At 34.9% G+C, this 64,144-nt stretch overlaps 1 protein-coding gene across 1 annotated transcript; it reads right to left on the reverse strand.

Moving 5' to 3' along the window:
* Positions 1 to 37,414: 37,414 nt before the first annotated feature.
* LOC124372401 (protein GPR107-like) lies at positions 37,415 to 57,899 on the reverse strand. Its single transcript, XM_046830799.1, has 4 exons — positions 57,697 to 57,899; positions 40,438 to 40,579; positions 39,915 to 40,081; positions 37,415 to 38,857 (listed from the first exon to the last, which is right to left on the reverse strand). Exons 1-4 carry the CDS (start codon positions 57,897 to 57,899, stop codon positions 38,737 to 38,739), a joined length of 633 nt encoding a protein of 210 aa, XP_046686755.1. The 3' UTR covers positions 37,415 to 38,736.
* Between the last annotated feature and the right edge of the window lie 6,245 nt (positions 57,900 to 64,144).

A 64,144-nucleotide genomic window follows, 5' to 3' on the forward strand; every position in this document is an offset into this window, starting at 1 on the left:
CCTGTGCGGTACTGCTCAGAAATTTGCTTCTGCACAGGTTTCTTTACGAGCGGTTGACCTATAGTTCAGTATATGTGCTCTGTAAAACAGCTGATAAGAGAAATGTACTACTATCATAGTGTCTGGTTTAAACGTTCTCCCCCCCCTACCTTCTCTAGCACATAATCAAAGAAAAACAATAAAACTCTTAATTAGTCCAGTCAATGTGCTTTGTAAAACAGTTTATAGTAGAAAAATGATTATAAAGATAATTTTTCTCCTGTTGACTTTAAGACAACATTACCATGTAGTGTTTAGTTAAAGCCCCCCTTGTGCTTCGCACTCCATCATCCTCCCTTATACCTGTAGTTGCAAGCTTTTGGTTTACAGTCCAGAGAGCCAAATATGTAATAATCAGTTTGTAAATAATTATTGTACAATTAAGATCTTTAGTTTTATTTTCTTAATTAAGTCCTTTACAATATGTAGATCATAAATAAGATATATGCTGTTCAAACTCAACTCTCAATCAATTTCTTTATTTGTCTTTTCATAGAGAAGTACAAAGGGGTCAAAACAGTTTACAGAATGTAAACTCTAGGTGAAACTATATACATTTTTGTATATATGGAGAGCTTATGAGCTGTGCCACAACCACAGTATTTTTACATGTTTTACAAAATAAAAAATGTATATTTAAGAACATAAAAATGGTTCTCGAAAACACATTTCAACGTTTTTGGCAATTTTACATGAAACTAACAAGTTACAAAAAATAAGTAACATATTAGTGAAGAGTTTATTGAATAAAAGAATACTTGATTGTACCTATCAACCATTATTGATAAATATATGCTGTAAATCAAAAGCCTAAAAACAAGATCCTTAGGCGTGGATGGAATGGGCAGGAAGAGGGATAGGTGCGGGGACTTAGTCAGACACTACATGGTAGTCGGTAAATGGAGAGAAATATCAGTGTTCTAATAAATTTTGTACTATAGAATATTTTACAAAGCATATTGAATGGACTAATTATAGAGTTTTGATTGTTCTTTGTTATTATAGACCACATTTGTTTCAGTATGCCAAATTTTTTTCTCTAGGTACTTATCACATCAAGAAATAATTCACCATGTTATCTGTGAAATAGACAGAAGATCGACAGCGTACGGGTGATGATGCAGAATTGTTTAGAGTCCATTGGAACCACGTGGTTACTACAGTGTGTAGTGAGGATCAATGATATGATTATGATTTCCACCTGATGCCAATTAATTTAAGGTTGCCTTCTCTAGTATATTAGAGTTTATCTTGGTTATTTCTATCCCTATGTAGTGTTATGTCCCCTATATAAAGATCTGTCTGACAATAAAATCCGGCTGACCAATTGTTTCACTCGACTTAACTAATTGATATCAGTGCTAGAGTCTAGTCTCCTACACTTGCTAAGATGGTACTCGAATGAAGTGGGAATTGCACAATCTTCAACTGAGTATGCTGTTACACAGTGACAGCTGAAATCTGTGTCTGAGGCATTTAAAAACGTCAAAACAGCTTCACTAGGTGGAGTATCTACTCCTTTGCTCTTAGCACAAGTATATCAGTGGGTTCACTTTGTCAGCACGTGGCGACGCAGTTCTGGCACCTGTAGCTTATGCTACCTGGGGAAGGAAGAACCTTCCTTGTCTGGTCGTACTCGAGTGGTCCTCTTGCTCAGTAGAAAGGAGGACCTACTCTATTTTTCAAAACAAGTTTGAAGAAAAGAGTAGATACTCTACACAGTGAAGCTATTTCAACGTTTTGTCTCTCCAGACACAGATACACAGCAGATTTCAGCTGTAACTGTGTTACAGTGTACTCAGTTAAAGATTTTGTCTTCGCACTTTCTTTGATTACCATCTCAGCCAGTGAAGGATTCTACACTCTACTATTAAAACTTTCCTGGTTAAGACGATCTGATAGACTTACAACTAGTTTATCTCTTAATCCTCAAACTGTCAATCAACAATGTTGACCTAAATCGTTTCACAATTGGCAATCAACATTATAGTGTCGATCTGATGACATGCACGTGTTTTGGTAGTTCATACAGAACATAAATCAATACTACCTACCGCCAACTATTTACCATTTCAAACAGAAAGAATTGCCGATTTCAATGGTGAAATTTGTTTTGCTGCTTTGGCAACAGTTACATCATAAATCTTGAAAGACATCTTCATCTAGCCACTTTGAAAATTAGTGATATGTCATAAGTATGGTTTATACCTTGTTATAGCTTTGTTTTAGGCTATATACTATGCTAAATTTTGGAAATGTTTAGTGTAAAAATTATATTTGTTTGTTTTTTTATAATCGAGTCCATAGTAACAAATTTAGCTACATCCCACCACTTCAAAAATTAAAAAAATTTAGAAATTGGTTATTGATTTATTGTTTTGTAGTGCATATAATTCTCTAAGTTATGGCATATTTTGGAAATATTTAGCGGAAGTATTATATTTTGTAAACATTTGAAAATAATCGTAGTCAGAGTCATAAATTTAGCCTTTTGTGAACTATTTGTGGTTTTTACAATATATATAATAATTCTTGGAACCTAGAACTTGAATACCATTATATATTTTCTGAAACTAGTTATAAGAAAAAATTAGCTATCTCAGATTATAATATAACACTTTAAAGATCAAGGACTTCACCGGCCTTCAGTATGTGGTGATAGGCAGGAGGAGTGGCAGAATAGCATTATGCGCTGTGTTCCAAAAACATTTCCTATGACTCATCGGCTACAACCTTCTTTCTCGAAATTGTGTTGGTGCAAATAACTCGTCATACTCACTAAAATCAGTTTGTTTTGTGATAGTGCTGAGTGTGGTGGTTGCATGTACTTCATTTGTACTGATAATGTCTGATGAATTAAAGTCATAGGTAGTATAATTCATAATCAGACCCGTGAAATTGTGAGTAATGTTAATAAATATGAAGGAAGAGGCAGACTATCAAACTGTTAATATTTAGATGTAGAACGTAGAACAGTTACTCATTTAGATGACTTTGATAAATGTAGTGAAACTAGTGTTCAATTTTCACATTGAGGAACCTAGAATACGGACTGCAAAACTATTGAGGGAAGCACTAAGGGAAGTAATAAACTTCCAGGACTGTGAGAAAGGTTTGACGTGGATATTAAAAGACATGAGGTTTACTTGGCAAAGGACAGCAAACAATAGGAAATTAATAATAGAAAAACCAGAAATCCGAGAAAAAAGTATAACATATTTAAGGGCATTGAAAAATGACAGGGAGCAAGGAGGATGCCCAATAGTTTATTTAGATGAATCTTACATATTATCGTCTCACATATCAGAATCATTTTATTGTCGTCCAACAATTACAAAATTGTATTGACAAAGTCAAATATGATATTAAAAATATCACTAAGTAGGCCTACAGAGCCTAAAATAAATACAATCTATATCTATGTTAAAAGTTTAAAATTGTAAGTCACTAAAATTAGCATTAAAAATCTCATCTACAGAATAAAATGTTTTTCTCTTGAGCCACTCTGCAACAACATTCTTAAAACTACCAACAGAAATTGATCTAGCACTTAATGGTAACTTATTGAATAGCCTAGCTCCGGTTATTGCATAGTTCTGTTGAGTTTTACTTAACCTAGCATATTGCACATCAATTGTATTTTTAATTCTAGTGTTGTGTTCATGGTTAAAGCTTCTAAGATTGAAAGAGTCGAGATTTTCCTTAACAAAAACTAAACTGTGTAATATATATATATATATATTACACAGTTTAGTATTATACATGGAAGCGTGAGTATACCCAGTTCTTCAAAAAATGGCCTACAGGACTCATTGTCACTAATTCCTACTATGCAGCGTATGGCTTTCTTTTGCCACTTAAACACAGTCTTGGCTCCACTAGAGTTGCCCCACAGTAAAACCCCATACAGAAGGTGTACATTAAAGAAAGCGTAATATGCACTAATGACAAGATTAAGACTTGTATACAATTTTAGTTTTTTTAGTAGAAATATTACTCTTGCCAATCTAATACATAAATGGTTTGTATGGATTCCCCAGCTAAGCTTTGAGTCTAAATTGATACCAAGTAGTTTTACAGACTTATTTACAGAATTACGTAAACTAAAGACAATTTCCTCGGTCTTGTTATTATTCACAGTTAATTTATTAGCAGTTATAAGAGATAGGACCTTTCCCTCATATAGCCCATAACGACATCATTTAATTTTGAGTCTCTGTCCGATGATAACAGAGTAGTATCATCAGCATACAAGACAACCTTACCAGGGACAAATTTAGGGAGATCATTAATGGACAGTAAACAAGAAGGGGCCCAAGACTGAGCCCTGGGGAACCCCGCTTAACACCCTCTTAAGTCCTGATCTCTGGTCACCTACTTTGACAAGCTGAAGTCTATTGCTCAAATAAGACATAATCAAAGACAAAGCATTGTTCTCCAGACCATAATATTTCAATTTTTGAATGAGTTCATCATGAGGTACAACGTCAAATGCCTTACTTAAATCCAATAACACCGCAGCTGTTTCTTCCTTATTTTCAAAGCTATTCAATACATAAGAGACAATATTTTCTACAGCTTTAACAGTTGACAGATTTTTCCTAAACCCATACTGAGATGAAGAAATCAAATTATTGTACTCAAAGTAATATTCCAATTGATTTTTCACAATAGTCTCTATTAACTTTGATATAACGGGTACTAGGGCAATATGCCGGTAATTGTTTAAATTCATTTTGTCACCCTTCTTATGTATAGGTACTGTTATTGTTATCACTGTGGATATATTCCATCAGTAAGCACCCAGTTTATCAGCTGTGTTAAAGGATAGATTATAGCATCTAATATTTCCTTTAATACAAAGTTGGAAAGTCATAGACATCTTGTGATCTGGAATTACTTAACCTATACATCTCTACTATTTACAACTGTCCACTTAAAACTAGATAGGCCAGGGGGTTTGATACCTGACGATTTCAACATATCAACAGAACTTGCTACATCTAAAATATCACAGTTATTTTTTAACACATTAACAAGCAATTAATAAAAAAGCTATTAAAATCATCAGCTGTTATTGGGATTTTTTCTTTTGCTTTGTTAGGCACACGACCTGTTTCAGCGTTTATAACTTTCCATGCAGCTTTACATTTATTGTGTGACTCAAAAATAAACTTTTCATTTGCTCTTTTTTAGCCAAAATAATTTCCTGCCTATACATTTTCTTAAGCCTACCATGAATTGCCATGCACTGAGGATCAGTCCTTCCTTTTTCATGACTTAAGTCTAGCAATAGCCTTATTTCCCTTAGCAGAGGAGTGTACCAGTTCAACTTTAAGCTTTTTGACTTATATCTAGGCCTACTATGGTTAACAAGACTTTTCTTTTTTAGAGGGCATGATTCATTTAAACAATCAGATAAAACTTGCAGAAAAGTTTGAAAAGCTAACTCAACATTAGTTACTGTTAAAAAAATGCTATCCCAGGTTACAGATCTTAACCTATGCTTAAGTCTATCTAGACAAGGTTTGCTCAAAAGCCTATGTGTATCAAATGTACAGTGAATATTTTGAAAAGGTTCAGAAGGTGAGGTTAGGTGTTGCATATTATAATTTAAAAGTAGTGCACAATGGTCAGAAAGATGAGGTTGGATAATTTCACAGGTGAGCATTGAGGGGTGTAGGTTAGTGATAAAAGTATCAAGACAGGAGGTAAGGATGGCTCAAATAAAGAGTTACACTTGCTGATTTACCTGTTGGAAAGCAAGCAACCACAGTGCAGACTACCACAACGTGAATGGAGACATATTTATGAAGTAGATGAAGGAAAAAGTGTTGCTGAATTTGGAACCAATTCAGTATTGGTAGTCGATAACGCGCACTACCACAACAAATTAAAAAGGCTCCTACTTCAAAAAGTAGGAAGCAAGATATGAAGGAAAGTGGGAGTACCATTCAGCGACGATGTGTTTTTACCTGAACTGTACAAATTTGTGTAGCTATATAAACCAAGACATGTCGGGGTACGCCTTGGACGAAACTGCTCACTGGAGTAGTCATGACATCTTACAACTTCTATTCTACTACCCAGTCCTCAATCCCATTGAATTAATTTGGGCCGAAGTCAAAGGTTAAGTAGCTAAGAGAAATACATCCTCTACTATGTCTCAAGCTCTCTGCGAAGACAAGATATCAAAAATGAGCGCAGAACAGGTATTAGTAAAGTGCAAGCATGTAAAGAAAATCAAAAAAGACTATGCAGCTGCAGAATCTCTGATTGACAATATACAGATAGAATCTTTTATTATATCAGTAGGAGATGGTTCGGATACAGACAGCAGTGACCCAGAAGAGGAGGACTATTTGAATGGGATTGAAGAACTCCAATGAAAAAAAACAATCATTGTAAGTCACTTGTACTATTAGAAAATTATATTTATTCAAGCCTTTTAATTGACTAAATTTTGTTGAAGTCACTGAAAAATAAATAATTAGAGAAATCCAATGGTAGCAATACTAGGACTTATCGTCATTTTTTTTCAATTGTTATAAGTGTTGCTTAACGTGTTTTTTCAAAATCGCTTATTCATTGATACTAATCGGCAAATTGCAATCGTGAGTTTAGACTGTCGTTAAAGAGATTGTTGCGCCTTCATCTAAGCGGCTAGCACGTAAACCCAAACCGCAAAACATATAACATTTATTTGTTGAAGGGTAGTATATGGATTCTCTGTGCACAGCTAAATTTCTCCATCTGTACCAGGGGTAGTCCCACCACTTAATAAAAATATGTGTCGTCTTTTTGTATGTTTTATGCATAATGTTTCTATACCGTAATAATCTCCACATTTTCTTGAAAACAATAATGCATTACACATATAGGTTTATAGTAAAAATGTACTGTTTACAAAATGTTTATCCCTGCAACTGGCTTTAAATGATTATCAACACATTAACTACATTTTCAAATGGCATTAGGCTATTTTCATTGCATTAACAATGTTGTGACACGAATGAATCTCACAGCAAGTATATTTTTATCTTTATGCTTAAATTTAAAGATAATGTTCCAAAGTTTCATATTATACCATAAAACATTCTATAGTTACATTAATTTGTCATTAGAAAATTTAAACTTGGATGTTCATATATCTGATTACTACTTTTTCACATAGTTTCCTTACACGCAAAAATTACTTTATGTGTGTCATAATTCCCTGTCAAGGGTCTACGTTCTACACGTCGTGTGTCCTCATTGAAAAGGGTGTATTCTTGGCTTTCAGAAACATCATTACAATAGCCTGTAAGCAAATAAATGTTCATACAATAGTTGTTTGAAAAGGTTATTTTTGTTTAAATGCCTAATGCGTCAAAAAATAGCTTCTTAAAGGTTATTGTTGTCTGAAAGTTGTGAAAATCATATCAAAATAAAGAAGAACTTCTCTTAGCTGGTCACTGAAGACATAAAACTGGTATTTTACTTTTGTTCTTTTGCGCAATCACAGACTCAGCTAGTAGATAAGATTTACGAATCATTTGGTTGCCTATGAGTTTGAGTGAATTGATTGAATTTTTGTGGAACTGCAGGTTGGCCTATGTTCATATAGACTCAATATTTTTATTGTAGAGTAAATAATTTATCATACATTTCACAGTGAGTGTTAATTTGAACAGTAGTAGTGGCATTAAGAATGTACTGGATAGTGAATCTGAAGACAATGTTAGTTTGTTAGATAAGGATGAAGTTTTATCTGACTTGGATAAACCATTGTTTAGTAAATTAATTGTGCCTGACCTACTGACTTTGATAATCTTCTAAATAAAAATTAATGGCGAAATGTGTTGGTAAGCGCTAATCTCGATAACAGCTGGACCAATTCGATTAATTCTTTTTGTAAAATGTCCATTGAAATCCGAGGAAGGTTTTTTATGAAGAAAAAGTTAAGAAAAGTTACCTGGAATATTTTGGAATTCAGAAAAAATGATAGTTTTTACGTTTCATAATTCAAATTAAACTAGCACTAAACAGCTGTTGACAGCTATAGTTCGACAAACTTTCTGAAACATCTGTTTACATTTAAATTTGATCAATAATAAGTAAACAGTGCTTGATCGGCAGTGTAACGCAGATAGTAAATAAAACATTATTCGATTACCTGATGTGGAAACATAAACGGTTTTGACGTGACAACGTCTTAAATTAGGTTGCGGCTCGGAGTCACTCATGAAAAAGTATAACGCCCGGTAACGTTACGATGCCCGTCCAGTGGGTCCGCCGCACGGGATCCGCACGGGATAAAGCAGATAACTATGTTTATTCGTGAAAATGTGGAGTGCTTAGATTCGTCATTTACAACAACTACAACAATAAAGGTAAATAATTGTACACTGATATTTCATTATCGTAAACTATGATTGATTGATTAATTGTTAGATTGACACAAAAGTTGAGAAACTGAGTTTATAGGTTATGTCATACTATTGACAAATAAATGTTGATAGTGTTAAGTAAATTATTAGTTTAAATCACTCTGCAATCAATCGTAATTCAGTCGATTGAGAAGAAACAGCGCGTATTGCTAGTCAAACATTTAAAATAACAAATTATAACCTCTAACCTGTCATAACAGTGCGACCAAACAAACGAACTAAACCGACCAATCACCACGCGCGAAGTTAGAATTTAACTGTGTTTAGCAAGAATTTCAAATTCCAATTTTAGTAAATGTTTTATTCAACTTTACCATTTACAATAACAAATTTTAATTAATTTCAAATTATGTACAATGTTTTAGTAAACAAAATATATTTCTATAGTTAAAATTTGTACAATTCTTATTTTCATTCAATTCCTTGTTCCTATTGTGCAATTTAATAATATTCATATCAATAAATATTCTACCGAGAAAAAGACGTTGTCACGTAAAATCTTCGCCCGTAAAACCGACTTTACAGGCAACCATAATTTTTTGTACAATGAGGTGGTTTAATAGTATTTTCATTACATTAGATATCTTATTGATCATTGGTGCAATCTAAATTTAAAATTAGGTAATAACTTTGTCTATGCAATCTGCTTCACACTACTGATCAAGCACTTTACAATAATAACATTATAAATTCAAAATGTAAACAAATGTTTCTGCCTCTTTGGTGAACTTCAGCTGAAAGTATTAACAGCTGTTAAGTATCAGTTCACTTTGTATTACGTGTTGTAGCGCAGTTTGTCGGATCGAAGGTGAAACATTCCAAAATCAACAACAATTTATAAATAAAACATTAATTAAATAAACAATTTAAATTGGACAGATTTGTAAATCTAAACCATTCTCGAATCCCTTTCAAATACATACACAAATTTTCATCAAAATCTGTCCAGTTGTTTAGGAGGAATTCAGTGACATACACACGCACACAAGAAATAAATAAATAAATAAATATATATATATATATATATATATATATTATATATATATATATAAATACAGGGTGTATATAATGTCTGGAACACACCAAAATATATCCTTTAATAATTTTATAATATAAATTTGATAAACCTCTTTACAATCGTGATAGAGATTGGGCATCTACTGTTTGGAACAATGTTTTGTTATGTCACACCAACGGGGGTGACGTTCCCTGCCGAGGGTATCGTCGAATATTCTTAATGGAAGCCTATACCTTTGTGGATACATAAATTTTAAAAGTAATACGGTACTCTTGGGATTGATACCGACCACACCAGTATGAAGAACACAAAAATAGAAAATTTAAGAGAAACAAAACATGAGATAGAACGAAAAAACAACTCATCAATTAACAAAATTACAACTTACACAGCATTTCCAGGTAATAGTGGATTCGGTATTGTTGTCGCTGATATCTTATCTTTCGTCGAGAATCCTGATTACGGCGAGGCCGCGCGGCATCACGTGATTTGCACGGTACATAAATTGCCTTTCCAATTTCAATTCAATTTAATATTTTCTGATTTAGCCGCCTCTAGAATTTGAATAATTTTACTGATAGGTACTATCTCGAGGGATTGTTTTTTCCTTTCGTCGACATCAGCGCGGGGCAGCACCCGAATGCTGGCGAATGCCTCCCGCTTGATGGCCGGAGGCACTCGCATATTGGGTGGACGGACTGTGATCAGAGAATAAAAACAAAGTTTTTGAGTGTTTTTTTTTTAATAAAGAGATTAGTTTGGTAAATGTTTGTTTTTTGTTAAATTTTTTTGTGTTTTGGAGAAATGTATAGGTAAAAACAACGAAAGTACAACAAAGCGATGCACCAGCTTGAACGCGGCAGGCGACCTCGCAATCACGTTTTTATGTTAAAACTACCTCGACTTTGACCTCTGTCAGAGGGAATGGGGAGGGGTTTTGCGATAAAGACAATTCCTGTTTTATACTGACGAAAATAGATCCATTCTACGCTAATCTAGTAAATCAGTAGAAGCAAAAATGTTAAATAAAAATAACGATTCATGTCTGGGTTGTGGTCGGTATAATGCCCCAAAGTACCGAAATAGCTTTACTGAAATTGAATGCCACAAAACCGCATCTCAAAGGAATTATTCTATCAGAAAATAAGCATTTTTTAGTAATTGAAAAATTTTACTGATGTTCAACAATGTAATTTTAACATGGTTCTAGCCACACAAATGTGTTACAAAGCTAATTTTTCTTCTGCGCAGAGATTTTTTTTAAATGTTCAAGTTAAATAAAACAAAAATTTCATTTTAACTGGTGTCTAATTTAGCACAAATTTTGCCAGTTTTTGTTTACAGTACAATTATGGAAAATACTTATGTTTATTGAATTTTCTATTACAAATAAAAAATACATTGTAATGCTGTTAGAAAAGTCCTTACAACAAACGTTATACCTTCATTTTTGGTGTCAAAGCAATTGTTCGAACTGTGTTCCTTCTATACGGTTTGACAAATGAGCCAATTCTTGTGTAAAAATGATTCGACAGAGTTGCCCTAAACATTCTTCAGTTATCCAAAGCAATCTCTCCTCTAATAATCCTGTTTCTTAGGTCTTCTTCCAAATTAATGAGGCTTTCTTCATATAAACATTGGATTTTAAATGACCACCATAGGGGAAATAATCGATTGGTTGACAAATCCGGAGATATTGGAGGCCCATCTTCGATTTCTCCCTCTTCGGCCAATCCATTTATGAGGAAACCTTTAAATCCAAATACTCCTCTTACCTGTCCTCCCATAATGGGGTGGAGCACCATCCCTGCTGAAACCATACATTATCAAAGTTATTCTCCTGATGCAATATGAATAGACTGGGATTATTTCATTTTGGAGTCAAAATTGTAGTCAAGTTTCGGGCATTTAAATTTCCATTGAATGAAAAAGGGTCCAACAATTTTGTTACCTAAAATTCCAACACCCATACGTTCAGGTCTTGTTGGTTGCTGTGAATGGGACTCAGTAATCCAAATGTGGGTTTTTCACTAGCCCAGTAACGGCAATTGAGCCAGTAACAATTGCCATTTAGGAAAAAAGTTGCCTCAACAGAAAATAGTAAGTTGGTCAGAAAAATCCTCTATTGTCCATCACATTTGCTCATCACAAGTGTCACAAAACTCAACACTTCTGTCGTAATCATCCTCACTTAAACTGTTGGGACTAAATGAACCTTTAAATGGGATTGTAATTTAGTAATTTTGCAAAAATCTTACTCACAAGACATAGGGTGGCAATATCATGTTGCTGTTCAGCATTTTCTGAGCGATGTAATGTGGGTCTTCAATAAATGTTTGCAAAACATCTCGTGCATGTTCTTCATCTGTTTGTCAAGATTGTATCCTAACCCGACCATTTGGCCGATTACGTACACTCCGCTGTCATTTCCAAAACGCTCAATAGTTTTTTGATATTGTATGAAACACTTTTATGGGAATTCCTTTCTGGGAAAGTGTCATTAAACAAAATTACACACCTTCCCGATAAGATCTTTGAACGATCGCCCAATATCCTCGCATTCATCACCAGAGAAAATTCGTTCTCTTTCAGACAATTCCCATTAAAATGCCAAATAAAAACTGAACAACTTGTAATTAGGATAACTTTTTGACAAGCAATGCTTTCAGAGACACAGATTAACTCGACAGGAAATGATATGACCTTTGTGTCCATTTGTAATTCCCAAGCTTAGACCTGTCCTAGTGTAAGCTCCATGCTCAACAAACTGAAACCAGTAGACCAGATATTAATAACACAATAAATTGTTTCTCATAGGCTAGTGACCATTTGTCCTCTTTAAAACCTTCCCTGCTGACTGGAAAAACACCAAGTACATGAATCATAAGTAATCAAGAAAGTGACTCCATAAGTTTTAAAATCAATTGTATATAGAACTGTGTAAATTTGTACTAATGAAACCAGCATAAAAATTAAAATTGTTTATTTTTATTTTAATTGAACATTTTAAAAAATGCATAAAATAATTAGTGTAACACATTTTGTGGCGAAGAACAACCATGGGTTTAAAAATTACATGTTGAACTTCCAGTCAGTAAATTTTCAATACTAAAAATGCTCTATTTTCTGATAGAATAATTCCTTTGAGATGCGGTATTTGTGGCATTCAATTTCAGTAAGCTATTACCTTTACAAAAAAAAATTTATGTATCAACAAGCATATTGCGCCCCTTCCCATTAAGAATATTCACGATACCCTCGGCAGGAACGTCCCCCGTTGGTGTGACATAAGCAAAACATATTGTTCCAAAAAGTATATGCCCAATCTCCTCTATCACGAATTGTAAGAGGTTTTCAAATTTATATTTTAAATTAATTTAAAACGAAATAATTGGGTGTTTTCCAGACATAATATACACCCTGTATATATTTATATATAAATATATATATAAACTATCATAAATATATATATATATATAAATATATACTAGCTGACCCGGTGAACTTCGTTTCACTTACCTCTTGGCCATGTCGCTACCTTTGTTAACATATTTACATATGTACTTTATCAATTTGACAGAGTTACAAAATTCCACATTGATGTGAGTTTCAAAAGTTTTGGACAATATTGGCGAGTACGGCACAATCCAACGATTATCTACATCAAAATTTTGTCCTTTTATCTTCACAATTACAGATCGCCCACCGTCCTCAACTGATTGCCGACGATACAACGGGTAACCATCATTTCCCGAGATGGTTTCAGCAATCAATGCTCTAGGGTATCGCTTAGAACACTTGTCGACCATAAAGGGGGAGTTGTTGAAAACTCCGCAAGGTCCATGTATCATATGTTTACTTACTACTGCATGCAATTTTGGGTCAAGTGTTTCATCGGGAATCTCGGCTAAAATTATGGAATCAATGTCTTCTGGCCTTAATTTATCAACTAACCAAACTAATATGTGCGCATGTGGCAAACCACGCTTTTGCCACTCAACAGAGTACATCCAACAACGTACTTGGCCATACACACGATGCTTTATAATGAAATTCATTAAAGATTTTAATTTTTGCTTAAACACTCTGGCAGTGATGTCATGCCTATCAATTGGTGTTTGGCCGTGTAGCAATTTTTTCTTAATTTCCATCCATTGTGGGTTACAGGTGAATGTAATAAATAGGTCTGGACGGCCATATTTTCTAACATACGACATCGCATCTTGCGCGTATTCGTGCATTGGGCGCGGGCTTCCAATGTAAGTGGCCGTCAAAATTGTAATTTTTTCCAAATTTTCTGCATTTGCAACGGCATTAATAGCATCACGAATCTGTATGAATAAAAATTCATAGAGCTGACTTTTTTGTTGGTTTCAGCACCTGGAATCAGAAATGATAAACAATGACATTTTTGCATACATTAAATATAACACATTTATTGTCAAATTATCATCATTATCATATCGGACAAAAGGCAATCAATACACGTAATCAATTTAAAGCTTTCTGGTAAACTATATTTTTTGTCTTTTTTGCGGTGCGTAAACATATAAAGATATAATTTACCATGTGTAACAAAAATCTTCGACATAAAATATTGGGTGCTGTCAGGCCCAAACACGACAGTACTTTATTTGCCATCAATACACACATATATTCTATCATGATCAATGTCTAATTGTAAATTTCCGCATTAATTAGTAGTGTAGGATTCGAAGTTTTACATCGCACACGATGTAGCACATCCTCAGACATGTCATCCCTATATTTCATCCACAAATCTTCCGGATTCGAAGGGAAACATGTGGATATTATAATCGCAAACAATGTTCGAATTTGATGTGGTGAAGATATGATGGAGTTCCTTGAGCGTATTATCCCAATGTAAATCATCCTCGAGCTACTGTAATAGTTGACACGCCTCACGGTAAGTAGCACACAGATGTCCATCAACTGTTCTCAATTGTTGAAACGATGTCGGACCACGAACATTCACCAATAACAATCTAAGATAATAACATTCAGCGTTATTTGGATGTACTGTATTTGTCGGCACTATAATCGATTTCTGGATCGTAGGAGAATGCTGCTCGTTCCAGGTTCACAGGAGCATTGCGTTTGCGGAATCGGTCAATTTCCTTTTCCCGGGCTCGCTGCTGTTGTGATCGATGTGCCCGAACTCGTTGCATTCTTTGTCTATCCACTTCATTCTGATTTACTGTAGAACGCAAATGTGCCATACCAATACGACTGTTATCATTATCAATCTCTTGCTGGTCATCAGTGCGATTAGCGCGTGAGGTAGCTCGCCACACATTCGATCTACTTCGACGACCTATGTTATGTCGTTTTCATCTCGGCATTGTAAGCAGTATCTGATATTAATGTTTTCTTGCACTAATAATGTTAACCTATAATGGCGACAGCTGTTTTACCCAAAATTGCATGCAGTAGTAAGTAAACATATGAAGTGTTTCATCGTCATTTGTATTTGTTACAGCTGTTAAATTAAGTTAAGTTAAACATGAACATGGTAGTCCTATTATAAGTGTTTATCCACACGTGTAAAACTGAGTGTTGTGTCCTTTATTTTAATTTAAAATGTAGTTTTTTTACCCAATTAGTGGTTAAAACTATATAAAACAGTTCTTAAAACATTTTTGTTCATAATTTACATAAAAATGTTTAGATTTTTTTCGTAATCTTTTTTTTTCCAGTACTTTTCCTACAACTAACCTTACCCGTTAACTTTAATTGTTTTCAGTGTTTGTTTACTATTAGTAGTTTTTCAAGTGAGAAGGTAATGGACAACTTAAAATTTGCCCCTTCAAACAACTCAAACTGTTTGGATTTTGATACCATAACTAATGATCACAATTATTTTTCTAATAAGCAAACAATGAACATCATTTCAGGAAAAACTATTTCTAATGACGATGTCAATAATCAAAACGAGTGGCAAATCGAAACAACTAGAAACAAAAGACATTTGTCAACAGCCAACGTTTCAGATGTTAAGAAACCTTGTAGACCTACAGAGTACGTTGCAAAAACTGCTAGACCTATTGAATTGCACAACAGATTTGAAATGCTGAGTAACGCCAACCTAGGCTCTGAAGAAGAAACGATGAATGACGACAAATGTAGGACGAAGGTGAGGCCTCCACCTATATTTGTCCCCAACATTGTCAACATAAGTAAAATGATGGTAAACATTGAACAAGTAATTAAAAAAGAGTCATATTCATTTAAATGCATAGCTAGAGATAAAGTAAAAATTAACACTGATACTATTGAAGCCTACCGCGCATTAGTCAAACATTTAACTAACATGAAAGTAAACTTCCATACATACCAAATAAAGGGTGACAGAGCTTATAGAGTAGTGCTTAAGAATATGCACTTCTCTACGGAACCCCAGGAAATTAAAACAGCTATAGAAGCTTATAACCACAAAGTTAGGAATGTGTCGAACCTTAGAAGTAGCAAATCTAAAGATCCACTGTCAATTTTTTTTGTAGACTTAGAGCCAGCATCAAACAACAAAGACATTTTTAAAATTGAATTCCTACTAAATGCCAAAATTGTACTTGAGCCCCCTTACAAACGTAATGATGTGGTGCAGTGCAAAAAGTGTCAAAGATATGGGCACACAAAGGCTTACTGCTGGTACCAAAACCGCTGTGTAAAATGCGGCTCAGATCATGATACTAGCAGCTGTAATAAATCTGTAAATGTTCCTCCCAAATGTGTATTATGTGGTGGTGAGCACCCAGCCAACTATAAAGGTTGCTCTATTTACAAAGATATTAAGAAAAAGGCTTTTCCACCTCTAAGACCAGCGTTAAAAAAAGACACTCCTCCTCCAGTGCAAGATCGAGAAGTAGATAGACCTATATCTGTTCGTACTCAAAATTCAACAGGTAATCAGTCTCAACCAGTATCACCAACCTTATCTTATGCTAGAGTGGCATCAGGTCAATCAAATATAGAAGCAAATCACAATCTGAATCAAATAATTGATGGATTTTTAAATAAGTTCGAAATGATGATGTCTCAACAAGCCCAGCAAATAGGTACATTAATTAACCTATTGACAACTGTCATATCAAAACTAAAATGAATAGATTTTATAGGATTGGACTCTGGAATGCCAATGGCTTGGCCCGACATGGCCAAGATATTCAACTTTTTATTTCAATACACAAAATAGATATTATGTTAATTTCTGAGACCCACTTTACAAACTTAAATGTTTTCAAAATCCCAAATTTTACTTTTTATTCTACAAACCACCCTGACAATACGGCGCATGGAGGTAGCGCTGTGCTAATCAGAAAACAAATAAAACATTATGAATTACCTAGATTTCAAGAAGATCATATTCAAGCTACAAGCATAGTGGTTGAGGACTGGATGGGACCACTTACATTTTCTGGTGTTTACTGCCCCCCGAGGCACAATATTACCAAACTTCAATTCAACGAATTTTTCGAAACTTTAGGGCCTCGTTTTGTAGCAGGTGGTGACTTTAATGCCAAACATGTCATGTGGGGTTCAAGGTTGATTAACCCTAGAGGTAGAAATTTGTTAAATTGCATGAATGACAATCACTTGAGTTACGTATCTACAGGGGAACCAACCTATTGGCCTTCAGATCCCAACAAAATTCCAGATCTTCTTGATTTCTTTGTTACGGGAGGTATTTCTCCTAACTATATGGAGGCTGTTTCATCTCTTGATTTGTCGTCCGATCACTCTCCGGTCATCCTATCAATAAGTTCATCATTTGTATTGAAAGAAAAGCAGCGTCCTTATCGAATAAAGGCACAAACTGGGTGAAGTTTCGTGAAACGTTAAATGACAGTTTAAGTCTTAATATATCACTTAAAACAAGAGAGGAAATAGACAACGCTGTGGAAATTTTTAATTATACTGTTCAGAAATCTGCTTGGAGTGCAACGCCTGAACTTAATAATACAACGTGTGGCAATATCAATTACCCAATATATATTAAGCAGCACATTGCTCAAAAACGTCGCTTACGAAGAATATGGCAAAATTCTAGAAATGTAAGAGATAAAACAATGTTTAACAGAGCATCAAGACAGTTAAAGATTTTGCTTAAAAACTTAAAAAACATATGGTTTCAAGAATTCACTTCAAATCTCTCCCCAACTGAAGCAACAAACTATTCTTTATGGAAAGTAACAAAAAGCACAAAGAAACCGCAAGTGCCCATTCCTCCAATATCTAAACCAGATGGTTCTTGGGCGAAAAGTAACAGAGAGAAAACTGATTTGTTTGCTGCATATTTTAGTAATGTTTTCAAACCATACCCTGTAGATAACAACTTTGATAATAGACATGTTGTAAAGGAGTTTCTTGATTCACCTAACCAACTCTCACTACCTATTGGCTCCTTTAAACCATCTGAAATATATGATGAGATTAAAAATCTTAATCCCAAAAAAGGCCCCTGGTTATGAGTTAATAACAGGTAAGATACTACAAGAGCTTCCTAGGAAAGCCATACTCTTTCTTACCTTCGTATTTAATGCTATTTTGAGGCTTGAATACTTCCCATCACAATGGAAGGTGGCTCAAGTTATTGTTGTTCCTAAGCCAGGAAAACCAAAAAAAGAAGTAATGTCCTACAGGCCAATCAGTCTACTACCTATACCTTCTAAATTATTCGAAAAGTTATTTTTAAAACGACTTCAGGTTTTTATAACTGAATGCAATTTAATTCCCAATCATCAGTTTGGTTTCAGAGTGCACCACTCCACTATCGAACAAGTCCATAGAGTAGCTAATATAATAAGGCAAGATTTGGAATCAAGAAAATTTTGTTCTGCAGCATTTCTCGATGTGAGTCAAGCCTTTGACAAAGTGTGGCATGAAGGGCTTCTATTTAAAATAAAAAGTCATCTACCTCACACTGTTTACAACATTATAAAATCTTATTTAGAACGAAGGTATTTTCAAATCAAGTTTGATGATTGTCTTTCAGATCTGAATGAAATAAACTCTGGTGTACCTCAGGGAAGTGTACTAGGACCAGTGCTGTACTTAATTTTCACTGCAGACATTCCAACTAATCAAAATTCTTTGACAGCAACATTCGCCGATGACACTGCCGTACTGGCATCCCACTCCAACCATGTTGTAGCATCACAAATTCTACAAACTAACTTAAATTCTATCACAGTTTGGCTTAAAACTTGGAGAATTAAAGTGAATGAAACTAAATCTGTTCACGTCACATTTACGTTGAAACATGACACCTGTCCACCAGTGTTTTTAAACAACATTCAAATTCCTCAAAGAAATGAAGCTAAGTATCTGGGTGTACATCTCGATAGGAAGCTGACTTGGAAACCACACATATGGAACAAAAGGCTCCAATTAAATTCAAAATTTTCAAAACTAAATTGGCTTTTTGGGAACAAATCCCATTTATCAATAGAAAGCAAACTGTTGTTGTACAAGACTGTTCTAAAGCCCATCTGGACGTACGGAATTCAACTGTGGGGAGTTGCTTCTACATCAAATATTGAAATTATACAGCGTTTCCAATCTAAAGTTCTCCGAAAGATATTACAGGCCCCATGGTATGTTCGTAATGAAGTCATTCACAGAGACACGAATATCCCTTTTGTTACTGAAGAAATTCCAAAGTTCTGCATCAAGTATCAAAACAAATTAAACTCTCATCCTAACTACTTGGCTATTAATCTGCTGGACAACAGTGACCATCAATTTCGGCTAAAAAGACATGATTTCTTAAACTTAGCTGATCGATTTTAAAGATGAACAATCTCTTAAATGTTTATGTTAATTAAGGTTAATGAACTTTGATTAACCATGTCCTTAAGATTTATCATCAAATTTACTTATTGTTTGTTGTATATAAACAGATTGTAAATAAATTAAAGTAAAAAAAAAAAAAAAAAAAAAAAAAAACATGAACATCAATCAAACGTTTGACAGGTACTAAAAACAGTTTGTATGGGAAAATCAAATTGTCGTTTTTAGTATTTTCCTTGCAATTTTCTTATATTTTCTCATCGTTTAAACCTTCCCTGGACTTCCACGAACATTTCAAGACCAAAATTAGCCAAATCGGTTCAACCGTTCTCGAGTTTTAGCGAGACTAACGAACGGAAATTCATTTTTATTTATATAGATATAAAGATATATGAAGAGGTTCTCACTGGGTTTGTCAGCTGCCACCACTTGAATGTTTATTCATATTGCAAAGCGTTATGATTTGAATTGGTTATTTTCATTACTTATTTATTTTACTGCTTTTGAGAAGTAAAATGTTTAGATCGACTACAGTTTTTAAAAAGCATAAGCCTACATGTGTAGGAAATCATAAGGTTATTGTTGTGGAAGACAATAAACATGAAAGTGATTCTGTGTAACTCAGTACTTTTCCTAGTCCTGCTCCAATTCGAAAAGATTTAATTAATCAAAAACCTTCAAGTAAGAAAAAACTGGTATGAATTGAAATACTACAAAGAATGCTAAGGTAATGGTGAGGTATATGGTTTACTCAATTATGGTACTATTTAGTATCTACATTGCAAAATAGCTGTCTGCTTGCATTGTTGAGCAAAACTTGCTCTTTTTACTAGATATACTCATAGATTAGACCTAGGTAGCACAGTAGAAGTAATGAGTAATCATTTTAGTGCAAGAGAGCCAATCAACCCAATAGTAAGCATAGGAAAGGCTGAAATAAATGTACGCTAGCCTACATTTTCTGCTGTGTTGGCGTAGGTGAGGACTGAGCAGGTTGTTTATTTCCATTTGTGATTCTGTAACCACAATCCATAACACGGACTTTGTCTGAAAAGAACCAGGAGCTGGTACAAATTCCAGAAAGCAAATAATGTAAGTTATGATCATGATACACATTTTGATACACCAGCCACTGTCATGTCTGAAATAAAGTCCATACAAAAATTGCTTCTCTGAAGTTAATCATGCGGAGTACACTTGAGCTTGGTGTGTATAAGGCTTTAGCTTGTTTTAATTTGGGAACCATAGTTAAATGTGTCCTAGCAAAGTTAGGCATTGTTCCGGGAATGGACTGTTAGTACTTCTAAGAAACTTGAAGAAGAAGCAAGAAAAGTAAATGCTCAGAAAGCTATAGATGAATTGGATGTAATATTTTTGTAGCAAATAGAAATTAAACACGATTGTAATAGCAAATAAAATTATTTATTACATGATAAAAATATCCATATAGTAGTTACAAATATGGTAAAATAATGTCCAGTAATATAAATTTAAAGGTAAAATGACTCATGTGGGTTGGAAATAGTCAGCTATTTTCTTTAGCCTCTATGATACTGGAACTTTCACCGCAGCAATATTTTGTATTTCTCGGAACAGTAATGTCTGTATTGTAGTGGCCTCGTCTTGACTTTAAAAGCATTGTTTCAGTCTCTGGGTGACTAATAATTTGTTTTTTTGTCATGGTTTGAACACTCGTCTTCATCATCCCTTCTACGGTGGCACTTACACTGACAATTTTAAAAGTAAAATAGTAAAATTTCTTGAAGAATGCAGTTCACAGTTAAACAACGAAAACACCTGACTGCCGGAAAATGGTGGATTTTATAAGTATAGCATAACTGTTACAGTATAATATAACTTTTTAATTATAATTTAGGCAAAGAAATCGGTTTGCATTTTAGGTACAAGGAGTTGTTGAAACAGCATGCCGACATTTACGATCTAACCTTGAATGCTCCACGGTGGCCGAGACGCAATTCTCTCTCTGCCGCGCTAATGGCTCAGCGCAACTATATGTGTTACATGTCTACAGCTGTTACGGGGTTAAACATGGAATTTTTCCCACTAATAAAGCCACAATCTGATACCTAAAAAGTCTAGTTCTTTGAATTCAAACTTTTGTTTTACTAAATAGTCATTTTTATTAAAATTTAAATACATTATGTATGAGTTACATCAGATTATTAAATATACACCATGAAAATATGAATATTAAGGAAATATAAATATTAGCTCATAAAACAGTCTTTAGTATATATGTTTTTTCTTTAATACAGATATCATTATATTGTCAAAAATGACAAGAACAACTACTTTAGCCAGCCTTGGGCTGCAAAAACCCCAAACTTGCATTTGTTATTATGATTCCACGATAAAACCGTTTAGAATATATTAGTAATAATAGCAAATTAATACATTTCAAAATTGAGAAAAATACTCATATAAGTAGCTAACTTTAGTTTTTTACATTATAATAACAACAATGTGAAGACTTAAAACAAGCAAGAACAATGGAGAGCTGATGTCAGTGCAGCCTCTTAAAAAGAAGCAATAAAATCCTTAAACTATTTTTATTATGGATTAATTGTGTTATAAAATTCATATTTTTCAACATAATATGTACTTGAAAACACCCATATAGTTCAAATAAATTAGGAAAACTATGGATATCACAAACTAATACTAATGATGGTTAATTTTAAACTAAAGAAAACTGCTTGAAACTGTCTTATTGAGTCTTTTAGGATAGATATCACAGAATAATCACAATTAAGTACTCACAGGCCTAAATAAGCAAAACAAAGCTTATTCAAATTAGTTTTGTTAAACTAGTATGGATTTAATTACTAAAAGAACAAATTTTACAAAGTAAAATAATTACTAATAATTGATGTCAGTTCCTATGCACAGCTCTCGGTTCTTGGGTGAAAAAATGTATTGTTGTTTGTATTGAAATTATTTTTTGTTTGTTTAGGATGTAATTGTTCATTCTACTTAGACTGTACCCTTTCACCACAATAAATGGTGTTGTGTCATAACTTGTGGCATATCAAATTACATTTTGTGCAGCACCATCCACTCCATGAAGCATGTGTTGTTACAATTTGTTATTCATTGATCACTCTACCAGGCTATGTCCTTGCCATATTACAATACTATGCTGTGACTTAATCAACTCAATTTTTGAATATCATCATGACTAAGAATAAGCCAATCCCAAAAATGTTTTAGCCAATTGTGAACCTAATTCTGTTTTTACTAGTAAGAAAATTATACTAATTTTGAGTTTTTGTCTAGATTTTAGTTCATGGATTTCATTCCAATTCTTTGTACCTCTAGCCATATTCTATTTTCAATTACAACAATTTCATTAATGGTCTTAATCATATGCAAAAGTATAAATAGTTGTCAATTTTTATTTCACCAATCCCTAGATACGAACTAGAACTGACAATAAGGGTTTCTCAGTACCAGCGAGTTATTGTATGTGGTAATTTTGGCTCTAGCTTATGCCTAGATTATTCATTCCACTCCAAAAACCATTTATACAAAAAAATAAAAAATAATAGTTAATTGATTAAGTTATCAATTACTTGTTCATGCATCAAATTTTTGTGCCACAGAAGCCAGCACTTGATGGCCAGGGCCAATTTCTAATTCATCTCCTTCAATTTTCTTTTGCAAACAGCCCAAAGATCCTTAATGTTCCTGGATTCCTGGACAATCTAGTATCTTTAAGAATTTCTTTACTTTTTCGGTTATGTAACAGTGCTAAATCCTATTGGGGAATGCCCGAACCATCTAGGTACAGTTTCTGAAGCAATGAAATCACTCTAAAACACACTACTTCAATGTACGCGTATTTATCTCCATTCATCATTCAATTTACTGGTACAGGTGTCTCAGGTCCAAAAAAGGAGAAACAATCCCAGAATATTTCCCTTTGAGGGTGTTTTAAAAATTGAGCAACATTCTTAGGAGAAACCTTCTAATCAATACTCTGTGGGCACCTTACACTCTCACTCATTACACAATAAAATCACTTCATCTCAAAACAAAAACTGTTGAATCATGAATTTTAATTCTCGTGGTTGCCAAATTTTTCAGAAGGATAAAACCCATATCCTTGGTTGGATCAATGTTACTTTGTCTTAACAGAAAAACCATTTTCCAAGACGATAGTTGTTCTATTCCTACCACATTTTCCAACTCTTTGTGAAGCAAATGAGCCAAAAGTCTTCATCTACTTGACAAGCTTGCTCACACCACAGTTACTAGCAATCTCCCTTATAAGTCAGGGAATTTTTTCACTTAATATTACAATAGCCTGCTACTTTTTTGGCATGGTGTTCATGACTAACATAGATATAAATCTGAATCTGACCAGATTATAGAAAAAGAAACGGGACTAACAATTAAGATTTTGGCAAAAAATATGAGTAAATAACAGTTGTTGACTTCTGTAAGCTATAAGAGTTTACATTAGAAACATAACATTACTCTAACCAAGAAAGTCTCAAAAACAAAAATGTTTCAACTTGATTCTATTAATTTGCACAAGGGTGTAACTCGTCCCAAATCTATACATGTTTCATTTCAGATTTTGGTGTCTCAACACTAATGAATTGTTAAAAATAATATTATCAGTTAATTATAATTGTTTATAATTTATATTCAGCATGGACTTTTTCTCATAAGAAACTCTAAATTGGATATAAATTATAAACCTTTAGCATTAACAGGTAAACAGAATTTTAAAAATTGAACTATATGACTTCAAGTGCTAACAATTCTGTGATAAAATCAGTCCCTCAGCATGGATTTTTTCTCATAAGAAACTCTAAATTGGATATAAATTATAAACCTTTAGCATTAACAGGTAAACAGAATTTTAAAAATTGAACTATATGACTTCAAGTGCTAACAATTCTGTGATAAAATCAGTCCCTCATCAGGTTTAACACATGAAGTGTTTGTGAACCTTGAAGCCAGGTACCGCCTAGTGATCCACTTGGATACAGTTAACAGCTAATATAGATAATATTTTCTTGGATAGATAAATTCCAATCATCCTGAAAAATGCAAGCCATCCTTGCCCAAATACCATTTGTTCTGACATTGGAAGAAGGTGTCTTTCTAAAGCACTTCTGATATATGTTCTAGAGTCTTTTGACAATTCCACACTATTATCATAGGATACTATGATGGTGTTTTCATCTGGATTACACTGCATGTCTGCTGGAAAACCAAGTAGTTTTGTAGTTTGGTGTATTTCATGTAGAAACGATGAAGAGTTCATTTGAACTTCTTCGTTGCTGACTCATTGTCTAAGGGGAAGGTGAAATGGAGCTAAACTCAACATTAGCATCGGTGTCTTGTTAATCAACCATCCTCTTCATAATCCCAGCTGTTGTGTTCACAGCCTAAGTCTATGGTTTGTAGTCACAAGTGAATCTTCCTAGAGAGGGAAACTGAAATCCAGGTCTACTATACTGTCAGTTCTAGATACTTTTTCAACAGATGGGTCCTCCCATCACCCAATGAAATCTGCTCCTCTTTCCATTTCTCATTCTTAGGGAAGAAGGCACAAACCTTCTGTTCAAATTGGTATTTATGGGCCACAGCATCAGTGCCACAAATAGAAGCTAGGGTATCTCCTTCAATGTGAGGACGACTAGGAAACCAAAATCTTACATCTCAGTATCATTACTGCAACCCACCTTGAATGAATATATTCATAGAAGAAATTACTAAAAGAATCTCTATGGATTTGATTAATCTTTTTAATCCCTGTATTAAACAGATGTATGCAAAGCATGTTTACTCTTTTCAGCACCAGCCTTACACCCAATTAGAGAGAGGTCAACCATCAGACAAGAGTTTTAGAGACAAATGGTGGCCTAATGATATTTCAAAAACCAAATGAATCACAGTGGGATTCAGTCTTCACCTAGTGGCCTCATCTATCCTGCATGCCAAAAATTATTAAATGCCTTTCCCAACTTATTATAAATATAGTATGCCCAGTCCAGGATTATTCCCATAGTTTTTACTGATTCTCAGCAATCAAGTTGTTTACTAAAGAATCTTGGCATTCATTCTTCTGTTAGTGACTACAGCCAGTTCCCCCTTATCAAGAATGATTAACATATATGCATTCTTAAACCATGATTTCACCTAACCAGAGTCCAAAGGATGGAGAGTTGGAGGAAATCCATTGAGGAATTCTCGTCTCTGGTTCACAGGGCAGAAGATGCAAGGAGAGGTAAAGAGTTCTGGAATCTCAATACAAAATGAGCTTCTGGATGGGGTTAAGCCTTATTTATCCAAAGTAATACATTTGGGAAGATTCTGTCTTTACTGTGAAACCACTGAATATGGTGCACAGAGAGCCATACGAATCAAAGAGAGAGAGAAAACAATACTATTGGCATCAAAGTCCAATTTTATTTTTCTAATACCAAAAGTCTTACTGTATTGCATGCTTTCTATATTGCATAGAGGTATGCCAAGGCATTGCAATGCGAACACATATTCATTTCATTATGTCCAGTTGTGTTGTTCATTACGTGTCTAGACCCAATTGCAGCAAAAAATAGGGTTGGGGTCCAACCAATAGTAATGTGGAGTGTCGAAGTTGTGGCCATATTGCCGCACACCTGACTCAAATGCTCTCATTATGGTAGCTTTTTTCGTTAGAAAATGTATCCGAGTATTTCTGATGTTCTTGCATTTCTGTTTAATTCCACTAAACAAAAGCATTAAATAAAATCTATTAAAATTAAATACAATACAGTACAATGCTATTACTTTGGTTTCTATTACCCTCTACACCATTTTTTTAAGGTCTTAGTGTAACCATTTTTTGAGTACTATTATTAGAATTTATTGGTAAAATATAGTTTGGTTTCACATTATTTTACACACTTTGTAGTAAATATAAACAGAGCATATCCTTAAATAATTGTCTGATCTCTGGAAAATAGGGAAATATTGTTTGAAACCTGATTAGTTTTAACTTTTACATCATGTAAAGAAAGTAATTAATAACGTATTAAATGTTATCTAACAAATTATATTACTTAAATTATTAATAATTTATATAATACGTTTAAACACTCTGGCTCAACCACTGCTTGCTTATAAAATATTATTACGGTTACCATAAACCACTGTTAATACTTTCACTGCCACCTCATATTTTTGGCAACTTTCTTACACTGTCGCCCATTTTAATGTTTTTTTAAATAAATATAATTTTTTAACCTATCATGGAACTTACATTTTTGTATGCATTTTGTGTGTGTTTTACTTCCTCTTTCTACACAAATGCTCATGCATAGATATTTTAAAACAAAGTTTTGTTTTAAAATTAAAAAACAATGGTTTTTGTAAAAAAATAAAAAAGTTGACCAAAAACATGTATTAGTCTATAACATAATATATTTCTCATTATTATTTGCTGTATTCAGCATTGTTATTACTGTCACTATAGCTACACAAATTTACAATTGAAATCCACTTGTGTTTAAATATTTTTTAATGTGAAAAGTCTTGAAACATGGTTCTTTGCACATGGCAATTTTGCACTCTCTTGTGTCTCTTCTTGCAACCTTGCCTGATTATTTTTTTTAGTTATTAAAGAGCATAATAAAAGTTTTTATTACTATTTTGCTTATATGTGTTATTTGAAAAAAAAAAAACAATGTCAAAAATTACTTGCATCTTCAAGAAGTCGCTCGGTAATAAAATCAGGACCATTATCCGCATGGTCTTGGAATAAATCGTCACTTGAAAATCTGAGAAACTCATCTAGCACTTGACTGTCCTCAATATTATCACAGTCACGTTTCATTGTATTTACTCACAAAAAAAACGTTGTAAACTAAAGTAATAGCAAGCAAACCAATAACAATGCAGAAGACGAATTAGCAGAACGACAACAAATGGCTGTCCAGCTGCCACACCGTGCCGACGAGTTCGTAAACAAACCATTTTTTTCTGATATTCCAGATGACTGCCAGCAACATTTCATAGAACATTATCCATACAGTATGAAAGAAAAAACATAGAAATAGGAAATGACTATCAATGCCGAAGTCTAAATATGCATTTTTATTACTGTAGGCGCCGTCAAAAGATGTTGCAGTGAAAGTGTTAAAGAAATTGGTAACCTCGTAACATCAGTTAAAATTGTGGCCAAGACGTCTGAATGTCACGTTGTGATACTTTCAATGGAGAACCTTTTACTTTTTCATTGTTGCAGTTTTACAACTATTCCAGTTATGAAGCATCACAACGAGGCAGTTCCAGTTGCAAAGACCCACCTATAGTAGCACATACTTAAAATATTCTGGTCCTTGATACATGTCTCTGAGGCATCAGAATATTATAAAAAGAGTAATGTAATATAGAATTGTTTATTCCACTATGAAATAATTGAATGTTTATGTTAGAAATATTAGAATCAGTCCATCCCTCGTTATGACAAATCGAGAACTAGTGCAAATTTGAAAATTAAGTACTTGCACATAAACCATATAACAAAATCATACCATTGAATATTTTTATGCATCCATCGTTTCAAGAGTTAGTTTTTGTTAATTTTGCAATCGCAATTGTAACATTGGATAAATCAGACTGTAAGGACATTTAAAATAATTACAGATTATTAATAGTTCATCACTTTATTCAAACCACATCAGGTAATTTACTTTATTTTGATAAGAAGCAGTACTTTAATTTATTTAAAAACATTATCAGGAGGGTGTTGTAAAAAGCAATTAATTATATAATTTACCCTATAAATTTGTTTTATTAACTCTCTTGTCATCTCCCCTGTATGCTGTTCTGATACTATGTCACGGTAGTATAACATAACATTCATTAGTAATGATCGAAACCAGAATTTTCAATTTTTTTAAAATCTAATCTCAAATTTTAAATCCTGAACGGTTTTATTAATCTAAGTTTGATTTAAATAAAATCATCACCACACCAATTCCTGCCATTCTTTAATTTGGTATAAGTTCATTGATGAGTTAATTTAACTAATCAGCTACTAAGAAAAATATACCTGATTAGAAGAAGCTACAACTAAATGTCTGTACCTATAATTTCCCAGCCTTTTAATTGCAGAGTTTTTGAAAGTAAATTTACTTAACACATCCACGATGACGTGTACCCCGTCGGGTGCATACAATCTTTTAAAACTGCCGTTGTGTACCTGATAGGGTACACAATGAGCGTTTGTAAAGTGCTGTTTCTTCAATGTTTTTCCATGTACCCCAAATCAATACCTAAACAATTTACTGTATTTACCTTATTAAGCAATCACGTACGATGGGGTACACATTGCTATGCATTTCATTATTGCGTATTTAATCATTTGTCTGCCTTTGTGCTTTGTTAAATGTGATCCAGTACTTAAATAAACACCTTACATTATTGTGTACCCCGTCGAGCGCACAATTGCTTAATTCGTAGAGTAAATTAATTTTTTGGGTACCACTGGAGTACACGAAAAACCATTGAAAAAACAAATTAAATTATTTTGTTTTTTGCAAAATTCCGAGGCCTACACACATTTCTTGTTATACTCGTGAACATGTTAACCCATTGCGGATCGTATTATTTTGGCGTGCGGCACCAGCGGCACGAATTAATTTACGGTCAGCGGCCGCACGAACAGCAATGGTGTGCCACATTGTATCGCTCGCTGAAGTATACTAGAAAATTCAGCTGTGAAGGTATTCGTTCAGATGGAACATGGGCCTGCTGGGGTTGTAGGAACAATAACACGCAAGCAAGGTTCCGGGGTGTGGCAGGGATGATGTCTGAATCATAGTCTAAATAAAGCGGCTCGGGCGAAGTGAATACAACATCTGGGCCATTGTCTAGACTAAACCCGCCAAAATGTACGTTTGTGTCGTTTAGTTCTGCGTCACTAACCTCAAAAGTATTATAATAACAACTGAGGAATACACCCAATCAGAAGCGCTAAAAAGCAGAGAGTAAACTCATATGAATGATTTTTCAACTTCGACATAGAACTGCGAAAACTCTAAACGTAGACCGTTGTTAAACACTCTTAGTTGACAAGTGAAGACGATCGCCCGATCTATCAGACATTAATAGAACTATTTGGAGGGAAACTTAAAAGCAGACCACTTTTGCGACCTAAGCTCGTCATCATGCCGTTAGGCCTGGCCGATGCGTGACGAACCCAGCTCGTAAGTGATCCGCAATGGGTCAACCCATTAGCCACTCAATATTGCTGCACCTAACCTCAAAATCCAATTAAATATATAAAAAATGTAAGGGTTTAGCAAATGAGGTATATATTTTTTTATTTCCAGAATAATTTAAAAAAATTTTAATTTCATGTAAATTTTGAAAAAAAAGGATTTTTTTAGTTAAAAACAGTTATAATATATGATATTTGGTGTAGTTTTGTACAAAATTTAATTCTTTATGTGGAAAATTGTATTTTATTCATTTATCTTTACTTGTTTAAATTTTAAATAGATTATTGTAAAACATGACATTTGTGTGTTTCTAACGTTTGGCCTAAATATAACATTACCATTAATTTAATTACATAACAGATTAGGAAAAGTCTTTAAATATAGTATTATAATATATATACAGGGTGTATATTATGTCTGGAAACACCCAAATATATCCTTTAATAATTTAAATATAAATTTGAAACCTCTTACAATCGTGATAGAGATTGGGCATCTACTTTTTGGAACAATGTTTTGTTATGTCACACACCAACGGGGGACGTCCTGCCGAGGGTATCGTGAATATTCTTAATGGAAGCCTATACCTTGTGACACATCATTTTAAAGGTAATAGCTTACTGAATTGAATGCCACAAACCGCATCTCAAAGGAATTATTCTATCAGAAAATAGAGCATTTTTAGTATTGAAAAATTTACTGATGTTCAACAATGTAATTTTAACATGGTTCTTGCCACAAAATGTGTTACACTAATTTTTTAGCATTTTTTAATGTTCAATTAAAATAAAATAAACAATTTATTTTTAAAGCTGGTTTCATTAGTACAAATTTACCAGTTTTTATTACAATGAATAAAACTTATGAGTCACTTTCTCTGATTACTTATGAATCTGTACTTGGTGTTTTCCAGTCAGCAGGAAGGTTTAAAGAGACAAAGGTCACTAGCCTATGAGAAACATTATTGTGTTATTAATCATCCTGGTCTACAGGTTTCAGTTGTTGAGCATGGAGCTTTCACTAGACAGGTCCTAAGCTTGGGAATTACAAATGGACAAAGGTCATATCATTCCTGTCGAGTTAATCAGTGTCTCTGAAGCATTGCTGTCAACAAGTTATCTAATTACAGTAGTTCAGTTTTTATTTGGCATTTTAATGGAATTGTCTGAAAAGAGAACGAATTACTCTGTTGATGATGCGAGGATATGGCGATCGTCAAAGATCTTATCGGGAAGTTTGTAATTGTTTAATGACACTTTCCCAGAAAGGAATCCCATAAGTGTTTCAACAATATCAAAAACTATTGAGCGTTTTGAAATGACAGGGGAGTGTACGTAATCGGCCAAAGTCGGGTAGGATACAATCTGCAACAGATGAAGAACATGCACTAGATGTTTTGCAAACATTTATTGAAGACCCACATTACATCGCTCAGAAAAGCTGCACAGCAACATGATATGCACCCTATGTCTGTGAGTAAGATTTTGAAAATTAATAAATACAAACCATTTAAAGTTCATTTAGTCCAACAGTTAAGTGAGGATGATTACGACAGAAGAGTTGAGTTTTGTGAACTTGTGATGCGCAAATGTGATGACAATAGAGATTTTCTGACCAACATACTATTTTCTGATGAGGCAACTTTTTCCTAAATGGCAATTGTTAACAGGCACAATTGCCGTTACTGGGCTAGTGAAAACCCACATTGGATTACTGAGTCCCATTCACAGCAACCACAAAAACTGAAGTATGGTGTGGAATTTTAGGTAACAAAAATTGTTGGACCCTTTTTCATCAATGGAAATTTAAATGCCGAACTTTACTACAATATGCTCCAAAATGAAATAATCCCAGCTATTCAAATTGCATCAGGAGAATACTTTGATAATGTATGGGTTTCAGCAGGATGGTGCTCCACCCCATTATGGGAGACAGGTAAGAGAGTATTTGGATTTAAGGTTTCCTCATAAATGGATTGGCCGAAGAGGAGAAATCGAATGGCCTCCAAGATCTCCGGATTTGTCACCAATCGATTATTTCCTATGGGGTCATTTAAAATCCAATGTTTATAGAAGAAAGCCTCATAATTTGGAAAGACCTAAGAAACAGGATTATAGAGGAGATTGCTTTGATAACTGAAGAATTTTCTTGAGAAAATATTGCAGTGTTTTTAAAAAATACGTATTGTACTTTATAAGTATACATTGTTATTAGTGTGTAGTTAAATACTCAAATGTAACTAATTCTTGATCAGTGCTGTATTTTGTATTTGTTGTAAAAATGTGTTCTCAAGAAATAAAATCATTCTTCTTCTTCTTCTTCTTAAAAATGTTAGGCATACTCTGTCGAATCATTTTACACAAGATTGGCTCATTGTCAAACCGTAGAAGGAACACAAGTTCGAAACATATGCTTTGACACCAAATGCAGGTAAAACGTTTGTTGTAAGACTTTTCTAACAGCATACATTATTTTTTATTTGTAATAGCAAATCAATTAACATAAGTATTTCCATAATTGTACTGTAATAAAAAACTGGCAAATTTGTGCTAATAGAACCAGTTAAAATGAAATTTTTGTTTTATTTAATTGAAACATTTAAAAAAAATGCTAAAAAATTAGTGTAAACACATTTTTGTGGCAAGAACCATGTTAAAATTACATTGTTGAACATCAGTAAATTTTCAATACTAAAATGCTCTATTTTCTGATAGAATAAATTCCTTTGAGATGCGGTTTGTGGCATTCAATTCAGTAAGCTATTACCTTTAAAAATTATGTATCACAAGGTATAGGCTTCCATTAAGAATATTCACGATACCCTCGGCAGGACGTCCCCCGTTGGTGTGTGACATAACAAAACATTGTTCCAAAAAGTAGATGCCCAATCTCTATCACGATTGTAAGAGGTTTCAAATATATATTTAAATTATTAAAGGATATATTTGGGTGTTTCCAGACATAATATACACCCTGTATAAAATCTTCAATAAGAAATCTTCAAATGTATTACAGTAACAGTTTCTATATTTCGGCTTAAGCCATCTTCAGGAAATTACAAACATATAAACAGGGCTATAAGAACATAATAAAATTAAAACAAAACATCAACACAGCTATATATAATATTACATATATATATATATATATATATATATATATATATATATATATATATATATATATATATGTAATATTATATATAGTATCTAGGATTAATACACATTTATATGTTTAGTACATGTTCTTTTGTTTAATTTGAATACATAAACTTTATTATTTGAGCCCATAATAATGTTTAAAAATATATTAAATAACATGTGTCATCATTACGGAACCGCATCGTGATGGGTGTTTCGGTACTGTGTCGGCCTTCATGAGACGGTACTGTGATAAGTAGTTGATGGGTTAATATTTACTTGCCTTACATTAATAAAGCCAGTTTTTGGTAAACTCCATTGAAATATGTTTAATATAATATTGTGAGCGTATATAGTTTGGATCCGACAGGCACAATGTTTTTGTTTAAATTGTATATTGAAAATACATTTTCCTGCCAAATATAACTGTCAGTTGCTTATTGCAAGTGGCTACATTGTCTGTTGCACCAACTGACAGCTGTTTTCTGCTATCTGGCTTTATCTACTGGGGCTACCATTAAACAAATTGTTTTCCCACCAATTGTGTGAATGCTGTTAGTCCATACCAAGATCAATTTCAGAGTAAATACATAAATAAATAACATTTAATTATTATATAAATATTTAGAGTGCCAAAGTAAAGGAAAAACAATGATAATTGTTCCGTATAATGGTTATTACATGAGCAAAATAAAGTGCTTCCCAGTGCTTCTCATTTGGCTCAACTAAATGATTCAAATCTGTGCTCTTTGAATATTGACCAGTCGGGAAACGACACAGACGTGCTGCCGGCAGTTGTAGGGTAGCACATCCCCCCGGAGACTCTGCAGTGGCAGATCCTGGACATCTGGATAGCCCGCCTGATACTGTGAAGATTCTGCATCAAAATGTTCGGGGCATCAGTAACAAGATTGATAATTTTCAACTTTTTATTGACGCCGAAAATGTAGACATAATTTGTTTATCTGAACACCACCTGAGAGATTTCGAGTTTGAGGTTTTGTCACTGCATGGTTACACTGGTGTTACAGCTTTCTGTAGGACAATTTACCAAAAGGGAGGTGTTTGCATCTTTAGTAAATCTTCAATAAAACACAATGTTTTAGATGTCTCCCGATTTTGTCAGGAGGGTAGGTGTGAGCTTGCGGCAGCGATCTTTCAGTTCAGACAGTTTCCTCTTCTTGTTGTTACCGCTTATAAGCCGAAACCTTTTTCAGCGTCAGTGCAAGAACATGAGATGTTTTATGAATGTTTATCCGATTGCCTTCACAATATCACAAATCCAGCAGTTAGAACTGTTGTTGTGGGTGATTTCAATGTTAATCTCTCTATTCCTGACATAAAAGTAGATAAGCTTTTATCCATGATGGCATCTCACGATTTAAGCAATAAAGTAACTTCATTTACGAGGGAATTTAAAAACTCCCGGTCCCTTATTGATCACGTATATACTGATCTTTCTGAAGACATTTTCAGTTGCTCTGTCGTGATAAATGCATTGTCCGATCACCATGCACAAATCTCACATGTCAGGTGTTTATCTAGTCCTGGTTGCCCTAAGTTTATGCTTAAGCAATCATTTGTAGAGGAAAATCTTTGTATTTTTAGACATCTTCTGGGTGGGGAAACCTGGCAAGATGTTTATGCGGCTAGAACAATGGATGATAAAATGAGCTTGTTTATGCCCTCTATAGTGTTTTATTTCATTCAGGCTTTTCCTGAGAAAAGAGTTCGGATTCGTTGGCGTTCTCCAAATGCCAAAGTGTCTTTAACCCAGGAGCAAATTGAGCTACGTGATTTGGTTGTGCATTGGTATTATAAAACTAAAGACCTGAGTTCTTCTGATGAGAGAAGAAAACACTACCTTTCTTTGAAGAGGCAATTTAGGGCTAGTGTAAGGGAAGCTAAGTCATCTAGAGTTAAACATTTACTGCAGACTTCCTCAAATAAAGTTAAGACTGTATGGAACATAGTGAACGAGCATAGAGGTAAGGCAAGAGTTTCAGCAGATATCCCTCGAACCATCAAGGATAGTAATGGAGTCATTGTTAGGAATCCGAAAGACGTTTCCAACTTGTTCAATGATTTCTTCATTAATGTGTCGAATGCAAGTTCATCTTCCACATCGTTGTCTCTTCTTCAACAACAATCAAGTGCAAGGGTGTCTTCATTTTTCTTTTCACCTGTTTCTGAAGTGGAAGTATCTGACATCATCAGATCTATAAAAGCAAAGGCTTCTTCTGGCTTCGACAATATATCATCGAAGCTTCTTAAATCATGTACGGAGTATTTTGTTAGGCCACTTGCCCATTTGATAAATTTTTCGTTTGAAAATGGCGTGTTTCCTGACATTTTAAAGTTGTCTATAGTGAAGCCATTGCATAAAAGGGGACTGGTTGAGGAACTTGATAATTTCAGGCCTATTTCGATCGGATCGACATTTTCTAAGGTGTTTGAGAAGGCAGTTTTGATACGGTTAACGGCTTTCCTGGAGAGTAATAACGTTTTGTTTGACAAACAGTTTGGTTTTGTCAAGGGAGGCTCAACTGTGAAGGCAATGTTTGCTCTCTTGGATAAAGTTGTTAAAGCTCTTGATGAGGGAAAGTTTTCTGCTGGTATCTTTTTTCATTTAAGAAAAGCATTTGACATGGTTTCGCATGAACTTCTTTTGCAAAAGCTTGACAGAGTGGGTGTGCGTGGCTTGGCAAATCAATGGCTGTCATCTTTCTTCAGTCAGCGTAGACAAGTTGTGGAAATTCCATACGTTGACGTAAATACTTGGAAAAGATGCTTTTCTGACGAGCAGATTGTCAAGACGGGTGTGCCACAGGGTTCCATACTAGGACCCTTCCTCTTTATTTTGTATGTGAATGACCTCAGCAGTTGTGTTTCGAGGGGCTTGTTGTGTTTGTTTGCTGACGACACATCACTTGTAATTGATGAGTCTTGCCGTTTCAATATGGAGATGAATACGTTTGTTCAGTGTAATTCAATAGTCCAGTGGTTTTAGAGTAATGGTTTGGCCGTGAATGCTGATAAAACTACATTGCTGGACTTTTCGATTTCATCAAGACGCAATGACTCTTTGAGTGTTTGGGTTGGCGATTCAGAGGTTTGTTCTGAGCGGATGGTCAAGCTTTTAGGCCTAATAGTTGATAGGAATCTTAGCTTCTCCTTTCATGTAAATCATGTCGCACGTAAAGTCTGTGCTGGTATTTTTGTTCTTCGTAGACTTTCATCTTTCACGGGAACCGATGTGCTTCTGACTTTATATTTTGCATTAGTTTATCCCTACCTTTCATACGCTGTTGAGATTTGGGGTTTTGAAAATTGCAGAACAAAACATGTATTTCTTTTGCAGAAAAAAGCGGTGAGAGCTATTGCTGGCATCCGTCAATCAGAATCCTGCAAATCACATTTTAAGAAGTTCAATCTGCTTACTTTTCCAAGTATATATATTTACCACACATTGGTATTTTTTAAGCAAACCCAGGGCATTTTCGAGTCACTAATTCCACAGTCCGGACACTACCTCAGAAATAGCAACAAATTAAATATTCCTCCCCATGCAACCTCTTTTTTCAAACATCACTGTTTTTATAATGCCGTAATTTTTTATAATTCTCTTCCTGTGGACCTAAAGAATGTAAATGATGTAATGGTCTTTAAGAGAACACTGAAGGCTTTTTTAATAGAAAAATGTTTCTACACCCTCAGTGAATTTATTGGTAAATAGCCTGTATGTATAGATGTAAACTGTACTTGTATTTTTATAATATTTATGACGCAATCCAATGCATGTTATATGTCTGTTTGGAAATAAAGGATATTTGATTTGATTTGATTTACAACCGCAGACCATAAAAGTCTAGTAGGACATAAAAGTAAATAACGTTTCAACCTAGAATAACCAGACACAAAGCCTCACAAGAATATTTGATGACCAGATAGATACGAGGGTAGTTCGGAAAACCGAATGGGTGGTGCTAGTGGCATGATCTGAGTGATGCTATGTAGCTACATTGAGTACTGACAGTATCGTAGTGAAAGTTACTATACCATTCTAAGTATTTTAAACTAGTTTTCAAAATGGCCATCACAATCAACTCCTAAATTTCCTGCTGATAGCATCATTATTTTTCTTTTGGTGAAGAAAATGCAATCACTGGAAATCCACTGTGGATTATGTTCTGAGCAAAGAAAAGGCATTAGCGATGCCAATTGTTTCATAAAGAACAAATTAATGTTCATGACGAAAAGTGAAGTGGCCAACCACTTGGGTTACTAAATACCCTGTTGACAAATCAATCATTAAGTTAGGAAAAACCAAAGTTTCACAAGCACAGATCTTTCAAAGCATTTTCCACAGATATTAAAAAATATACTGTATAAAATTGTAACTGAGAAACTTGGTCATTGAAAATTTTGTGCCCAATGGATATCCAGAATCTTGACTATTCAGTACCATGAAGAAACGTCTTAAGCACATAGTCACTGGTTATGAATCATGGGTTTCTTATGTCAATGTTGAAAAAAAACCAATCAATGGAGTGTTGTCACGGCTTGTCACCACAGAAACCACCTCACATTCATAGGCAGCAAAGTTTTATTCATAGGTATTGAAAAGTTTGTGCCTATACATGATAAGTGCTTAAATTTAAATGTTAACTATGTTGACAAATAGTTTAAGAATTGTTCTTTCAAATGTATGTAATAAAAAAGCTGTAAACGTTACGTGTAATTGTTTATTTATTAAAGCAACTTCCTTTCTGAACGATCCCCTAATATCACAGTTTAGAGAATAGTCAAAAAGTTCTTCTGGCACTTAACATGTTAAATGGTTATGAAAATAAATTAAATATAATTTTGATTTACAATAATTTCTAAGAAGACAATTCAAGCAAAAAAAGTCTAAATGTATCAAAATAGGTTTAAAATAATAATTTGAACAGAAAATTGATTATGACTCAGAATGTACTGTCACATCATACTTTATAATGAAGTGGTAATGACTAAGCATGAAATAAAAGTGCTATCTTCTTTTGAGATACTTCACAAAACTAAATTTAAAAAATCACTAAAATTGTTATAATAATAATAATCTATATTTTTTATATTCAAAGCATTGCAATCAAATAATATGATTCTAATTTATCAGCCTAAATATAAGTTAAAAACAACAACTAAATAAAATTAAAAAATAAATATATTTTATATTAAATCAGATTACACTAAAATGGCAGAAAACAAGTTTACATGTGTACAGGAGAGCTGCAAAGTCAAATGAGGTACATATCATAAATATAATAAATAGACAATCAAACTGGTTAAACTTATTATTAACAATATGTTTCTAAAAGATATTACAGGTATAGACATAGTCAGGATTATGACTAGTTTCCAGTACTGTTGAGTACATCAACCTCATTTTTATTGCTATATTAATTTCAAGGCCAGAAATATTCACAAAACTAAGCAAAACCATCTAAGTAAGTCAAACTTAGAAAACAAGTTAAATCAATTCACAAAATACAGCTCTTCATAAGCTTGACAAAAATGTAATTAACATTAGCTTTACACAGCTTGAACTTCCGAATGTTTTTAAAAGCCATATTAGCGGACAAAAATTACAAATTACTTTTATTGTATCTAATTTTAAGTATATACATAAATTTTTTAATACAAATATTTGTATAAATTTACAGTTATTTATATGATGTTTTTACAAAATAATATAAATTTGCAAGTAATAATTTATTCATAAAATAATTTGTATTTATTTTACAAACCACATTTACCTAAAAACATACCAAAAATATCATTTAAGAAAGAAAAAGAACACAAAACATAAATACGTAACTTTTACGTTTTATAAGCTTATCTACTATTGGTGTATTGCTCAGCAAGAAAGGAGGCAGTGCATTTTGTAGATATTAATGGTAAGAAATGCCCTTCAAATATTTACATTATTTGTACAAGGTTTTAGCACACACAAACACGATTGTGCTTGGGATGCTTAGCAGAGCAGAATTAGCCATCATCAGGTTCTGTATTCAGTCGTACTCGTGGCTGCTCTCCCGTTTGTTGATGAGAGAGTCTTTTTCTTCCTGTGTAGCTTCCATTGTGACACGGGACAGCTTGCTCAAGCCTTCCTTCACACCACACTGGCTCACCCTACAAACATCGGAGATACATGGTTCAATCATTACTTCTGACGACCACTTGTGTGGATTAGTTATTTATTAATTATTTAATATACAGTTTGAGTTTAAAGTCCCATACAATCTGTTTAGTTTTTGATGGATAAAGATGGAGGGATGGAACTCGGGACACCTTTCCAGGAAATAGAAGTTAATTTTTTAGTCAATGTTACAACTTTGCCCATTTGCATAAAATGGGATTTTGGGGAAGTGGCTCAAAAATTTTAGATGTAAAGACCCATTAGGTGACACCTCATTTAAAAGGTCTTGATAAAAGAACAGTAGAAAATAGAGCTTTTTATCTCAACCAAAATTTGTTTAGTTCATGAGCTAAATGAGGACGATTTTGATCGTTGAGCAGAAGTTTTTGTAATAATGATGCGGAACATTGATGACAATACAATTAGATTAAACAACACTGCTTTCTAAGAAGAAGTCACTTTAATGTTAAACAATAACGTTAACAGACACAATGCTCGTTACTGGACTAATGTTTTTGTGTTTTTAAATGTAGCGATTCCATTTGTCGTGTTAAATCTAAAAAATAACCTTTTACCTACACAAACTCACCATCATCAAAAACCAACACTAAACAACAGTTTAGTTCCACTACTTTTAATGTCTATACATTATACAGGAAGAATAACACTAGTCTACAACATTCTCAAATTTTGACCATAAATAGCAAGAATACAGATTCAAAACCACCAGTCTTTTTCAATGAACTTAAGAAATTGGCAATATGAATCTATAAAATTATGTAACACACACCTTATGACAGGCATTAAATTACATTAAAATATTACATCCAGGAATGTTGAGGCTGAAGCAAGTATTGATTTATTATTGTAAGGTGTCTGACAAAGAGAGCCTAGCTGTCAAAAAAGCCTCACAAAATTAAAATTTAAGTATTGGTTTTTTTTACATTTGAGTAATTACAACTATATTCAGTGGTTATAATATGGTTACAATCTGTTGTGTTTTAATTACATAAATAAATTTATCATAGCTGTAATAAATCTAACACTTACACAACATCCATCTCTTCATCTGCATCGTCATCTTCCTCATTGCTGACCTGGAAGTACGGGTTAGCCGATGCTGGCCGAAACTTATACCCTGTCATTACGAAGAAAACATAAGTCACCATCTCACGGAACATCTCATCCAGCCACTTATACTGGAACGAAACTGTTATCTGCAACATCACAATGTTCGGTTACTTCACAAGACTTTGCAAAAAAATATTATACAATAATTCACGATTGTAAAATTCATCTTAATTAAAAATACCAGACAGTTTTATAGTTTCTTGGGGTCAACAGAAATCTAACTTTAGCAATTAAAATTTTTAGACAACAGATTTAGAGTACCTACTTAAATAAACCACCCAAATTTCATATATTTATTTATTAATTTTTAAATAAAAAAACATTAAATCAATTACATAGAGTAATAATAGACGTATTGACAAATAAAAATTCAATGCCAAGACTGATAGCAGCCTTACCATCAGCGTGAGAAACCTGCTGCCACCCAGAAATATTTGCTTACCTGTAATAAGTACACAATGATGCGAGTGAAGTAGATGTAACACACAATCATAACATAGAAATGTCTGAAAAGTTTCAGTTTACGGAGGTTGATAGCAGCCTTGCCATCAGTGTGAGAAGCCTCTTGCAGATGCCTGATTGACCTGCAACAGCAAATGTACATATACAACATTGTTTTACAAATAATTTGATTTTTATGATAAAAACCAAAAAATTTCTCATCAGTATAATTGTGTCTTCTTTACTTGTAGTTTCTTGTGAACTTTTATACGAACACAGTGTATTGAAATTTCAACAATTAATTCTCACAATGAGCAGAGTGAAACATAAACCACTTTCTTTATTTACTGTTTCTTATTGATGGAGAGTAACATATTAAAAGGATAACAAATTGCAGACATCTGTCATCATTAAATGTATTATATTATTGTTATATTCTTAGTTTTCTGACATATAGCTTCTTATGTTGTCAAGTTAGATAATTGTAAGTTAATAACCACATTCTGATTAATTAAAAAAAAAACAAGTAATATTTAGTGTATGCTTAGCTACACATCAGGATTTTTTGACACATGACAAAGAGGATGGATTACATTTCCCAAAATATATTATTATAAGATACAACTATAGCAAATATTTGTAATCCTGTAATTAAGTGTAGTGATAATGAAACAAACATTGATTGATATAAATAACATTAAGCTTACATTTGTATAGCCTAAACAAGGGATTATATAATGGAAATATTCGTTTTAACCAACCCTCTTCTTATCCCAAGAAACTTCGGTCTCGTAGGTAGTTGACAATATCCGATTTAGCACTCTTCTATGTTTTTTAAAGCCTTAAGACTTTTAAATTTATTTAAGTAGGAGGTAGATGTGTTCAATGACATAGTTGGTGAGTCCAAATCCCAAATTGACAAAGTTTGTTGACTTATTATAAATTGTTGAGAGCCATATACGTGTTGTTCTGGTGGCCCTTGTGAAGTGTTGTGACCAGGCTCTTTCTGAACTCAAGATGTACTACGGCTTTTTTCCATTTTTTATTTGTAAAAGTCTGTACAATATGTAAGATTTTACAATTACAATTTCAAGTAATCAAAAAACATTTGTCAATGCCACTTACATGTGCTGTGAATAAATTGGTAACCTGAAATGAAGTGGTCACTTCGGTCTACTGCATCCATATGTTTAGTGTAATTCAAAAAGTTTGGCTTGGTTGTTGGTAGCATATTTGGTTATTTACATGAGCATTGGGTCACAACATCTTTACTTCTTTTACTATGTGTACTAAGAATATGTATCACTCTTTGATCATTGGGGTTTGTCATTGTATACGAAAATAACTAACTAAATAACAAACTAGTGCAAAACACATCCAAAATACGCCACACAAGCCAAACACACTGAGGATTCACGCTTGCACAGTAGTTGGACTACGATTGGCACCTCGCGCATACACATCATTGGCGCTGTGCATGACCTTGATCAGAGAGAAGATCCAGAGCTTCATCCTGGAAGCTATCGTGGAGGAAACAGGAGGGTCCCTACTCTCCAAGATTCTACGGTATCAACAGGGAGACAAGGGGTTCTAATCTTCACCTGCGAAAACACTGAAAACAGCAGAATGGCTTAAAGGAAAGCAAGACTCCTAAAGCCTTGGGGTAAAGAGGCCAGTCTAAGGATAGTACCAGAGGAAGAAATCCCTCGTGCGAGAATCGCGACTGTCTATCTTCCTGACAGCATACATGACACAACCGAAAAGATAAATGAAGCTCTTAAAAAGGACAAAACAAAGAGCTATCTGTCGGAGAATGGAATGTTCTGCGGAGAAGCGACGAGGGGAAAGTCTGTCCTACTCACCCTGGCAGTCGACTGCGCTACAGCGAACAAACTTGAGAAGGAAGGTCCATGGATCGGCTACAAGTTTGGGAAAGTTCAGCTTAGACTGAAGAAAAAACATCAAGAAAAAATAGAAACAACCCACAAGGGAAGAGGGGACTACAGAGAAATCTGAGACGGTCACCACAGAAAAAATGACCGCTGAAAGAGATGGAAGTGGAGGAGGCCACGAAGGTGTCAGAGCAATCTGTACATACCTTACCTAAAAGGTCTACTCCACAAGCCAGAGCAGCGGTCGAAGAAGAAAGACCCACCTGTTCTCTCTTCTTTGAAGAAGGGACCTTCACTCAAAGGACCATCCGTCTCGGCCTCGAGGAAGAAAAAAGGGGATAAAGTCTCCAAGCAATCCAGAAGAAGAGACGGGGATGGACCACCTGGGGGAGGTGGGAAGAAGGCGTAAAGTATGCGCCTAATACAGATAAACCTACACCATGCAAAAGGGCGCAACTGACATCTTGGGAAGAAGGTTTATCTCAACAGGCCTGGATATCGCCCTAATCCAGGAGCCTTGGATCTATAGAGGTTGCATCAGAGGACTGACATCTCAGGTAGGTAATCTCATTTATGATCGAACAATTGAAAACCCAAGAACTTGTATTCTAACTTCAAAACTAATAACAGTCTTTCCGATTACAGATCTAATAACAAGGGATCTGGGTGGCGGCTACAGTGAAGGTGGCTTCACTGCAAGGGGACAGAGAGGTTACTATAGCCTCAGCTTACTTCCCCAACCCGTCAACAAGCTGCCCACCAAAAGAACTAGAAAGACTATTGCAGAGCTGCAGAGACAGAGGCTCGGCCCTCATTCTCAGCTGCGACTGCAATGCTCACCACACGTATTGGGGAAGTACGAACACAAACAAGAGAGGTGAGGAACTTCTACAGTTTATGTTCAGCAATGATCTAGTGTTAGAGAATAGAGGGTCAAGCCCAACCTTTATAACTAGAAATAGGAAAGAAGTCCTGGACATAACACTATCTACAGGACTAAAAAACATAAATATAGTAAGGTGGCACGTCTCCAAGGAGGCCTCACTATCGGACCCACTGTCCAATTAGGTTCGACATAGAGGAGACAGGGGAAAGATACGTGGACCCACAGGGTTCCTAAATCGACCAACTGGAGAGGTTACAGAGAGTCCCTGGCAGAAGAGTTGGAAGAAATAGGACCCTTGCAGAGAAATGAATTTGAATTAGAAAGGTCTGCACAAATAGTAGAGCAAGCTATAATAAAGGCCTACGAGAAAAACTGTCCTCCCAGGCAAAAACCTGGTTGAAGAGGGATGTGCCGTGGTGGACTGGGAGGTTGGAAACATTAAGAAACAAAACGAGGAAATTATTAAAATGGGCAAAAAGGACAGACGACTGGCTCCCTTATCTACAGGCCCAAAATGAATATAAGAAAGAACTAAGAAACAAATAAAAGAAGAACCTGGAGGAATTTCTGTAAAAATATCAACAGTCTTCCCGAGGCATCCAGGCTTCAAAAAACTCTCCAAACGGAGCATACAAATCCTATGGGGACTCTAGTAAAGGACAACGGTGACCTAACAATGAACAGGAAGGAGACCTTAGAACTACTTCTGGAGACACACTTCCCGGGGGGGTCAAACTAACTCGTAATGAGGATACTTATTCTCTATATGGGGGGGGGATCCAGTCGGGAGGTGGCAAAAGCCAGACAGGTGTCTAACAGACTATTCACACACGAAAGAATTAAATGGGCGATAAGATCGTTCAAGCCGTTTTAAATCTCCTGGGGCGGATGGAGTTTTTCCAGCCCTGCTTCAAGAGGGGCTGGACATTCTACTAAATACCCTTAGCATTCTATTTAGATGCAGTTTCGCCCTAGGATATATACCAAAGAATTGGAGGATAGCACTAGTGGTGTTCTTGCGGAAAAATGGACAGGGATCCAACAAAACCCAGTTCGTATAGACCCATAAGCCTAACCTCCTTCATGGTGAAAAACTATGGAAAAAAAATAATAATAGACACATAAGGGACGCAATATTACTGGAACACCCACTTAGTCCCACACAACAACGCATACATAGAAGGAAAATCAACCACCACTGCTCTCCACAGTTTAGTGAGAGAGGTGGAGAATACCTTCGAAAAAAAAGGAAGCCCTAGTCAGCGTCTTCATGGACATTGAAGGAGCTTTCGACCGAGTATGCATATCAATCCATGAAAGACTGCGATGGAACGTTTTGGAGTTTCCTCAGACGTAGTCAAATGGATAGTAGCCCTCCTAAAAAGCAGACAGGTGAAAGCCAAGTACGGGGACGAATCGGGGCTGCGATCACGGCCCAAAGAGGCTGCCCCCATGGGGGAGTCTTATCTCCTCTCCTGTGGGCGATGGTAGTGGATGATCTCCTAAGAAAAGCAGAGAAGAGGGGGATAAGGCTACTATGTTATGCGGATGACCTAGTGCTTATGATTAAAGGGAAAAACACTGGCAGGCTGGAACGCCAATTACAAACAGAACTGAACTTCATAAGCAACTGGTGTCATGGGAAGGTCTGCGGATCAACCCATCAAAAACAAACATGATTACCTTTACCAGGAAAAGGAATTTCCAGCTAGCTAAACCGGTCCTGGAGGAATCATCAGCATAAACCAAACAAAAGAAGTGAAGTATCTGGGTTTAATCTTGGATGAGGAAGCTCACTTGGAACTCCCATATTAGAAACAAGATATCCAAAGCAATAATGGCCCTTGGGGCCTGTAAGAGACTCTTTGGATTTAAATGGGGACTTAAACCCAAAATGATTTATTGGATTTACGAAACCATAGTGAAACCAATGGTCACATATGCTGCTTTAGTATGGTGGCGGAAGGTCGAACAAACAACAGCTGCAAAAAGGCTACAGAGTCTTCAGAGGTTAGCTTGCTTAAGCATCACGGGAGCAATGAGCTCCTGCCCAACACTAGCAATGGAAGCGGTTCTGGGTTATATACTCTTGGCCAGGAAGTGATGAGAACAGCTGCGATGAGCGCAATGAAGCTTCTAGGGACAAAGGTAATAAATGTTACCTCCCTAGAAGGCCATATGAAGATATTGGAAAATTTCCCTGAGGCTGAAATGCTAACCAAAGTATCTGATACTATGGTTAAGAAATACTCCTTTGAAAAACCATACACGGTCTCTATCGGAAGTAGGGAGGAATGGATTAAAAGGGAGGCCTACCCAAAAAAAGGAGTCCTGAAGTTTTACACGATGGTTCACTCCTAGACTCAAGGGCAGGATATGGAATACATGGACCTGGAAGTTGACATGGCTGTGCCCCTGGGAAGACATGCCTCAGTTTTTCAGGCGGAGGTCATGGCAATAGATTCATGTTCTAGAAGACTCACACAGTTGGGGACTAAAGGATTATCATACCTTATACTCTCTGATAGTCAGGCTGCACTGAAGGCACTGGATACCTGTTCGATTGATTCGAAAGCGGTCTGGGAATGCAGGAGGAAGGCCCTAGCAGAGCTAGCAACAAGTAATAGAGTAACACTCGGATGGGTTGCCGGGTCATGAAGGAATTCATGGAAACGAAAAAGCGGACATCCTCGCCAAAAAGGGAGCGGAATCCATATTGGTGGGGCCAGAGCCAGGATGTGGGAATATCCTTCTCCAGCATTAAAGCTCTGGTTAAAGATTGGGAAAAGAGGACAAGATATAAGAATTGGAGCAGAGCCTCGGGTTTAAGAATATCCAAAATGTTTATCTCTCCTTATGCAAAAGGATGGACAGCTCTCCTAGACCAGAATAAGGAGGATATAAGACTGATATTAGGAATGTTGACAGGACATGGCCCTCTGAGAGGAAAGCACCTTTTGAAGGTAGGCCTTAGTCGGAGCAGCGAATGTAGACTCTGTGGAGAGGAGGAGGAGTCAGCGGAGCACATTTGGTTGGATTGTCCTGCCATCGTAGAGACTAGGAAAAAGTAAAAGATACCTGGGAGCATACCTCCTCAGCCCCAAGGACATCAAAGAACAGGAGCCCTTAAATCTGATTGGTTTTTGCAAAAGCCTCGGTTTTTGAGGGCAAAAAAAAAAAAAAAAAAAAAAAAAAAAAAAAAAAAAAAAAAAAAAAAAAAAAGTAAGGGAGGCGCAAAGGTCCTTTTAGGACTAAGTGCGGGGACAAAGTGTCCTCTTCCCTCAGAAGGAAAAAAAAAAAAAAAAAAAAAAAAAAAATGACCTTGATCACTGTCCACTATAAATAGATACAGTTGTGCCCAACAGATGATAGCCAAAACATGTATATGCCTCAAAGACGTTAAGAGCATAGGTAATAAGATCATGTATACGTGTCAACAGCATTTGAGAGGTTAAAATATAAAATTTGCTTACAGTACAGAATAATGTTCCTGGAATAAGCTAATCTGCAAATTTTTATGAAATAATAAAAATTGTTATTGTATACTAATATTAAAATGTATATTAACCCTTTTACTGCCGGCCATTTTTCTATTGTATCAGCCAAAATTGCCAAGGAGGAAAATCGCTGTCGTGCATTCATTTAAAAAAATTGCTGTATCTTTTTTATTTTTCATTAGATTTGCATGAATTTTTATTTTATTTACTCGTATTTAAATGCTGTTTTTTAAATAATAAAAATACATTTTAATTTGAAACAAACTCATTATTTAATTTAAAAAATTATGTAAATAAAAAATAAATAAAAATTGTGTTTGGCATGTGATAATTTATTTTTAAAATTATACAAAAATTATGAGCATGATATCATTATAAACTAGAGCAATTGCTTAGAAACATATACCAAATTTGAAGGTGTTACTTTGAAACATAGCTGCACTATGAGGATTTTCCCAAAACTCAACACTCCTCAAATTCTGGACATTGGATGTACACTGCGATGTTTCACATGAAAACACTTTTTCTTATACTTCTGTTCATTCATTAGTTTATAAAAAGCAATAACACACGAAAAAGTATACAAAACCTAAACCTAATTTCTACATATTTACAATATTTAAACGTGCCTGATGTAAGTTTTGAATGGAGGAGTAAGTTTTAAACTAATTCTGAAGGAAATCGTCACTCAGTTCGTCTTGCACTTGTACACCACCATCAATTAGACTGTTAATTATTGTTCCCTCATTCACAGGAGAGTTAGATCTAACTCTTTTACTCATTTTATCCTTGAACAACAAAAGTAACACTTAAAAAAACTTTCGATAACATTGTAAACAACAACGAACGAAGATTTCAGTAACATAACCCGATCAACTGGTTTTGACAGCTGTCTAGGTAGTTCGTCAATTCTAGTCAAAGACGATTAAAATAGAAATCTTCAAAGTTCTTCAAATGGCTTCTTTCATTATCCTTTGCTCCTAAACAACCAAAATACCAAATATTTCGGCATTTGAACGTAACAGTAGCCAGTAACAATAAAAAATACAGACGTCCGACATATCGGACATTGGCGTTTTTTATTAATATCTGTCAATAAAATACAATCAATTAAGTTATGAGCAAAATTTTATTACAAACTTTTACAGTAGTCTCCCTCTAACTTTACATGATTACAATGTTGCTCCCACGGTTGGAAGCAGCCTTGGTTACCTTTCAAATTTAATACATTCAACACCATGGTTACAGCTTTCTTGGCCTCCATATGCTGCTATGAGTATCCTGGCAGAGCTACTTCATCTCGGAAGATAAGGAAAAGTCACAAGGGAGAATATTAAGGCTATATAGTGGGTACGGAAATGTTAGAATGCCTTTTCTTTGCTAAAAACTCTTGTATAATGAACAATAAATCCAGAATGAATGAATCTTTGTGGCTGAATCCAGTTCTGTTTCGTCACAAGTGATAAATACATTCCAACAGCCGCTCTAGGATACCTACATAGAAATGGCCACCAGGAATGTATTCACTATGTACATATGACTAGAAACTCAAATTCTCTTAGAATATCTCAATGTAGTCTTAAAACCACTTTAAATTATTTTGCTGAAACAGGCATTAAACTCTACAACTCTCTTCCTTCTCATCTTAAATCTCTTGAAATTAATTGTTTCAAGAAAAGTGTAAAAATGCTATTGATTAATATCAGCCCATATGACATCAGTGATTATTATGCTGTAATTGGATAGACACTTGTTACTAGGCCTAGGCAATGTATATCATAGATGACAGTTCATGCTGAATTTGATTCTGACACTGCTATACATTGTAAAGATGTTCTGGCAATAAAGAATTTGAATTTGATGCTGCGGATATTGAAAAAAAATCACATTGCCTTCAGAAGAGACCTTCACTTCATAATTTTCATCGGCCGCTCCCCCCCCCCTCTTATTCACCCGCTGCTGACTTTGTTTATGAGTCTCAGTGTCATACTCAAATATCCAGGCCTTACCTGCAGTGACTACTTGACTCATCCAATCCGTAATTTTGCTTTGGATGCAGGACAACTAGTTCACGCAGATTATTGTATCTGTTTTTGATCATGAGTGAAAAATTTTGGCACCATCTTAGCAGAAATATTTTGCATACTCAAATTTTTGTGTAACATCTTGCGGACGGTTTTCTATGTTGATGTTTAACTCATTAGACAATGCACAAATGCCTAGGTGCTTGTCAGATGTGACCAGTGCGTGCACACGGTCAGTTATCTTGGTATACAAGAGATGATGGGAGCTCCTTCACGTGGATCGTCATCTACCGTGAATACGCCTTTACTGCCTTGAACCGCTTCACCCAATCAAACACACAAGTTTTCAACATGCAGTCATCTCTGTACATCACCTGCAATTATTCTGAGGATTTCCTATGTGTTTTCACCACAGTGTCTTGGATCTCAAGACATTTTTTTAAAATTTTTCCTTCCTGAGGGAAAAGGACAGTTTGTCCCCGCGCTTAGTCCTAAAAGGATCTTTGCGCCTCCCTTACTTTAATTTTGTGTCCTCAAAGTCCGAGGCTTTTGCAAAAACCGATCAGATTTGAGGGCTCCTGTTCTCTGGTTTCCTTGGGGCTGAGGAGATATGCTCCCAGGAATCTTTTCCGAGTTTCTAAGATGGCAGGACAATCTAACCAAATATGCTCTGCTGATTCCTCCTCTTCTCCACAGAGTCTACATTCGTTAGTCTGGCTAAGGCCTACCCTCATAAGATGTTTCCTTAGGGGGCCATGTCTTGTCAACATTCCTAATATTTGTGTTATATCTTCCTTATTCTGATCTAATAGAGTTGTCCACCCTTTAACGTAAGGAGAGATAAACATTTTGGATAGTCTTAATCCTGAGGCTCTACTCCAATTAATGTTTCTTATCCTCTTTTCCCAATCTTTGACCAGAGCTTTACTGTTGGAGAAGGCTATCCCGCAACCTGGCTCAGGCCCCACCATTATGGATTCCGCTCCCTTTTTGGCGAGGATGTCTGCTTTTTCATTTCCATGAATGCCTTCATGACCCCGGTACCCAACCAAGTGTTACTCTGTTATTCGTTGCCAGCTCAGCTACAGCATTCTTACATTCCTAGACTGCTTTTGAATCAAACGAACGGGTATCAAGTGCCTTTAGTGCAGCCTGACTATCAGAAAGTATTAAGTATTTCAATCCTATTGCCCTCATTTGTATGAGTCTTCTGTAACATGAGTCTATTGCCATGACCTCCGCCTGAAAAACCGTGGCATGTCTTCCTAGGGCCACAGCCATGTCGACTCCTGGTCCGTGTATTCCGTATCCTGCCCTAGAGTTAAGGCATCTCAAGACATTGCTTGTTATGTTTTACTACTCATTTTCATGACAGTAATAAAACAGATACTTTTGAAAAACAGATATAAAACAATCGCGCTATCAATGTTAAACTTCGTCTTCAACTAAAGGAAGGTCCCCTCTTATTATACATACGATAATAAATGACGTAGTGTTGCCAGTTCCCAAGTTATACTGAATTCCTGGGACTGAATTGTCATCTCGTAATATACCATTTTGTTATTACTATATAACGCAACATGTGTATAACAAATCTATATATATAAAAATGAAACTGTTCGTGTGTAACAGCATCACTCACAAACGGCTGGACGGATTCGCCTAATTTTTTTTTAAATTTGTTCGTCTTGATCTGTAGAAGGTTATAGGATACTTTTTATCCCTTTCCCGATTCAGGATTCCGCCCCACTGGTTACAGAAATACCCGTAAGAAATGCATTGCAGCAAACATATGTTATTAAGTGAAAGAGTCTTTTCAAATTTTTAATCAGCTGTTCTTTGTAAACATATATAATGCGACAAAAAATATATTTATATATAAATTTCTTTACACTTATAGTTTTAAAGCATAGAGTAAGCTTAAGAGAAACGACAAATTTTGTTTAAACTGTTTCTGCAATCATAATATATAAAAATGAATGTTTGTGTGTTTGTCCTTTATAGACTCAGAAACTATTGGACCGATCACTATGAAAATTTGTATTTTTCTATGTAGAAGGTTTATACGCAATGCCCATTGATGTAACTAACCACCAGGCTGTACTGCAAGATATAAAAGTTATCAAAGCGCCTGCACATTATAAACTGCAATTACAACACAGTAGTTACGTATATTAAAATATCCAAACACTATTTGAAGGCAAAGAAATATACGGGCAAAGCTTAAGAGACGCGTGCGAAGCCGCGGGAAACAGCTAGTAGTACCATAATATAAGACTACCTTTTTACTTTACATACTAGAAACTGTGTTTCATTCTTTCCTTATTAACAGAGACTTCTGTATACCTAGGTTGAGATTATCTTGGGATCTACATGATTTCAACACTACAATAATAATTTAAATTAAATCTTTTACTGAAAGAGAATTTTTAGAGCATAGTGAATTTCAATTTAAATATTTGTTAGCAGTAATTTTGGAAACTATAATTCAGTAACTTCTTTTAAAATATATTCACTAATATCAATATTTTCATTCGGTAATGCAAGTTGATATGCTTGAAGTAACTAAACAAAATATGTTGATATGTTAAATGTACGGAGAAAAATGTCCCATGTTCTAGCTTATCTGTTAAGGTTCACTGAAGATCATCTTTAGAGCAGAAGCTAACTCATGAAAGAGAGAAGACCTGCAGACAATGGGTGTCACCACCAATGCCGTGCAGGATTCAATACTCCGCCCAGATCTCTGGAACATTGCTTACGACAGCCTCCTGAGATCTGGGGTGTCACAGTTCACAGTTTTTCTTGGGCATGCTCATGACTTCACAGCACACAATGTTGAACAGATTCAGTTGAAGTTGAACCATTTGCATGATAATATACTGCATGGAAGACCATGGCTCTTGCTCATATTGAGCTAAACAGAGATTGTGACCATCATGAATTTACACAATTGTTCCCCTGTGCATGGGAAGTGTTGTCCATACAATATGAGCTATCAAATATCACGAAGTTATGGTGGACAAGTTAGCTGGAGGAACCAGATATTCTGCGTGGCACACAATTCTTCTAAATGCGACATTTTCCTTAGAAGAATGGAACGTTTTCCACTGATGGCCAATATCAGTGGTCCCAGATCTAGTTGGAGAAGATTGTTGGACATCTCTGGAGCATGTGTCTTGGAAGAGTATCTATGATGTCTTCTCTAAAAACCGGCTTCCTTTTAGAGGCATTTTTATTTTGCAAAATAAATATCACAGGAAGCCTGTCGTGGAAAGTCTGAATCAGATGACCAGAATAGACAGGTGCACAATCATGGTGGAGCTGCTAGGTATTTAGTTGCTGTACATCATCACAACAGCAACAAAGGATAATATTCCTTCCAGATAATATTCTATAGTGATGTTTTGGCCTTTTAGTGCATATTCATGATGCTTAAAGGGAGTTGAAGAAAACTGTCCACATGACCTTCATTTGGTTGAAGCCAGCCGTGGTTTTTTGGTCTCAAGGGTTTAGATGTTTCTATTGTAATGATTGTAAATCTAAGAACTATGATTTAACCCTTTTAGTGCCAGACAAAAAATCAAAAGTTGGTCTGAGAAATGCCAGTGATTTTTCACATAATACTACTGTAGGATGCCAGGCCTATTTCAGCCGTTTTGCAGTGTTTTACTAAAAAAATTGTAAAAATTACAAATATTGAGATATTTTCCTAACTTTTTCATTGTTTTGCAGTAAAATAAAATTTCCTTATAAAAAACTATAAAGCAAATTATATTTCTAAATGTAATTAACTTAAATTTAAAAAAAAATTTAAAAAAGTAGACATTTTAGTACAGTTTTTAATATTTTTCCAGTTTCACATGAAAAAATAGTACTTTAAAAAAAATATTTCACTATAACACATACTATCACTTGAAAGAGGAATTAAAACTGAATACACACATAAAAAGTTTGGATTAATATTTCAAAAACCAAAAAAATCATGTTAATTTTTTTAGAAAGTTACATTTTCACTTTTTTGTGTTATTTACACTATTTAGCTTCTTTATAAAGCTTATAGTGCCTAAAACTAATGAAGAATCAAATTACAATACAAATAACCAACTTGACGCAACTAAAAGTAGGCCTACGCCTAACTTGGATGATGTTTCTTTATATCATTTGAACATTCAGTCTGTTAAAAATAAATTGCTTGAATTGGAGCTCTTTCTGCAGAATATTCAATGTGACATTCTTTGCCTAAACGAACATTGGTGCTCACAGGAAGAGTTAAATTTTTATGTTCCTTCAGGATACAAGTTGATTACAAGTTTTACCAGATCTTTCATGAAACATGGTGGAGTATCCATTTATGTGGCAACTAACTTTACTTTTGATTTTCTTTGCATTAATGTCAAGGAGTTATGTGAGGAGCAACAATTTGAAGCTGCGGCGGTGGCATTCCCAGACCTTAATCTGATTGTGGTTGCAGTGTACCGTGCCCCAAACTCTGACATAAATATTTTTACTGACAAACTTGAAAAATGTATTTTATTTATTAATAAGTCTTATAAGTACAAAAACAGCAAAGTTGTTATTGCTGGAGACATTAATATTGACCCTAGGAATAGTGATCTTAAGATTAGAGGTTTCTTAGATAGGCTAAGGTCTTATGACTTTTTTTGTTTAAATTTTGAGCCTACCAGACATAACTCTTGTTTGGACAATATAATTACTAATTTTCACTATGAAGATGTAGACTGTAAGGTAACACAGCCTCATCTATCAGATCATTTGGGATTAATATTAAGTATTAAGCCTAATACTAGGCATCATGGTGGTACTGGTACTGACAGTGCAAAGGGACTGAATAGTGAGAATAAATCTTTTAGGCTACTGAATGATTCCACTGTAAATAGTTTTAGGGTCATGCTCAATAATATTAATTGGTTAGATTTGCTATTGCCTTACAATTTGGTTGAAGATGCATTTGATTGTTTCATGGAAACTTTAAAATACTATTTTGATATTTGCTGTCCAATTAAAACTAAGCCTACGCAGCCTAATGATGTACCGGTAACTGGAGTAATGTCTCATAGTATAGATAAGAAATGGTATACTGTTGAGTTGAAAAATATTAGATCAATAATGTTAATATATTACAATAAGTCCCTTGTTAATCCTAACTACAAAATCAGTTACTTGAGGTTAAAGCAAATTTACAGGTCTCAAGTTAAGATAGCAAAAAAACAGGCAAATGAAAACTATATTATGAATGCTACAAATAAATGTAAAGCAGCTTGGCATATCATTAACTCTGAGTGTGGAAGGCTGTCTAATTCAACAAATAAGTATGATAGGCCTATACCTATTTCTGTCAATGCTTTGAATACTCATTTTATAAATGTAGGAAGTAGGCCTAATGTTAACAGTACTATAAGTCATGATAATGTCTCTGATCCTATTGATATATTATTGTCAACATGGAGTGCACCTTCTCCAAAATGTTTTTAAATGGAAAGAAGTTACTGTAGATCATGTAAATAAAATTGTAAATAGTTTAAGTAATTCTAAAGCTCAGGATGTCTATGGCATGTCTAATTTTGTTCTAAAAAAGATTGTTACTAGCATAGTAGATCCTCTAACTTTCCTGATTAATTGGGTTCTACATGAAGGTACCTACCCTAAGTGTTTAAAAATAACAGTTACAGTACCAGTTTATAAGAAAGGTGATAGGCAGGATGCCAATAGCTATCGACCTATTTCGCTCATTCCTGTAATATCTAAGGTGATTGAAAGTGCAATAAAAAGTCAACTAGAATGTTATTTTGAAGCCAACAAAATGTTATCCCCATCTCAATATGGGTTTTAGGAAAAACCTTTCTACTATTAAGGCTGTGGAAGATGTTTTATCACATGTAATGAGTGGTTTTTGAGGCCAAAAAAGAAACATCTGCTGTGCTATTAGACCTAAGTAAAGCTTTTGATGTTTGTTCCTCATAATGTTCTTATTAAAAGACTACAATCTTATAACATTTTAAGGGAAAAGAATTATTGTTAATGGAGACATATCTGACTGATAGATATCAATTTGTAAAAATTTCTGAAGAAAAATATGATGTTTTAAGAGTTTTAAGTGGGGTTACCTCAGGGCTCTGTCCTAGGCCCTTTTCTGTTTGTGATATTTGTCAATGATCTACCTGCTTTTATCCCTGATAAATGTATTTTATATGCAGATGACACGACACTGTTAACTTCAAGCGCTAATTCTGAAAAAATAACTGTATTGTTAAAAACTATATGGTTGAGAGATCTAGTCTATGGTTCTGTGCCAATCAATTGTCTGTAAATAGTAGTAAAAACAGAGGAAATTGTATTTAGTTTATGTAACTTAGATGATAAGACTGTGAAATTGTTAGGAATTACATTAGACTGTAAATTGGGCTGGCATCATCACACAAGTAAACTTGTGTACTCGCTTATCTAGAGTAGTTTTCCTACTAAGTAAGCTAAAACAGTACACAAATGACAGTTTAGTCATAAATGCATACTATGCCTTTTTCCACTCGCACATATTGTATGGCCTAATCCTGTGGGGGAAACGCCCCTGGTGCAAAAGGAGGTTTTTAAATGGCAAAAAGCGAGCAATCAGATGTGTTTCAGGTATTGGCTTTCTGGATAGCTGTAGATCACATTTTACAGAGCTAGGCATACTTACTGTTCCCTCAATGTATATTCCTCCAATGTCTGATCTATGTTAAAGAACATTTGGATGAATATAACCTAAGAGGTAGTTGCCATGAGCATAACACTAGAAATAAGGGCCTAATTGATTGTAAATATGTGTAGACTAAGTAAAACACAACACAGTTATGGTTACATTGGGGTCAAACTGTTTAATAAGTTACCATTAGCTGCTAAGAATGTTACTGTACATAATTTTAAAAACGTTTTACAAAATTGGTTAAAAACTAAAGCCTTTTATTGTGTTGAGGACTGGGAAACTGCTGACATGAGTGACCTTAAGTTTTAACAATACATAGCCTACCATTCTAGTCTAATATTTTATATGTTTTATGTTGTAGGCCTTTATATTTATATTTTTAGCATAGAGTAAATTTTATGTTCCTATTTGACAATGTCTATTACAATGTTGTATGTTGTTTAATGACAATAAAGAATTGATTGATTGATTGATTATAATATTTTCCTGTACTTTAGGATTATACCGACCACACCAGTATGAAGAACACAAAAATATAAATTTATAGAAACAAACATGATAGAACGAAAAAACAACTCTGTAATTACAAACTTACAAGCATTTCCAGGTATTGTGATCGGTATTGTTGTCGCTGTTATCTTATCTTTCTGGAGAATCCCAATTACGGCAGGCCGCACGGCATCACATGATTTGCATGGTACATAATTACCTTTCCATTACAATTCAATTTATATTTCTGATCAGCCCCTCTAGAATTTGATATTTTACTGATAGGTACTATCTCGAGGGATGTTTTTCTTTCGTTGACATGGCCGGAGGCACTCGCATTTTGGGTGGCGGAATGTGATCAAGAATAAAAACAAGTTTTGAGTGTTTTTTCAATAAAGAGTTTAGTTTTAGTTTGGTAATGTTTGTTTTTGTTGAATTTTTGTGTTTGGAGAAATGTAGAGGTAAAACACGAAAGTACAACAAAGCGACGCGGACTCTGCAATCACGTTATCTACTAGACCGCTCGACTTTGACCTCTGTCTGAGGATGGGGAGGGGTTTGCGATAAGACAATTCCTGTTTTATATTGACGAAATATTGTTTTACGCTAATCTAGTAATCAGTAGAAGCAAAATGTCAAATAACGATTCATGTCTGGGTGTGGTTGGTATAATCCCAAAGTACCTATTTTCCACTATGAAACCATTAAAAACTGTCTGAAACTACTTTCTACTTAAAAAATAATGTACACTTTGTAAAATATCAACAAAAAAATTTACACACTTTTGTACATAGGTATTATAGTTTAGGTGGTAACACAAATATGGTGAGGCAAACATAAGGGATGCAATCCTTTTTTACAGCGTTTGCACACAAATGTGGTTTTCATTTTATTGAAGTTTACTTTTTATGTTAGTAAAACATTGTTAGTAAACTATTTATCAACAAACAAACACTGTGGAAGCAGCAACACAAACAACCAAACACAGAGGTTAGACGTGAACTATCAGCTGACACAACTTTGTCTGATGCAACAACCACGGCCATTTCTATCATGGCTACACACCTGACTAACCTTACGATATTACTATTATTATTTTTTTTAATGTAGATTGGTTCATTCTGATTGTTTGTATATCAACAAATTTAGAACAAGTTAAAAAATTATTGCGGTATGACTTTTACTCCGAACGTCCATATATACAGACGTCGGCATTCTTCGGTAGTTATTCAAACGTCCGTATATACGGACGTTGGCATTTCTCGGTAGTTTTTTTAAACGTCCGTATATACGGACGTTGGCACTAAAAGGGTTAAGGAGTAGCTAATGTATTCTTGGAAGGGTATTTATATCAAAACAGCCTAATTATTTTATTTGGATTTTATAATATGTTAATAAAAATATTTTACTCCAATATTTTTAATTCACTAACTTTTATTAAAAGAGTCAATTAATAAAACAATTTAAAATTTATACATCAACAGTTTAGTCTTAACACTCTAGCTGTTACCAACTTTTCATTAAACTTGTTTTACTTTAATTCAGTTAATATTGGGAACATTTACAGTTAAAAATGAACAAAGGAAAGAAATAACCACTACATTGCTTTGAATATTTGATTACAGTCACTATATATATATATATATATATTGAACGTTCTGATGTTGTCTCTCATTAAGTCAAACCTCTGTATTTTTAAACAAAAATTCAATTTTTTATTGTAACAAGATTAGACTGATAAACATAGTGATTACAGCGTTACTGACCAGACAACTGGGAACAGTATGGCACCACAGCACAGGAGCTCCACCAGCATGAACACGTCCAGCCACGTCTTATACTCCACGTCCCCTTCCTCTGACTCCTCTATTATTATCTTAGCCACATTAGCCAGAACCTGTTGAACCCACATCAAACTGATAAACTCCTCACTATCAAAGGTAACTGATATTATACCCCAAACCTTCATAGTTTAAGTTATTGACATAATTGATAAGGGTAATATGTTATTATGAAAACATTTTTTTTATAGTAAGGTTTTCCATAGTTTTTTTATTTTAAATTGACAATTTTCAAAACTTTTGAATAAGAAACCAACTACTTTCTTGGTTTAGTTTATATTTCACGGAGAGATTTTATTTTGTTAAATTAAATTACGTGTCCTGGTGTCCTTTAGGGACCACCTATCCACAATATATTGCGGGATTATATTTGTTAATAAATTCCAATAAGGCTAAGTATACTGGTTTTACTTCATAAAAGAGCATATCAAATATAAAAAAAAAAAACATTTTTCTCAATAGACAATTTAGTGAATTTACATTTTTTTGAGTTGTTGACATCTAAATGGGAATTCACATGTGGACGAATTTTTGTAACAAGATATTTAAAGAGATTTTGATTAAGATACTAGCTTGATCTGTAGCTTAAATGCAATAAAGTATTATTTTTCGCTTTTATACATTGCCTGTTTCATTTCTTTTGCATTTTCATTATACATTAGTACATAAATTATTATTTTGAGACAATAAAAAAAACTGTTGTTAAGGTAATTATAATTTAATTAAAATTAAGGATGGTTCATTCCGTTGTTCAAAATATCCAAATATCTTGTCGGGATATAGGACTCCATGTTTATTTTCACTTGATGCTAATCACAACATTTCCAAACCATTTTATTTCCAAATCTTGGATTAGTTCCTCTGGCGATATTAGAAACCAGCAAGAGCACAGGTACAAGATCCTAAAGATGACATTGATGAAGATAACGTCTTGGTTGAAAAAGGTATTCGGCCGACCAATGTAGACACCTTCCAGTACTTTGAGACTGGCAATAAATGGTTGGAACAGCAAGATGAATGTGATGTTGTGCAGCTGCTGTATTTAAAACACCTACGAGTCTTAGCGGAAAAAAACTGGTGTAAGCTTAAGGTAAACAAACATGTTCAACTTTTTCTTTTAGGTTAATTTTGTACTGTTTTATCATAAGTATCTAATTTTTGAATGATTTTGTACTGTTTCCTATTTTATTTATTTAATTTTAAGTAAATTTTGTACTGTTTATACGAAATCTAAGTCAATGAGCTAAAATTGTATTTACTGTATGTGCAATCCCTATTTTATGTGTTCACATATTATATATATATATATATATATATATATATATATAGATCTTAATTTTAATTTTCTGTGTTGATGTTTTATGTTTATTCTGTTCTTATAGCCCTATTTATATTTTTGTAATTTCCTGAAGACGGCTTAAGCCGAAATATAGAAACTGTTTAATACATTTGAAGAATTCTTATTCAAGATTAATATATATATACTCGCCTTCGGCTCGCTGGGGGCTACGCCCCCAGGCCCCCTTTCGGGTATTAGCCAAATTCGGGGATAAGAATGATTTGGTGATAGGTAAAATTCGGACATTATGTCATACCAGGAAATTCCCAGGGGGAGGTTTGTAGCTTTAACCAGGGGTTAAGACATCAGGGGGTTATCTGGTCATACCAGGAACTTCCCAAGGGGGGTTAAGAGATTTGGTTATAGGTAAAATTCAGACATGAGGACATGCCAGAAAATTCCCTGGGGGGGTTGTAACGTTACCGGGGGTTAAGGCATCAGGGGGTGATCTGGTCATAACAGGAACTTCCCAAGGGGGGTGAAGAGATTTGGTGATTGGTAAAATTCGGACGTGAGGTCATTCCAGGAAATTGCCTGGGGGGGGGGGTATAATGTTACCGGGGGAGTTAACACATCAGGAGGTTTAATTTACTCAGGAGGTTATCTGGTCATACCATGAAGTCGCCGGAGGGGGGTAAATGTTACCGGGGTTAATGACACACGTGTGCCAATTTTACAGGGTTGCTCAGGAGTTAATATAGCCATGCCAGGAAATTCCCAGAGGGTAATGTTACCGGGGAAATGTTATGTCCGAGCTTAAGATTAACTGGTTTGGGAGTGAAAAATTGACCAACTTTATCTACTTTTCCAGATTAATTCAAACTTTTGACTTCAAAGGCATTTTGTGGCTTAACCGTTAGAGATATACGACAAAAAGTGACTGGAACTTTCTTGTCGGAAATTAGATTTTGTCTTTCGATTATGCCATCAGATTTAAGCTACGACCTATAATTTAGGCAGTACAGAGCTTAGGACAAAAGGCTGCACTGGGCAGTTTAAAAATATCACGTAAAACTTAAAAAATCAATACTTTAAAACGCGTTATGCAGCCAAACCGTTGAGGATAGGGCAAAATGTTACTGAACATTTTTTGTAGATCACGCAATTTCTTAAATCCTTTTAAAAATTTGTTATGAGCTACGACCAACCGTTTAGTAGCCGCTAATCGAGCCCGAAAGGTAAATTTTTTAGGCAAAAATTTCCAAATATTTTCACTTAATCACGTTTTGCGGCCAAACCAATGGAGATAGAGTAAAGAGTTACTGGCAACTTCTTGTAGATTACCTCATTTCCTAACTCCAACGTCTGTCTTATTTCGACCTCCGTCCAATGGTTTTTCGCCCGCAATCGAGCCCGAAAACAAAAGTTTTCACGTAAAAAAATTACAAAACAATTGCACATAATCACGTTTTTTTCGGCCGAACCACTGGAGATAGAGCAAAAAGTTTACTGGACCTTTTCTGTAGATCGCGCAATTTGCTTAATTTGATGGTCAATCAGATTTGAGCTAAGACCTACCGTTCGGCCACTATCAGGCTCAAAACTTTATTTTAAGCAAAAAAATCTCTGGAATGTCAAACATTCCCGCGTTTTGTCGCTTAAACCACACGAGATAGGACAAAAAAGTCACTGGACCTTTTTTGTAGTTCACTTCATTCCCTGACTACTAACGATTTTTTCGTCAGATTGAAGCTAGCTCCAACGGTTTCACCCGCTATCAGGCTTACAAGAAATGCCTGCAGGGGTAAAAGAAATGCGCTATTTTTGAGGAATTTTTTTGAGGGGTTTAAAAGTAAAAAAGTCCGGTTTTCAGACTTTTCCTCCGGGTCATATTGTGAAAGGTACCTGCGTGCCAAATTTCAAGTCTCCAGCACTTCTAGAACTATGTTAGAATTTGTATCTATATATCAGTGAGTGAGTCAGTCAGTCAGTTTCACATGCGGCTGTATAGTATATTAGACTCGCCTTCGGACTCATCGCTGGGGGCTACGCCCCCAGGCCCCCAAAGTAAACGCTTGCAAATTCGGGATAAGCGGAATTCGGTGACTGGTTAAGTCCGGACATTAAGTAAATGACAAGGGATTTAAAAAATTGACCTTTTTCATAGATTTTTTTCCGGATTCGTAAAAACTTTTGACTTTGGAGGGCATTTTGCGGTTAAACCGTTAGAGATACGACAAAAAGTGACTGGACCTTTCTTGTTGGAAATTTAATTTTGGTCTTTCGATTGTGCCCTCAGATCTGATCTACGACCTATGGTTTAGCCAGAAATGGAGCCTCGGGAGAAAAGTCTGCACGGGTCAGCTTATCTTGAATTGTTTAGTATAAACATAATAAAAACCGGACCTCAAGGCAGTATTTTAAGTCGAACAGGGGTTTAATATCACCAGGAGACTATCTAGTCCCAAGGCGAGAAATTCCCTGGGTGGGTGATTAATGTTAAGGAGGTTAAGACAAGAGGGGGTTTAATTTCGTCAGGATATTGTCTGGTCATATGAACAAATTCCCAGGGGGGGTTAACGTTACCGGGGGATAAGTCTCCAGGGGGTTATCTGGTCATACCAGGATCTTCCCAGGGGGGGGGTTAAGAGATTTGGTGACTGGTAAAAATTCGGACATGAGGTCATGGCAGGAAATTCCCTGGGGGGGTTTAATGTTACCAGGGGGGTTAACAACATCAGGGGGTTTGAATGTACAGGAGGTTTATCAGGTCATACCAGGAAATCCCCGGGGGGGGGGTTAATATTACCGGGGGTTTAATGACACACTTGGGCCTTTTTTAGAGGGTACTGTGTCTGTGAACATAATAAATATTCCTCTGTCCCTATCTACTATTGACGCTTAGCTAACGCTCAGCCAACTCCCGAAGTCACTGAACCTTTTCTGTAGATCACGTGATTTCCTAAATTCCCGTTTAAAATTTGTTTTGAGTTACGACCAAACCGTTTAGCCGCTATCAAGCCCGGAATGTAAAATTTTTAGGCGAAAATGTCCAATATTTTCACTTAATCGCGTTTTGCGGTCCAAACTAAGGGAAATATAGTAAAAAGTCACTGGACCCTTTTTTGTAGGTCATCTTATTTCCTAAATAAAACGTTAGTCTTATTTTTGACCTCCCGACCAATGGTTTCGCCGCTATCGACCCCAAAAAAAACAAAAGTTTCGCGTAAAAGTTACAACAAAATTGTACATAATCACGTTTTTCGGCCAAACCAAATCGAGATAGGGCAAAAGATTACTGGACCTTTTCTGTACATCGCGCAATTTGCTAATTTGATGGGTCAATCAGATTTGAGCTACGACCAACGGTTTCGGCCGCTATCGGGCTTGAAACATTATTTTTATCGAAAAAATCTCTGGAATTTCAAATGTTTCGAGCGTTTTGTCGCTTAACCATGGAAGATAGAGCAAAAAGTCCATTAGACCTTTTTTGTAGTTCACTTCATTCCTGACCATGAATTTTCCGTCAGATCCGAGCTAGCTCCAACGGTTCGCCCGCTATCGGGCTTACAAAAAATGCCTGCAGGGTGAAGAATGCGGCGATTTTTTGGGAATTTTTTTGAGGGGTTGAAAATGAAAAATTCTCACTTTTCGGGATTTTCCTGGTGGTTACACGTGGAAAGCTATCTGTGTACCAAATTTCAAGTCTCTAACTCATCTGGAAGTAGGTTAGAATTAGTATACGTGAGTGAGTGAGTCAGTCAGTTACACATGCGGTTGTATATATATTAGATATATATATACTTTCGTGTGATATTAAAAGGTTGCTATTGTGTGTTCTAATCCAAAAACATATTTTTAGCTGTTCCCACCCATTCCCCTACAAAAACCCAGACACGTCTTTTACAGTGATGTCTGATTATCCAAAAAATTGGTTATCTGAAAACCTCCCTGCACTAATTTGTTTCGGATATTTGATGCTCTACTGTATCATTAATTTACAAGGCATGTTTTTAAGTAAATATAACATTTACTTAAAAATAATATGTAAAACGGTAAAATGTTTGTAAAACCCAACATTCCCATTGGTCAACCCTTTTCAATATAGCTATGTTATGTACAGAATACTAGTTTGATCCAATGTGCTTTGGGATCGTACCTAAAACATTGCAGTGCACTCAATGTGCACCTGATGAGAGTGAGAATACTTCCATCTAAATTACAGAACGATCAAACCAAAAATTATAGAGTCCAAAAATCGGAAACCGAGACTGGGACTTTATCACTATAACTGAATGAAAGTAGCAGGTTAAGAAATCGCAATAGCTGATAATCTAGCAGTAATAAACAAATCATACACACATGCAAGCACACACACACACAATATATGCAGTAGGAAGAATTTCTATTCATTTTTTCACATTAATAGCTCCTAATAGACCAAACAAGTCAAATCGCACAGTGGTAAATTACAAGCTCATTTATTTAAAAATAGCAGTAGCAGTTATACCTGTTACCTAAAATTAGCAGGTGAGCCCATTACTACTAAAATGATCAGCCAGCAGCGGGCTGGCGCAATGCTACGACACTCACTGGTGATGAGTAGCCTTGAAACTATCAAGTCACCTCACAACCCTCTACCCTCTCTCTTTCATAAAACGAATATCCTTGAACTTGATCACAAAAAATCCACATTGAACTTTGCTTTGTTTTTTTCTCTTTTTATGCACTAAGGCAAAATTCAGATAATACATAAATTGTAAAAAAATATCTTTATTGATAGAAAAACTCAATAATGATCGATAATAATGGATTACTTATATAATAAATTATGTGACAAAAGTAATCCAGTCTCAAATATGGGCACGTTCCAACTATGTAACATTCTTCGAATTAACAATGGTTAGTAAAGCCATGCAAATAGTGAGGCATGCTGTGCCACATTGTTTTCCGCATATCCAACATAAAAAAAATTGGTGTGTCTTCAGTATAATTTTTGTACAAATTTCCTAAACGTATTCCTGAAAGGTTACTCCTTCCTAAATAATTATTTTTTAATGGCCTTTGTTAATTTAGTAGCATGGATAATCAGAA

This window comes from Homalodisca vitripennis, unplaced genomic scaffold (genome assembly GCF_021130785.1).
Source record: "Homalodisca vitripennis isolate AUS2020 unplaced genomic scaffold, UT_GWSS_2.1 ScUCBcl_3095;HRSCAF=8385, whole genome shotgun sequence".
NCBI classification, from domain to species: Eukaryota; Metazoa; Arthropoda; class Insecta; order Hemiptera; family Cicadellidae; genus Homalodisca; species Homalodisca vitripennis.

What these genes read in the sequence shown, in the direction of transcription:
- LOC124372401 (XM_046830799.1), bottom strand. Translation starts at nt 57,899, where the DNA reads ATGAAGGTTTGGGGTATAATATCAGTTACCTTTGATAGTGAGGAGTTT. An exon ending in ATACTGTTCCCAGTTGTCTG is followed by an intron (nt 40,580 to 57,696) that starts GTCAGTAACGCT and finishes TTGCTGTTGCAG; the next exon opens with GTCAATCAGGCATCTGCAAG. An exon ending in TCATTGTGTACTTATTACAG is followed by an intron (nt 40,082 to 40,437) that starts GTAAGCAAATAT and finishes GTGATGTTGCAG; the next exon opens with ATAACAGTTTCGTTCCAGTA.